The following is a 72,089-nucleotide window of genomic DNA, read 5'->3' as shown; positions in this document are numbered from 1 at the left end:
ACTTGCCCACGACCTTGACAGCTTCCGTAGATGCAACTCTCTCAGTTGCCATGGAGACTGGACTTGTCTCGGCGTTCCCACACAACTCTGAAGCTCTTATCTCTACTTGCTGCAGGTGGCTGACCTTGAAGCCTCTAGCACTTTTCAGCTTCCCAGGCTCCGACTCACGACGTAAACAACTCTTGGCAGCTTTTGGAGAAAGAGGCGTCTCTGAGCTTTCACTGCTCACTGCCCCCCCCCCCCACTGCTCACGGGGTCTCCAGAACGTTTTCCTGCACCCCCTCTGATGGATGAAGGGCTCCCAACACTTGGCCTCTCTTCAGGCTCCTCACACAGACACGTTGCAGCATCCACACAGCTCCCAGGCTCAGCAAAAGCACAAGCAGCATTGCTAGCAACAACAGCAGCAACAGTCCCTTCGCCCCCCTGTGGGGGCTCACAGCTCCTCCCAGCTGTGCATTGGCACTCAAGAATGTGGCCGGTGCCATCTTGCCTCTCCCTTTTGGATGCAGCCACTTCTCGGCCCTTGCTTCCCACTCCAGCTCCACAAGCTTCTTGGAGTGCTAGCCAAGCGGCCTCTGGCTTTCTTGCACCCAGGACAACAGGCACCAGATGAGCATCCACACTTTCTGCCAAAAAAGCAAGCACACGCTTCTCCACTTCACTTTGCTCTGCAGCCCTATTAGCCTCTGCTTTCCCAGCTGCATTCTGTGTGGGGTGAATTACATTCCACAGCTGCTCCCCCACCAGCAAAAGCTCCACTTGAAAGCTCCACTGCAGCCAATTTTGGCTAGTCAGTTTCTGACATGGCAGTTTAAGCTCAAAGCCATGCTCACAGGGCTGAGCCATTGCCTCCCTTCTGTTGACTTTTCCCAAAAGGGTACTCAGCCAAACTGGGAACTCCAGACTGTGGGAGCCAGGAAGTCATGGAAAAGGCTTGTAGTGCCACCTGGTGCCTTGCTGACCTCGGCTGATCAGCACTCTGAGCTTTACAATGTATTGGAATGCATGACCTCATATGGAGTTATGTCCCCCCCCCTCTGGGCAGTGTAACCCTATATGGTTTGTGGGTGGGTTAAAGCTTGACCGGATGAGGTAACGTGAGACATTGGAATGCAGCCATGCGGCTGGAGAGAACAAAGGATAATAAAATCGGAGGAGAGAGAGGAAGGAGCTTTTTACCCTCCGTCCATGGAAATATTTGCCTTTGTGTGTGTTTTTCTTTGCCTTGCACCCCAAAATGACGGCTGGTTTCCGTCAATTGGTTACCACAAGTGGTGCCCTCTCTGAGGAAGAATAAAAGGATACGGCTGAGGTTTTTAAAAGAGAAAAAAGAAGCAACTTGAAGCAAACAGTCTGAGGCAGACTAAGAGGATTTTAAAAGAAACTGTGAGAGGATTTTCGATCCAAGCAGTGGTTATCATCGGCTCACTACGTCCGGCAAGGATTGCAAGCGCTAATCATCTTAAAAAGATCCCGGTGAGTTCGATCCCTTCTATTATATTGATTTTTGAAAAATGGGCAGCTCTTTGACTACTCCCCAACAGAAATTTTTAAAAGACTTAAAATTTCTCCTCTCCTCCAACAAATTGGAAGTTCCTGAGGGTGATTTGATACAGCTCATTCTGTGCATTGATGAACATTATCCCTGGTTCCCTTTGAATGGAACATGCGAATTAAAACATTGGGACAAGATTGGTGAACATTTTCATGAGCTCCCCAACATAAGTGTTCGGATTTTAAGTGCATGGTGCAAGGTTCATTACGCCATGGGTTCTTTATCACCAAAAAACATCTCCCTGGCTGCATTGCCAGCACAACCTCCAGCTTCTTTAATTCAGTCTGCTGTTCTGCCATCTGTCCCAATCCTTGCCCTGCCAGCAGCTCTAGAACCCAAACCTCCAGATTACAGTTCCTCACCAGAGGACCCAATCCTGCAAAAATACCGTGGTCTGGCTGGAAATGACCCTGCTCTTTCAGCAGCAGAACCAGCTACCCCCTTTCAACGTGCAGCCCTTGCCTGTTCCTTATCTCAGGATACCCTGGCATTCCCTGTTATTGTGCCCCCTGCTGGTGCTCCAGCAGGAACTCAAGCCCAGCACCAACCTTTTGACTTTAAAATCTTGAAAGAGCTCCAATTGTCAGTCAGGACAAATGGACTTCAAGCACCATTCACACAGGCGCTTTTGGAAGCCACATTAGCCCAGCTGTTGGTGCCAGATGACATCAAGCTTTTGGCATGTACAGTTTTACCCCCATCAGCTGGTGTATTATTTGCTCATGAATGGGAAATCGCCTGTCGTGGTTATGCTCCTGCCTTACTGCAACAAGCAAGAGGGAATAATCCTAATCTTACCCTCGCAGATGTGATGGATGCTATGATGGGGCGTGGGGCCTTTGCTCAGGCTTCAGTACAAGCCACACTGCTGCAGATTTTATTGAGGGATACTGCTCTTGCTGCTCAACAAGCAATGAGAAAAATCCCGGAACCCACCAGTATCCAGTCGAGGTGGGGTTCAATCAGACAAGAACCTAGAGAATCATATTCTTCCTTTATGGACAGGCTGATTACAGCAGTGAGTCGCCAAATTGAAAATCCTGAAGCCAAACAAATTATTATCAAACAATTGGCCTTTGAAAATGCCAATGAGGATTGTAAGGTTGCGTTAAGACCGATAATACACAATCCTGCCACAGACACAGCAGCCATGCTTCGCATTTGTCAGTCTGTAGGTACAGCAGCTCATCTGCTGGTGGCAGCGCAAAATAAAAACCAGCCTGTAGCCACCGATACAACGTTTCCAGCGTGGCAAACCAGGATCACCGATACCTCAGTGTGGGTAGAACGGTGGCCTCCACCAAAAGGAAAATCCACAGCAATGACACCATCTTGTTTCTGAACAGCTTATTTCTGAACAATTGACTTTCGGCCACATTGAACCATCTTCATCCCACTGGCTCCAGCAGACAAGGAACGGTTTGCTTTTACATTGCCAGTATATCACAATTCGCAGCCCAACCAGCGATATCAGTGGATTGGCCTCAAGGCATGCGGAACTCCCCTACACTTTGTCAACATTTTGTGAGTGAAGCATTGAAACCTTTCCGCATGCGCCACCTAGAGGTGCTGCACACAAGCTGCATCTGGCAGTGTTTGCTACACCATTGTTGCCAACAGGAATTTTATATGCTCAGGCGGAACAAGAAGAAGACTATCTGCATTATAGAATGGTTACATTTACCGCACATCCCATCGAAGAACATTTATTCAGTAATTGAATCCACATCAGACACTGTTATCAAAGGACATTCACAAGCGATAACTTTAAGCGGTTATGATGTTACCTCAATTTATTTACTTTTCTCACAGACTGAACAGCAGCATTTATTGATAACAAATGCTGCCATGCAAATTGCTTTAGATGATTTTATAGGTGTCATCATTTTTAATCCTCCAAAGGATGACCGTTTGACATTTCTGGCACAGGTCACCTATGTTTTGGCTACCCCCTTGTCTCTCACACCTCTCCCCTCTGCACTAACCCTCTTCACGGATGGAACGAAAAGTAGGGGGGTGGTGACATGGGAGGAGGGAGGAAAATGGAAATGCTTATTTACCCCTCCACAGTCTTCCGCTCAGCGAGCTGAGCTAGCAGCTGTGATTCTTGCCTTTCAATCCTTTCCTACTCAACCTTTCAATCTTATTGTGGATACTCAGTATGTATATCGTCTTTTTACTATTTTACCAATATCTTATATAACTCCTTCCTTGGATTCTGACTTGTTTTCCTTGTTTCTTGCCCTGCAGGCCTTACTTCAGCACAGAGAGTTCCCTTATTATGTTGCACATCTTCGCTCCCACACATCGCACCCAGGGTATTTAGCAGAGGGCAATGCAAGAGCAGATGCAGCACTGAAGAACATTTCTGCCTTTTCTCTCTTTTCTGATCCTATACTATGTCATAACACCTTTCACCTTCCTGCGAAAGCATTGGCAAAGCAGTTTTCTATTCCTTTGGCCCAAGCAAGGGATATAGTTTCCCAATGTGCTTCTTGTTCTAAATCTCAGCTGGCCATTCCTTTTGATGCTGTCAATCCTAGGGGCACGTCTGCATTGGCGTGTTGGCAGATGGATGTCACACACACACCTGTGTTGGCTCCACTCTCCAAGGTTCACCTCACGGTGGACACCCACTCTGGATTCATATGGGCTACGCCCATGAGGGGGGAAACAGCTCGGCATGTCATTCAGCACACTATCCGCTGTTTCTCAGTCATGGGTAAACCTGCGCGTATCAAAACTGATAATGGTCCAGCATATATTTCTAAAACATTTTCAGAATTTTGTATGTTGTGGAATGTGAAATTAACTCATGGCATACCCTTTAACTCCACAGGTCAAGCTATAGTGGAAAGAGCACACCTGACGTTCAAAACACTATTGCTTAAACAGCTTGGCGGCCGAAGCATACCAACAGCAGATATCCCTTCGGCTGTTCACCAAGTTCTTTTTGTACTTAACCATCTTTTATATCCACATAATAGGACCCATACTCCCGCGGAATTGCATTTTAGGAAGGAGGAGGCACTCCCCCGCCCCTTGGTGGTGTACCGACGCTTGCCCGATCCTGCGTGGCATGGACCTGTTCCGCTGATCACGTGGGGACGAGGGTACGCGGCAGTGGACGTCGAGGACAAGCCTTTGTGGGTTCCAGCTCGATGCGTGTGGCCATGGCGAGTCCCTTCAACTGCGGAAGTGCCTTCCTAACCATTTGCCTTGCCATCCTTTGCTGCATCATTATACAAGGAAGAGAAGCAGACGACACAATCCAGTTGCAGCCACCATATTTCACCTTATCGGCTGGCAAGCAGCTGTCGCCTGAATCCTACTCTGGCTGGCAGTATCCACGGCTCAGCCACTCTCGAACTATAAGAACAGCATTGTTGAATAAGACTTTTAGGGGAGAAAATTATCATAAGATATGGAGGAATAATATTTTTGTGCAAGATATGATTAAGTTTACCAGTTTATTGCATGCTTCTAAATGTTGGTTATGTATGCACATGCCGCCCTTTGCCAGTCATTCAGGCATAATGCTTCATGGCGTGCCTGTCAATGGATCTTTTCAATTTACTAATATTATATCCCCTAAGCAAACTTTTTGGCCTCCAGTACAATTGACCCTCCATGAGCCTGCCCCCATTTGTTTTCAAATTAAAGAGGGGAAAGAATCATGGGGCATATATCCAAACTGTCAATATACATTGAAATTCATGTTTAATAGCTCTTGTTCTCTTACAGGAACATACAGTGACCAATCTCAGTGCTTTAGAAGCGATACCAGTGCATGGCTAAAAACTAGGAAAGAAACCTACCATGCAAATTGGCGTCTGAATTCTTCTATCCCTGGCTTAGCAAATACCACAGATGAGCAATTTCATATCAGTTCCTTATTTACTGCAGCCTTTAATTGGTCCCAACAGAGTAGTAATATCAGCTATTTACTCCAAAGAGAGTTATGGTTGCTTTGTGGCGAAAAAGCATACAAAGCCATTCCTCGAAACCTCACAGGCACATGTACATTGGGTCTCGTGGTTCCATTGTTGTATAAGGTTGATAAGTTACCATCTTCTCTTAGACTGCGAAATCGTCGGGAGGTAAATTCACCCATAAATCAATATATCGGTACCCAGGTCTCTCGAGCCTTGCTGCCCTCAGTGGGTGCAGCAATGAACTATAGGGACCTCCATCGGCTAGCAAATTGGACTGAAGGATTATTCAATGATACCATAAAAGCTTTGAAGGAACTCAACCAGGAGGTGTCTGCAATGAGAGAAGTGGTTTTACAGAATCGTTATACTTTGGATGTGATTTTAGCTTCAAAAGGAGGAGTTTGTGCGCTTGTTCATTCTCACTGCTGCATGTTTATTCCTGATAATAATGTCAGCATATCTGCGACAATCGACCATATGGAAACCATGGTAGCCCACAATCCGTTTGCCCCCCCTCCTTCCGTTGATCCATGGGCATGGTTATATTCTTGGCTTCCAGATGGAAGTTGGCTTCGACATTTATTGATTTTAGTGATCATTATAGTAGTTATTTGCATTATTTTGTGTTGCTGTATACAATGTATTCCTTCTTTAATTTCTGTATGTACTGCATGGTTCTCCAGTCCGCGGCCCGCTTCCGGTCTCACAAGAGTCGCCTATCGCGCTCGATATAACCGTATTGGTACTGACATATATGACTCTGATTAAATAAATAAAGAAAGAGGGCATGTGGGAGCCAGGAAGTCATGGAAAAGGCTTGTAGTGCCACCTGGTGCCTTGCTGACCTCGGCTGATCAGCACTCTGAGCTTTACAATGTATTGGAATGCATGACCTCATATGGAGTTATGTCCCCCCCCCTCTGGGCAGTGTAACCCTATATGGTTTGTGGGTGGGTTAAAGCTTGACCGGATGAGGTAACGTGAGACATTGGAATGCAGCCATGCGGCTGGAGAGAACAAAGGATAATAAAATCGGAGGAGAGAGAGGAAGGAGCTTTTTACCCTCCGTCCATGGAAATATTTGCCTTTGTGTGTGTTTTTCTTTGCCTTGCACCCCAAAATGACGGCTGGTTTCCGTCAATTGGTTACCACACCAGACGTCATGGCTCTTGGCTCCCACTCTCTGTCAGCTTCCTCCGATCTGCCTCTTTGAAGTCTCCGGCAGTCGATCAAACTGACGATCAGCAGATAAAGCTTCAAAGCCCTTCCTCACACGCTTCACATTGGTCCATAACCATGTTAGGATAGATTTATTGCTTTATTCTTGGCGTCCGGCACGCTCCCCTGCACTCCTCTGCAGGTCGTAAAGCAATTAGCAGAATTGCACAGCGTCCGTGTTGGAAGGGCAGTAAAAGAGGTCCCACACGTTTCTTCTTTCCTAGTATCACTTTATTTGCTCAAAAGTAGCATATTTACAATCCATCTGAATCAAGCTGCATTTTGCTCCTTCTCTCTCAGCTTGGCAGCTGCGCAACAAAGCTGCTTTCACTTTTCACTCAGCTCACAGCATTCCAAGCTGCTTTCGTCACGTCCTGGCTTACTTCCCTTGTAAGCGCCTCCTCTCAGCCTCGAGACACAGAAGGTTAACCCTTCACTACACCCAACATCTTCTATCTCATTATCTATCTCTTTTTCTCTTTTATATAATTCCTTATAGTATTTCTGAAATATCTTCTTTATCTCTTTTGGGTCCTCCACAATCCTTTCTCCATCCCTTATCTTACATATCATGTTTTGTTTTTTCCTCTCTCTTAATTGCCACGCCAGATATTTTCCTATCTTATTTGCTGATTCAAAGTTCTTTTGTTTCATCATTTTGATCCTCCATTCAATCTCCTGGTTCACTATCATAGAAAATTGAGCTTGTAGCATCCTTATGTTTTGTTTTATTATTTCATCTCCTGGTTTAATGGTTAATTGTCTTTCATTCTCCATGAGATGTAGTAAGATTTCTTCTTTCCTTTTCTCATTTATCTTTTTTGAGATGCTATTTTTCTGAATAAGGAAACCCCTCATGACAGCCTTCCCAGCGTCCCACACTGTTTCTAGAGATGTTTCTTTATTCAAATTCCACTTAAAATATTCCTCAATTGTTTCTTTTGCTTTATTTACTATCTTTTGATCATTGAATAGGTTTTCATTCATTCTCCATCTTAATGTTCTGAAGTCTTTTCCTTTTACCTCCATATATACTGGATTGTGATCAGATAAAGTTTGTGGGAGGATTTCAGTATTAATTACTCTTTGCGTCAATTCCTTCGAGACCCAAATATGGTCTATTCTCCCCCAGCTTTGATTTGGGTTTGAAAAGAAAGTGAATTGTTTTATCGTGGGATTTTTAAATCTCCAAGCGTCAATTAATCCCAAATTTTCCACTAATTCGAAGAAGGCTTTCGGTAATTTGCCCTCCCTCATTTCCTGTTTTCTTATTGATCTATCCAGGTTTGGGAGAACCACTCCATTAAAGTCCCCCATCAATATCATTTGTTGGTCCATCCATTCTAACAATTTGTTACCTAGTTCAGAATAAAATGCTGATTTTTTGTCATTGGGTGCATATATCCCAACCATGATTATCTTTTCTCCTTGGTGGGTGATCTGTACTACTATCGTTCTCCCCTCTTCGTCTTTATGTATTAGTTTTGGATCAAATTTTTCTTTTATATATAATACCACTCCTCTTTTCTTGACATTATCCGATGCTACAAAGTCCAACCCCAATCTCTTATTACTTAAAATTCTTTTATGTTTTTTTGTTACGTGAGTTTCTTGTAGACAGATTATGTCAAGGTTCTTTTTAAGCAATACATGAGCAATTTGGTTTCTTTTATTTTTATTATTGAGCCCGTTCACATTCCACGAGGTTATTTTTAAAGTCATTTTTAATGTACAATCAGTAAGTGGTCGAACCTAAGTTAGGTCTACTGTTCCTTGTTATCTGTCTCTTCCTCTTCTTTTTCTTCGTCTAGGTTTTCCTCCTCTTCTCCCTCTCCACTTTCTTCACCTCCACCCCTCTCTTCCCCATCTGCACCCCTTCTGGATCCCCCCCTCCCAACCTTCCCAGTTCCTTCTCATATCTTCTTGCGAATTTGTCCAATTCTAGAGAGCTGGATAGTTTGAATCTTTTTTTCCTTGAAATAGAATGAAATCCCTTCCGGGAACTCCCATCTATATTGGATCCCGTTCTTCTTCAATTGGTTAGTTAGTTTTTTATAAACATCTCTCTTACGAAGAAATCTCGAAGGAATCTCTTTAAATATAATAATTGGCTTTTCCTCAATACATAATTTTTGATTATAGTTTAACTTTAGTATTTCATTTCTCATATCCAGACAGTTAAACATAACCAGGACATCTCCTGGCAGTTTCTTCCCTCTGGCTTTGGCTGATTTTGTTTTTATCTGAAAAATATTTGCAACTGAGTATCCTATGACTTCTTCCTTCATATCTAACCAAACTGCCAATTCTCTAACCAGTTTAGATCGTATGTTTTCATTAGGTTCCTCAGGGATTCCCCTAAATTTCAGGTTTGATTGTTTCTGTCTCATTTGAGTCATCGCCACACTATCCAGTAACTCTTCCTGTATTTTATTTATCTCCTTCACCTCTGTCTTAATCCTGTCCATATCTTTCTTATTTTCTTTAGTATCTTTTTGAACCCTTTTCATTGAGTCTTCAAGTGCTTTGGATCTTAGAGATAAATCTTTTACTTTTCCTTTTAGCTCTCCCACCACCCCTTCTAATCTCTTATTCAATGAGTCTTGTACTTCCAGTAATTTTTTCTCAATATATTGTTCATTATGTTTAAACTCTTTCCTTATTTCAGCCATCAAATTATCATAGTCCTTAATTTCCTTCCCCTCTTTCCCATTTTCTTGTCTGGATGGTCTCCTTTCAGCAGGCGTTCCCACCCCCTTCTTCATTTTGTATTTCTATTAGTCTTAATTAACTAAAAGAAAGGAAAAAAGGAAAAAAGAAAGAAGAAGAGAAAGAAAAAGAAGAAGCAAAAAAAGAAAAAGTTCTTTCCCACCCCTAGGGGTCGCTCAACTGTAATTTAGGAAATTTCTTTGTTTTCCCAATATAGTACCTTTCTGGCCCCACACAGTGGCGCTTTACTTGCATTCACCCTTTTAGTTCTTCAGTATGCAGTCTCTTTCCACTCACAGCTAGGGGGTCAGTTTGGTGGGTCGTTTACAGTCACAAAAAGCAAATGAAGGGGGAAGACAGTTCTCAGAATTTAGATCCTAAAGGATAAATAAAATAGAAAACATCAAGACACGTAGGGGAGAAAAGGAGGTGGGGAACATCCGGCTCAATACTTTCCAGGAAGTAGGGATGATGTGCGAGGCGGGTTTCGAAGCCGGGGCAGAACAGGTGAGGGGGGAGTCAGAAGTAAACCAAAAGATTATCACGGAGAGGCAGCAGGATCTAGTGGGAACGTAAAGTCTTGCCAAGATACCGTGTTCAAGTCTTCTTTCTTTCCTTTTCTTTTGACTTAGCCGTTTACTCCCTGTTTTCTGTAGCGATAGGTTAAATATTTAAGGCGCCCAGATTATCTTCTCCTAGATGATTACAGCTGTGTACCACTTTAAGAGGAAAACGAGAAGTGGATCACACAATGGCATCAGGAGGTTCCACTGTTTTCCAAATTTCTCCTCTTACGGTTCACTTTCTACTCCCAAACCTCTCGTCGTATCCGCTCCTCTCAATAGCAAACTCAGCTTTCAGTCAATTAAGCACCAAATAATAAAGAGAAACAATTTCAGCTTGAACACATTATACGGGGGGAGGTATATACAAAATGCCATAACTCGGAATAAAGTCTCACTTAAATATCCTAGACTGGGTGAAAAATTACCATCCCTTTCAGTCGCTGGCGTAGCGCGTTCCGACCAGGGTAGAGCAGAAATGTTTCTATCCGCTTTTCAAATATTCAGCTGTTTTCAATCAGTCCATTGCCTCAGAATTTTACACTTTGTATCTGAGGTCTCTCCGCAACGCCCACTCGGCAGTTACAGTCTTACTCCCTCTCCTCTCCCAGTCTTCCGTTACACGCCCATTACTCTTACCGCTAAAGCAAATTCCTTCTTCTTTCATATCATAGTATCTTTGTTCCACTGGTTTCTTTAACTTAAATTCAGTCCGTTATTGTTTTAGTTATGACCCAGCTTCTTAATTGTTGTTGGAGGCTTGCCGCTTTCACTCGGAGCCTGAGGCTTCATAACATGGGGTCTGTTGCTTCCCTTTCATGCTGCAGCTCCAATCCTGTTCTCAAACTCGATTTAAAATGTCCGAAAAACAGGAGAGCACGGCAGCACCGCCAGGTACCTGTCCCCCAAGATAATCCTCTTGGGGTTTCGAGGTCCACGGAGCCTTCGTGACACCTCTAGACCCCCGCGTTGTTCGAGACCCCCCCCCGGAGGGCAGCCTCGCGCTCCTTTCCTGTGGCTGCGGTTCGCCGGAAGTCTACAGAGTTGATTCCTGTTTGTGTGTCTGCGTTTGTTCTTTTTCTTCACTTCATCTTGTACTGTGAGTGCTGAGAAGATGGTGCAAAGGAGTACATTTCCCATAATGATGTAGAAAACAACATTCTACGGCTGCACTTTCCTAAAGCTAATATATACTGGGGGGAATGGTCTATAAAAGCCATTCATTTGTATGTTCAAATTACATAAAGAAATGTGTGCCCAAAATGCCAACTGCTGGGGTTAATACTTTCAGTAAGGACACAAACTGCATGTCGGTTTGTAAATCCTTTATGCAGTTGTATTTTCCCATAGAATAAGTATCCGTGCCAGCCATATATTTTATCCCATCCTTCTAGTTTCAAAACTTCAGTATCTTTTAGTAACATCCACTCTTTCATCCAACTCCAGCATGCTGCTTCGAAATACCTTCTTAAGTCTGGAACTGCAAATCCCCCAGTTTCCTTTGAACCCATCATTATTGCTGATTTTATTCTGGCTTTCTTCCCTTGCCATATAAAATTGGCAAGATCTCTTTGCCAGCTTTTAAGATATTTTGTCCCGATTATTATTGGGATTGTTTGAAATAAAAATAAGATTTTCAGTAATATAGCCATTTTAATCAGTGATACTCTCCCCCATAGTGAAAGTTTTAGTTTGTTCCATTTTTCTATACTTCCTTTAATTTCCTTCCATTTTTTAATATAATTGTCGTTAAACAAATTCGTATTTTTATTTGTGATCCATACCCCTAAGTAATTTACCTTGTTCTCTATTTTTAATCCTGTTGTTCTCTCTAATTCATTTCTATCTTTCTCCCCCATATTTTTTGTTAACAATTTCGACTTGTCTTTATTCAGTTTAAATCCTGAGACTTCACCAAATTCTTTCATTTTTATTAGTGCTTTTTGAATGCTTTCTACTGGAGTTTCGGTTGTTATGATTACATCATCTGCAAAAGCTTTAACTTTGTAACATTGTGTTTCCAAATTTATACCCCTTATTTCTTTATCTTTCCTTAATGCTATTAGTGGTGTTTCCAATACTGTAATGAATAGAAGTGGTGATAGGGGGCATCCTTGTCTTGTCCCTCTTTCAATATCAAATTCCTCCGTAATTTCATTATTTATAATTAATTTAGCTTTTTGTTTTTTATAAATTGCCTAAATTCCATTCATAATTCTCTTTCCTATTCTCAAACTTTCAAAAGTTTTAATTAAAAAGTTCCACGAAACACTATCAAATGCCTTTTCGGCATCTACCAGCAGCATTTCTATTTTCTTACTTGGTCTCATTTACACATATTCTAGTAAATCTATGATTACTCTGGTATTATCTTTAATTTGCTTCTCTGGTAGAAACCCGGCTTGGTCTTTCTTTATTATTCTTTTTAACAAAATTTTCATTCTGTTTGCTAAAACACCTGTGAAAATTTTATAATTTATATTTAATAGGGAGATTGGTCTATAATTTTTAATTAATTTCGAATCTGCACCTTGTTTCAGGAGTAGGGTTACTAACGCTTCTTGCCAAGAATCTGGTATTTCTCCTTTCTCTAGTATTTCATTCATAATTAATTTCAATTTTGGTGCAATTATTTCTTCTAGTTTTTTATAGTATGTCACTGAGACTCCATCTGGTCCTGGTGACTTCCCTTCTTTCATTTTTTAATCACTTTTTTATTTCTTCTTTATACAATTTTTTATAATATTTTATAAATCTGTCTTTAATCTGTTCTGGTTCAATAATTTATTTTTCTTCATCTAGAATTCTATTCATTACTCTTTCTATTTGCCTTTCTTTAATAAGCCATGCCAACATTCTGCCAGGTTTATTTGCTTGTTCAAAGTATCTTTGTTTTGTCCAGATAATTTTTTTCCAACTTCTCTATTGATTAAATTGGATAAATGAGATTGTAGATTCTTTATGTGCTGGAGTGTGTCTTCATTTTTTGGATTTTTTACTAGTTCTTTTTCTTTCTCTCTTATTTGTTTATTTATCTCCATAATATTATTTTCTTTATGTCTCTTTATCTTCCCCATTTGTTGTATTGCATATCCTCTCATGTAAGCTTTACTTGCCTCCCAGATTATTTTCTTGTCTGTACCTTGATTTTCATTTATTTCAAAAAATTCTTTCAATGTTTCTTTTGCTTTTAATACCCTTTGTTCGTCTCTCCATACCTCATCATTCATTTTCCACCTCCCCTTAGTATGACTTTTAAATTTCATGTGAGCTGATACTGGGTTATGGTCTCATATAGATCTGTTCAATATTTCCACTTTATCTAAATTCAACATCAATTTCTTTGATAACCAAATTGCATCGATTTGTCCACCAGATTTTTTTGTCTCTGAATAGTAGGTTATATCTGTGAGGAGAACCTGAGCTTACAGGGTTAAACAGCTCAGAGTGTACGCTCTGCGTACTGTTGAGAGGAGGGGGGAACTTCTGCGTCATTTCCGAGAGCCTCAAGCCTTTGTTCTTTCTCTCTACTTTCACTTTTGAGGAGAGAGGACGTGTTTTCGCGATACTGTTCGCTGTGATAGATAATGGATAGTCTGCTGTAAATAAAACTGCTTTTAGCTGCTAAGATCCTGAGTGGACTTTATTTAAGCACACTGAAGAATGCACTGGAGTGTTTTGCAGTCTTCCTCTTGCCGCTGTCGATCTCTGCTATGTGGACTTTGGAATGCCGGCCAGAGGTGTGCGCGATGGGGAAGCGTGCCAGACGCTTATCTGAGCAATAAATCAATCGCCTGGCAGGTTATGGGTGGGCAGTTACTGCAATTAGAGGAAGCCTTTTTTGATGTGCTGTGTGCTTAAAAAGGCTGAGAAACCTGAGAAGCTGCTGTTTTGCTGCCGGAAGAAAAAAAGTCCTGCTTTGAGGCTTTCCCTGGGAGAAAAGCAGGGAAGCTGGCTGCAATGCTGTGTGCTGCAAAGAGCCACTGGAGGCCTCTCCGTTGAAGCTGGCTGGTACGCGTGAGTACTTCAAAGCCCCAATGGGAGCACTGGGGGAGGAGATGGCTGAGCTCCAGGACTTTTATGATGTCCCGTTTGAAAAGCTCACAACCCAGTCCTGGGATATCTGGGTTAGAAGAGTCAGGGGGTGGTTTTTGGCCACAGGGTTCTGGAGTATAGCCCAGAAGGAGCCGGCCCCACCCATGCCAGTTGCTGTTGAAGATGGTGGAGCAGAACTGGAAGCTGCTCTGCCGGAAGATAGAGAGCAGAGAATGCAAAGGGAGCTCTGCATGTTGAGAGCAAGCGTGGACGCTATGCTGTTGCCCCACCTGGAGGGCGTTGAGTTGGCTCAGGCCGCCTGGCAGGTGCTGAGGAGTCTGTGTGAGAGCTCAGCAGGAGCCCAGGGCCGGGAGAAAGCCGAGAGCAGGGAGGAAGCCGAGAGCCCAGAGGGGGCTGCTGGCCATGTTCCTGAAGTTACAGCTGGGAGTAGCTGCTTTGTCTCCGAGGGGCCGTGTGATGTTGAGGCCTACAACCAGAGTGCTGGGGAGCGTGCAGGCCCAGGCTGTGCACCCAAAGGTGGGGGTGCTGGGAACAAAGGAATGGCTGAAGAGGGAGCTGTGAGAGCTGTTGCTACGCGTCGCCGCTGTTATCGCTGTGGCTCCCCCTCCCATCTGGTGAGAGAATGTCCAGTGGAGGAACAGCCGAAGGCCGTCTCCCGTAGCAACCAGATAAAGGGCTCTTCTTCAAAGCGTGGGAAAGGCAAGCCGAAGGCAGCTGGCAGAGACACTGAACGTAAACATTTGGCAGCCTCTATGGCTGTAGTCAAGAGTTGTCAACAGGATGCTGTGCTGGCTTTTGTGATAGACTCAGGCGCTTCCCATCACCTCGTGCCATCTGCTGGATTCCTGGAGAACTGCACCTCTGTAAAATCTGGGAAGACTGTTTGTTTAGCAGATGGGACTCGACACCCACTCACGCAGACTGGCTCACTGTTTTGTTCTTTTTTGCAGGATTCAATCCAGGCTTTTGTTGTTCCAGGACTGTCCTGCGCGTTGCTGTCTGTTAGTGCACTTCTTGCTGAGAACTACAGAGTGTGTTTTGAGAACAATAAGTGTTCTATTTCCAAGAATGGACAGCAACCAGTCAGTGTTGAATGTAAAGACAGGTTGTTTGTGATAAATGCTTCTTTTGCAGGTCCAGATGACACGGAGGAGGCTCAAGCGCAGTGTGCCAATGTTCCAGTTCATGATGCGTGTCCTCACTTATGGCACAGACGCATGGCACACGTGTCCTGGGGGTCAGTGATGAAGATCCCAGAGTATACGCAAGGGTGCAAAATGAAATCATGTGCTAAATTTCTAGATTGCAGAGCGTGCAAGTCCGCAAAGGTGAAAACGTGCACATACCCAAGGTCTGAGAGGGTGACCACTAGGGCTTTTCAGTTAATTCATGCAGATTTGTGTGGTCCGTTTTCTGTGAGCAGTATGGGCGGAGCCAAATTTGCGCTGGTTCTGATTGATGACCATACGAGAAACTCTTGGTCCTTCAAGCTTCGGCACAAAGATGAAGCTGCGCCGCTAATCAAAGACTGGATTGCGGCCGTGGAACTGCAGTTTTCCACACGGGTGCAAAACTTTCAGAGCGATCGCGGTGGGGAGTTCACCGGGTCTGCACTGCAAAGTTTCTTCCACAAAAAGGGGATTCAACACAGGTTGACTTCTCCACACAGTCCCCAACAGAATGGGATCGCGGAACGCAGGAACAGGACTCTAGGGGAGATGTTCGCAGCTCTTTTGTTTGATGCCGGGCTCCCACAGCGTTTTTGGGGGGAGGCTTGACGAACGGCCAACTTTATTCTGAACAGGTCGTTCAATTCAGTGGTAGGTGACACACCATACTTCTTGCTGCATGGGAAGAAACCGAAAGTGCACTACTTCCGCGTTTTTGGCTGTGAGGCTTGGGTCCTCATACCAAAGGCCAAACGCAAGAAAGGTGAACCCAAGTCCCAAAAGATGATTTTTTGTGGGTATGAGCCAGGGACCAAGGGGTGGAGGTTTGCGTATCCGTCAGGGAATCAGTCCAGGATTCTGCTCAGCAACAGTGCTGAATTCTGTGAGCAGAGTGGCTGGGCAAGGATACATGGGAACCCTGACATCCTGTCAGAGAGTCTGCTAGACTCTGCTGATGAAGGAGAGGAAGAGGTTGAACCTGCTACTGAGGCTCAGAGTCCAGACCCAGTGCGGGCAGAGGGGAGAACTTCTCCCAAGACTGTGAAGTTTGAGCAACGCAGTGCTCCATCTTCCCCCACAGGTTCGGCTGAGAAGTCCAGAAGGCGCAGTAAGTCAGAGGGGGAGCTCACTGATGCCAAGGACGTTCTGGCTGGCCCTAGTGGGTCAGAGGGGGTTCCTGAAGTAGTGCTGCGCCGTTCAACGCGGACGACCAAGGGGAAACCTCCTGAAAGGTTTGCCGTCACTAGCGTGTGGGTTGGAATGGCACAGTGTGAACCCGAGAGTTTTGAGGATGTTCAGAAACTTCCTCAGGAAGAAGCCAGGAAATGGCATGAGGCGATGCAGAAGGAGATGAACTCAATGGAGTCTCTAGGTGTGTTCTCCCTCACGAAGTTGCCGGTGGGTGAACAGACAGTGGGTAGCCACTGGGTTTACCGTCTTAAGCCCACAGCGACAGGAGAACCGCAGTATAAGGCCAGATTAGTGGCGAGAGGATTCACGCAGCGCAGGGGGTTGCATTATACGGAAATTTATGCTCCCACGTGTAGGAGTGAATCTCTACGCTTGGTCTTGGCCATCGCTGCACAAAGAGGTTTGCTGGTGCATCACTTTGATGTGGATGTTGCTTACTTGAACTCAGACCTCCAGAAGGATCTGTACATTCTTCCTCCTCCAGGTTTTGAGGGCAATGAGCAAGGTACTGTGTGGAAACTTCACAAGTCAATTTACGGCCTGAAGCAGTCGGCCAGGAATTGGAACTTGTGCCTGAATGAAGCTTTGGAGAAGCTAGGTTTCAGGAAGAGTCTTGCTGACAGTTGCCTGTTCCTTAGAGGATCAGGAGACTCACAGGAACTGGTGTTATTTTACGTTGATGACATCATCCATGTTGGAAAGGCAGACAAACAGGTGCAGAAGTTTGCCAAAGAGCTTGGGAAACGGTTTCAGCTCAAGAACCTGGGTGCAGTAAAGATCTACCTAGGCGTCCAGATAGCGAGAACTGAGGTTGGTAGCTTCTTGCTCAGTCAGAAAGGCAAGACTGAGCAGTTGCTTGAGAAGTTCAGAATGTCCGATTGTGCAGGAGTTCGGACACCCATGGAGACGAACTTCGTGAAAGATAGCCAGCAAGCAAAAAGTGCTGAGTTTGAGAATGCTGAGCTCTTTCAGTCAGTTCTAGGTAGTCTGTTGTATCTGTCCCAATGGAGCAGACCAGACATTGCCTTTGCTACCAACCTGCTAAGTAGGGAAGCGTCAAAGCCCAGTGTGAGTGCTTGGCACGGTATCAAGCGGGTACTGCGCTACCTGCAGCATACCAAAGACTTCTGTCTTAAGCTGCCAGCTGAAGGTGAGGCGAAGCTCACATGCTATGCGGACAGTGACTGGGCGAATTCGCAGGACCGCAAGTCTGTGTCTGGATTGGTGGTAAAGTTTGGTAAATCACTAGTTGGGTGGAAGTCCCGGAAGCAAAGTCTCATTGCGCTGTCTTCTACTGAGGCTGAATTCAGTGCACTGTCAGATTTGTGCCGGGAACTAGAGTTCTATAGATGCTTGGTGCAAGAGATCTATGGGGATTGTAGCTTGCCCATCACGGTTTGGGAAGACAATCAACCCTGTTTGAAATTGGCTGAATCTGCGCAATTTAAGGCCAGAACCAAGCATCTGGACATACGTTTCCAAAATGTGTGTCAGAGTGTTCAGTCAGGTTTGATACGGCTGAAGTACTGTGCCAGTCACAGTAACCTGGCCGATGGATTTACCAAACCTTTAAGCTTCCAGCGTCATGGGGAGTTTTGTGGTGGTTTGGAGTTGGGGGTAAGTTCTGTACTTACTTTCCCCACAGTAGCGCAGAGCGAGAGGGGGTGTGAGGAGAACCTGAGCTTACAGGGTTAAACAGCTCAGAGTGTACGCTCTGCATACTGTTGAGAGGAGGGGGGAACTTCTGCGTCATTTCCGAGAGCCTCAAGCCTTTGTTCTTTCTCTCTACTTTTGCTTTTGAGGAGAGAGGACGTGTTTTCGCGATGCTGTTCGCTGTGATAGATAATGGATAGTCTGCTGTAAATAAAACTGCTTTTAGCTGCTAAGATCCTGAGTGGACTTTATTTAAGCACACTGAAGAATGCACTGGAGTGTTTTGCAGTCTTCCTCTTGCCGCTGTCGATCTCTGCTATGTGGACTTTGGAATGCCGGCCAGAGGTGTGCGCGATGGGGAAGCGTGCCGGACGCTTATCTGAGCAATAAATCAATCGCCTGACAATATCCTTAACACTTGGGTTTTTTGTTCTCCAGGCATCATATAAATTAAAATTTTCAGTTAAATGATTAATGACTTGAGCCTTTGATGAGGCTCCAAGCACGTTCCCCATTACACAGAGTATACAGCAGCATGTGGAAGGACGAGTTTGAGCTACATTGCAAAGAGTTTTATTTTCCTAACTACGCAGACAGAAAAGAAACATCCTCTCTCTGTGAGAGCAGAGAGACAACTGAAAAACAAAGGAACAGGAAACAGTAACATCACATCCGTCTCCCATCTTCCGTGAGACTTCCGACAGCCTGGAATGTCTGGTATGCAAAACAGAGTCCTGTGACTCCAAGCAACTGCGCAGTGGCACAAACAGAAACTAACAGGTATCTGATAATGGTCCCTGATTGCATTACTTGGGAAGTCTGGCCATTCCTTTGTGATGGGAAATACTCCGTTCCTGAATCCAGGTCCCAGGCTCACCCTATTCATATCTTAAATGTGCCCTTAAGGTAGGATTTGTGAGCACAGAGACAACAGGGAAGGTTTTCCCATTTCCATCCAAACTGCAGAGGAAGATTTGTGGTCACTGGGAATGTCCAAATGGTTTCAGAACTGTCTTCCTGTACTGTTTCAGACATGCAGTTTATATATGTGTTTGCCTTGTACAATTATGAACCTTTAATCTATATATTTTAGACCTTCAATTCTTATAACAATCCCCCCTCTGGGGCTATATTTTTTACTAAAAAATGTTGCCCCACAAATAAGAACCTGGTATCCACCTGACGATATGTTGTAAATAGATGCTTTTGTGTAAGTCTGAAGAGTCTTGCATGTCAGGCCTCTGAAGGCTATTCACAAGTTGCTTATTATGGTCAATTCTTGCCTTTCTTCTGAGGAGCTCAAGCATCTCAGCAATACAGAGAGTTCGGTTAGGTTGAGGAGTCGTGAGCAACTCATTCAAGGCAATTCTGCACTCTTCACAGCTGAGAGGGAACTTAGAAGAACTTTGGTGGAAGCGGAGAGAAAACTGCATAGTTTCTCCCCCAGTGCCCCTTCTGTACCTCTGAAGGTTTGGTGTCCAGGGGCTCTTACAATCACAGAAGAGGGAGGGAGGGAGAGAGAGGGAGGGAGGGAGGGAGGCGGGGACTCCTGTGCAGGGATTCCTCAGGTTAAGCCTCTGAATCAGATTCCCAGGCCATCACACCATCCCCTCTGCCAGCCCCCCCCTCAACTGAGGGTCCGGACCCGGCTTGCTGGGGTACGCCGCATGGAAATCATGGAGGCAGGCAGGTGCATGGACTTTGGCCGCTGGTTCCCAGGAGCGGTCGTCGGGCCCATACCCCTTCCAGTTGATGAGATATTGGAGCTTACCCCTGTGGTATCGTGAGTCGAGGATGAGCTCCACCTCGTACTCAGGCTCCCCCTGAACCAAAACTGGCTGCGGTCGGGGTCGGTTCGGGTGAAACTCGTTGGGCGGGGCCACCAGACTCAGAAGGGACCTGTGGAATACCGGGTGAACCTTCAGGGTTACGGGCAACCAGAGACGGAATGCCACAGGCGAGACCTGGTCCACGATAGGAAACGGGCCGGTGAAGCGGGCGTCCAGCTTCCGTGAAGGCCGAGAGGGGTGGAGGTGGCGAGTGGAGAGCCATACCAGGTCGCTGACGCGGAGTTCCGTCCCCACCTGGCAGTGGCGGTCGGCCTGGGCCTTGTATGCATCCTTGGCCTGGCACAGTTGCTCCATCAATAGTTGCTGCTGAGACTGGAGCTCCTGGAGCCAATCTGCCACTGCAGGGACTGCAGATGCCTGCAGCACATCCGGGAACAACCGCGGATGGTAACCGTAACTGGCCTGGAACAGGGTCTGCTGGGTGGATGCGTTCACCGCGTTGTTGTAAGCGAACTCCGCCGATGCAAGGTGGTCGACCCAGTCATCCTGCTGGAAGCTGCAGTAACACTGGAGGTACTGCTCCAGCACCGCGTTTGCCTGTTCCGTCTGGCCATCGGTCTGTGGGTGGTAGGCTGATGATAGACAGACCTCTGTCCCGAGGGTCTGGTGCAACGCTCGCCAGAAACGGGATGTGAACTGAACGCCCCGGTCGGACACGACACGCTCAGGTAGGCCATGCAGGCGGAAGACATTCTGAAGGTATAGTTGAGCAGTTTCCTTAGCCGTGGGTACGGATGGGCAGGGGGCACAGTGCACCATCTTAGTGAAATGGTCTGAGAAAACCAGGAGGCAGGTACAGCGACGAGACGGGGGTAAGTCCACCACAAAGTCCAGCGAAACCGTGTGCCAAGGACGTGGTGGGACTGGTAACGGCTGAAGTAGGCCGGGGGGTCGCCCGGTAGAACCCTTGGCCCGCCGGCAGACGTCACAACCAGCGACTTAGCGAGCCACGTCAGCCTTCAAGCGGGGCCACCAAAACTCGCGGCTTACCAGATGGGTGGTCCGATACCGCCTGAAGTGCCCCGCTGCTGGGGCATCATGGGTCATCTGGAGAACCTCAGCCAGCAGTGGTCCTGGCGGGATGTACAGGCGACCATGGTGTAGCAGTAGGCCCTGGTGCAAGACCAGCCCCGGATACTGAGGGCATGACCCTTCGGCCAGTTCCTGGAGTCGTTCTTGAGCCTAAGCGTCGACCCGTTGCTGTTCCTGCACCCGAGTCCGCAGTGGCTCAGCCTCCTGAGCGGCCAGGAACGCGGCTGGTGGTAGAATCGTGGTTGGTACTGCTTGCTGTACCGTGTCTGCGACGTCTCCGGGTTTACGGAACAGGGCATCCGCCTTCTGATTTTGGGAGCTAGGGATGTAGCGGATCCGGAACTGGAACCAAGAGAAGAACAGCGCCCACCGGATCTGCCTTTGGTTCAGCTTGCGGGTGGTTTGGAGGTATTCCAGGTTCCGGTGGTCGGTTCTCATTTCCACCGGGTGTCGTGCACCCTCAAGATGGTGGCGCCAGACCTCAAAGGCCACCTTGATGGCCAGTAGTTCCCGCTCCCACACGGTATAGTTACGCTCCGCCGGAAGGAGCTGGCGGGAATAGTAGGCACAAGGTAACAATGGCGCATCTGGTCCGTGCTGTTGGGACAAGACAGCACCGAGTGCCGTGCTGGAGGCGTCAGTCTCCACCACGAAGGGTCAAGAGGGATCAGGATGCTGCAAAATCGGTGCCCTCTGGAAACAGGCTTTCAACCCCTGAAACGCCTCCTCTGCCTCCCTGTCCCAGGAAAATGGCGTCTTGGGGTGCAGCAGTCGGGTCAACGGGGTGGTGCGATGAGCATAGCCTGCAATGAAGGTCTGGTAATAGTTGGCGAACCCCAGGAACCGCTGTAGGTCCTTGCGGTTCCGGGGTGCCGCCCACTCCCGAACCGCAGCCACCTTCGCAGGATCCATCTGCACCCCAACTGGAGAGAGTCGGTGACCAAGGAAGTCTACCGACCGCTGATGGAACTCACACTTGCTGAGCTTAGCATACAGGTGGTGCTCCCGCAAGCGCTGCAGCACGGTCCAGACATGCCCCTCGTGGCTAGCCGGGTCACGGGAGAAAATCAGAATGTCAGCTAGGTACACCACCACGAACTTGTCTAGCAAGTCCAAGAACACGTGGTTGATGAACCGTTGGAACACGGCGGGCACGTTGCACAATCCGAAAGGCATTACCAGGTATTCGAACTGCCCATACCAGGTCCCGAATGCAGTTTTGCACTCATCCCCGGCTCGCATCCGAATCAAATTGTAGGCCCCCCAAAGGTCTAGCTTGGTGAACACCTGCACCCCTTGCACCCGCTCCAGCAACTCCAAGATAAGGGGCAAGGGGTACCGGTCTGGGATAGTAATCTTGTTCAGGGCCCGGTAATCATGGCAAAGACGAAGCTCCCCACACTTCTTCTTAACAAAGAGCACTGGAGCGGCGGTGGGCGAGGTGGAAGGCCGAATGAACCCACGCTCCAGGTTCTTGCGAAGGAAGTCCTGCAAAGCTTCGCTCTCCGGCTCCGTAAGAGAGTATAGACGACTCACAGGCAGGGGCGCCCCGGGCTGGAGGTCTATGCTGCAGTCGAAAGACCGATGAGGTGGCAGCTGGTCTGCCCCCCGTTCCTCGAACACGTCTTGGTAGTCCTGGTAAACAGCAGGGAGCATCGACGCAGCCTCCCCAGTGGGGGCAGCCGCTAGCATCTTGGACCGAGCATGGGGACACGGGTCTGGGAAGTGCACAGTCCGATTGACCCAGTCGATCTGAACATTGTGAGACTCCAGCCAGTCCATCCTAAGCACCAGGGGAAACTGGGGCATGGTAGCAATGTCCAAAGTTTGCACCTCCCGGTGCTGCTGGTGACACAGAACCAAGGGCTGTGTCTCCTGAGTAACGGCGCCCGAGCGCAGGAGCCGACTGTCAATTGCCTCCACCTGTACCGGTTCCGACTTATCCTGGAGTGGCACCTGATGATGGGCGGCAAAGGCAGAGTCCATATACGAGCGGGTTGCCCCTGAATCCACCAGAGCATGGGTGAGAATCCAGGGCCCGCCAGGTGGGTATAGGCGCACCGGAACCATGAGGTGTCGCAATTCCACCGGTGAGGGCCCCTCTTGCATGGTTTGGGACCCCAGGTAGCCAAGGCCTTCGGCTACCGGGGTTGACGGTTTCCCTGTGGCCGGCATCTTCTCGGGACAGGATCGGGCATAATGTCCACTCCCACCGCAGTAGAGACACAGGTTCCCCTCCCGACGCTGCGTCTTCTCTGAGGGGGAGAGGCGAGGTCGTGCTGCCCCGAGCTGTGTTGGCTCGTTCAGCAATCGGCTGTGGCCGTGAACCTGCTGGTAAGGACTGGAGCCAGAAGCCAGGAGTGTGGGCCGTCCCGGGCCTGGCGACGGTCCTCCAACCGATCGTCTATCTGCAGGCTCCACTGAATGAGGGTGTCCAGCATGGTGGGGCGATCCATCATGGCCAGCTGGTCCAGTATCTCATCCGAAAGCCCCTTGAGATACTGGTCCCACAGTGCAGAGTCATTCCAGGACAAGTCCTGCGCCAACAGCCGAAATTCTGTGGTGTAGGCGGCAGCTGTGGACTTGTCCTGTTTCAACCGGCGAATTGCCTGATTGGCTTGGCTCCCCTTCAGAGGGTTGCCAAACGCAGTCTCCAAGTGGTTACAAAACCCCACATAGTCTGTCAGCAAAGGAGAGTCTTGCCGGAGCAATGGCAAAGCCCACTTGGCCGCCTGGTCTTTCAGCAAGCTGAACAAGAAGTGCACCTTGGTGCGATCGTCAGGACTCGCCCCTGAATATACAGCTTGGCCTGGGCAAGGAACATGGGAAAGCTGGCTGGGGACCCATCAAATTTCTCTGGCAGGGCCACTGGGTACTTGCCAGAAACTGGGCCATCGGCCCCAGAAGCCGGTAAGGCATCCAACCGCTGCTGAAGCGCCGTAACCGCATTGCTGAGCTGCTGAACGGTGTGAGTCAAGGCCTGGTTTTCCTGGGCCAATGCCCCCAGCGCAGCCGCCTGGTCAGCCATGGCTTCTGGTTCTTCCCGAACGCACCCCAATGAAGGGGGAGTGCGGGTGTGGCAGGAGCAAACTGTGCTGGTCCCAGGGGGGTTACCGTGCGGTGTGGTCTGAGTCCGGTCCTGGGTCGAGGGTCTGGAGGCTGTCCATCAAGGGCAAAGCGGGGTCCAAGGCAAGGAGCCGGACATGGTCAGGAACTCCGGAAGGACAGGTCTGGGTGCTGGCAGAAACAGGTTTCCAACGACGTTGCTCCCGCAACCTGGGACCGGGCTGACTGGCCTTTATCTTCTCTGAGGCCAGGGGCGGTCCCAGCCCACAGGTTACCCGCCTCTCCTGGCCTTAAGGCGAGCACTCCTCCTGAGAGAACCCAGTTCCCTCCGCCTCTCTGCCCTGAGCCTCTGCAGCTCAGGAGAGGCTGGAGGGTTACTGGACCCAGGGGGAGGCTCACCTTCCCCTGACAGGGCTGGGAGAGGCGCACCTGCAGGCAATGGGTCCTCGATCACCTCCAGAGCCAGAGTGGATTCATCTGGTGTCTGCTCCTGAGGATCCAGCACAGGTGGGGGTCCTTCAGATTCAAGCCCCTGACCCGGCTCGGCCGGCCCTGGAGGCGGGGACTCCTGTGCAGGCTGGGATTCCTCCGGTTCAGCCTCTGAATCAGATTCCCAGGCCATCACAGAGAGAGACAGAGAGAGAGAGAGAGAGAGAGAGAGAGAGAGAGAGAGAGAGAGAGATTTTCCAGTTCCTTTTTGACATTTGCCATCTGCTGCTCCTCTCTGCGAACCCTTCGGGACCACATTTCTCTTTGGCTTCGGCTAATTCCACCTGTTGCTGAAACCAAACACCCCTGACTGGTTGCTGAGAGGTGTTTGGCAAAGAGAGTTTGGCTGGGGGCATATATCAGCAGCAGCTTCAAATCCTCCTCCAAGCCTTGCACTTTTCTTCTTTCTTCTTCTCTCCTTTCTATTACGACATGGGTCGGCAAACTACGGCCCGGGGGCCGGATCCAGCCGCATCGCCTTCTCAATCCAGCCCGCGGACAGCCCAGGAATCGGCATGTTTTTACACAAGTAGAATGTGACCTTTTCTTTAAAATGCACCTCTGGGTGATTTGTGGGGCCTACCTGGTATTTTTACACGAGTAGAATGTGCACTTTTCTTTAAAATGCGTCTCTGGGTTATTTGTGGGGCATAGGAATTTGTTCATTTTTTCCCCCTTCAAAATATAGTCCGGCCCCCCGCAAGGTCTGAGGGACAGTGGACCCACCCCCTGCTGAAAAAGTTTCCAGAACCCTGAATTATGGTCTCCATCAGTGCCAGATTTATGTCTAGGGGAGTAAGTCGGTTGAAGCCTAGGGCCTTAGATGCACTTTCTTCAAGAGATAAGTTTAGGATGAAATCCTTTCTTCTTATAATACAGGCATGTCCAACAGGTAGATCGTGATCTACCAGTAGACCACTGGACGTCTGTGATAGATCACTGGCTTGCGCCAAAGAAGCTCAACATCTTTGGCCCTCCTAAAAAAAGCTCAAGAACTTTGACCTGAACCCCTCAAAAGGGGGTAGATCACTGCCAGTTTTTAACTCTGTGAGTAGATCACAGTCTCTTGGGAGTTGGCCACCCCTGTAATATACCATCTATACAACATTTTCATATAGTTTTCTTTTAGCAGTATGCAATAGGACGGTTCATAAAAAAACTCTTTTTTGAAAATGCCTGCTCCAAAGGTCTTATCTTACTACACCAAGGATTATATTATTGTTGTTGTTGTTGTTTAGTCGTTTAGTCGTGTCTGACTCTTCGTGACACCATGGGCCAGAGCACGCCAGGCACTCCTGTCTTCCACTGCCTCCCGCAGTTTGGTCAAACTCATGCTGGTAGCTTCAGAACACTATCCAACCATCTCGTCCTCTGTCGTCCCCTTCTCCTTGTGCCCTCCATCCTTCCCAACATCAGGGTCTTTTCCAGGGAGTCGAATCTTCTCATGAGGTGGCCAAAGTATTGGAGCCTCAGCTTCAGGATCTGTCCTTCCAGTGAGCACTCAGGGCTGATTTCCTTCAGAATGGATAGGTTTGTTCTTCTTGCAGTCCATGGGACTCTCAAGAGTCTCCTCCAGCACCATAATTCAAAAGCATCAATTCTTCGGCGATCAGCCTTCTTTATGGTCCAGCTCTCACTTCCATACATCACTACTGGGAAAACCATAGCTTGAACTATACGGACCTTTGTTGGCAAGGTGATGTCTCTGCTTTTTAAGATGCTGTCTAGGTTTGTCATTGCTTTTCTCCCAAGGAGCAGGCGTCTTTTAATTTCGTGACTGCTGTCACCATCTGCACTGATCATGGAGCCCAAGAAAGTAAAATCTCTCACTGCCTCCATTTCTTCTCCTTCTATTTGCCAGGAGGTGATGGGACCAGTGGCCATGATCTTTGTTTTTTTGATGTTGAGCATCAGACCATATTTTGTGGTCTCCTCTTTCACCCTCAATAAAAGGTTCTTTAATTCCTCCTCACTTTCTGCCATCAAGGTTGTGTCATCCGCATATCTGAGGTTGTTGATATTTCTTCCGGCAATCTTAATTCCAGTTTAGGATTCATCCAGCCCAGCCTTTTGCATGATGAATTCTGCATATAAGTTAAATAACCAGGGAGACAATATACAGCCTTGTCGTACTCCTTTCCCAATTTTGAACCAATCAGTTGTTCCATATCCAGTTCTAACTGTAGCTTCTTGTCCCACGTAGAGATTTCTCAGGAGAGAGAGGAGGTGATCAGACACTCCCATTTCTTTAAGAACTTGCCATAGTTTGCTGTGGTCGACACAGTCAAAGGCTTTTGCATAGTCAATGAAGCAGAAGTAGATGTCTTTCTGGAACTCTCTAGCTTTCTCCATAATCCAGCACATGTTTGCAATCTCTGGTTCCTCTGCCTCTTCTAAATCCAGCTTGCACTTCTGGGAGTTCTCGGTCCACATACTGCTTGAGCCTGCCTTGTAGAACTTTAAGCATAACCTTGCTAGCATGTGAAATGAGTGCAATTGTGCGGTAGTTGGAGCATTCTTTGGCACTGCCCTTCTTTGGGATTGGGATGTAGACTGATCTTCTCCAATCCTCTGGCCACTGCTGAGTTTTCCAAATTTGCTGGCATATTGAGTGTAGCACCTTAACAGCATCATCTTTTAAAATTTTAAATAGTTCAGCTGGAATATCATCACTTCCACTGGCCTTGTTATTAGCAGTGCTTTCTAAGGCCCATTTGACTTCACTCTCCAGGATGTCTGGCTCAAGGTCAGCAACCACACTACCTGGGGTGTACGAGACATCCATATCTTTCTGGTATAATTCCTCTGTGTATTCTTGCCACCTCTTCTTGATGTCTTCTGCTTCTGTTAGGTCCTTTCCACTTTTGTTCTTTATTATGGTAATCTTTGTACGAAATGTTCCTTTCATATCTCCAATTTTCTTGAACAGATCTCTGGTTTTTCCCATTCTATTGTTTTCCTCTATTTCTTTGCATTGCTCGTTTAAGAAGGCCTTCTTGTCTCTCCTTGCTATTTTTTGGAAATCTGCATTCAGTTTCCTGTATCTTTTAGTATCTCCCTCGCATTTTGCTTGCCTTCTCTCCCCCGCTATTTGTAAGGCCTCGTTGGACAGCCACTTTGCTTTCTTGCATTTCCTTTTCATTGGGATGGTTTTCGTTGCTGCCTCCTGTATAATGTTACCAGCCTAAATCCATAGTTCTTCAGGCACTCTGTCCAGAAAATCTAAATCCTTAAACCTGTTCCTCACTTCCACTGTGTATTCATAGGGGATTTGATTTAGATTGTATCTTACCGGCCCAGTGGTTTTTCCTACTTTCTTCAGTTTAAGCTTGAATTTTGCTATAAGAAGCTGATGATCTGAGCCACAGTCAGCTCCAGGTCTTGTTTTTGCTGACTGTATAGAGCTTCTCCAGCTTTGGCTGCAAAGAATATAATCAATCTGATTTCGATGCTGCCCATCTGGTGATGTCCATGTGTAGAGTCGTCTCTTGTGTTGTTGGAAAAGAGTGTTTGTGATGACCAGCTTGTTCTCTTGGCAGAACTCTATTAGCCTTTGCCCTGCTTCATTTTGAACTCCAAGGCCAAACTTGCCAGTTGTTCCTTTTATCTCTTGATTCCCTACTTTAGCATTCCAATCCCCTATAATGAGAAGAACATCCTTCTTTGGTGTCATTTCTAGAAGGTGTTGTAAGTCTTCATAGAATCTGTCAATTTCAGTTTGACTATGACGGCCACTCCATTTCTTTTACGGGATTCTTGCCCACTGTCAGGGAACTGCCATCAGCTCAGAGGCAAGAGGTGGAAGGGCAGTTAGGTTACAGGGAGCCTCCAAAGACCGTGAGAAGCAGCACTTCCTCTGCAGAGGAGGGAAGCCACGCCTCCAGTGGGGAAGGGGTGCAGGGCTTGGATGATGCAAGGGAGAGACACAGCACCGGCATTAACAAAGCGGGGGGGGAGGCAGGTCCCCCTCTGCCCATGCCATCTTTGCACAGTTGGTTTACACGCAGAGAGGGGAGGCGTGGGGTGTGTGTCAAAAGACTACTCTGCTGGGGAAAGTTTAAGGACCGCCCACTCCCAGATTCTGCTAGTGAGTGAGCAGACATGGAATTGAGTTGATCTTCATTGTGAACGTTTTGGAGAGATAATAAAGCCTTGAAAAGACCAACGGGGAGTCTTGCCTGTTTGCTCTCGAGCAACCACGCCGGCATACATAACACCCACAGTAGTAGATATGATGGTCATCTGAACTGAATTCGCCCATTCCTGTCCATTTTAGTTCACTGATGCCCAGGATGTCAATATTTATTCTTGCCATCTCATTTTTGATGACATCCAACTTACCAAGGTTCGTGGTTCTTACATTCCAGGTTCCTATGCAATATTTTTCTTTACAGCATTGGACTTTCCTTTCGCTTCTAGGCATATCCACAACTGAGCGACCTTTCGGCTTTGGCCCAGCTGCTTCATCAGCTCTGAATCTACTTGTACTTGTCCTCTGCTCTTCCTCAGTAGCATGTTGGACGTCTTCTGACCTGAGGGGCTCATCTTCCAGCGTCATAACTTTTCTATGCCTGTTGTCTTTGTTCATGGAGTTTTCTTGGCAAGGGATTACCGTATTTTTTGCTCTATAAGACTCACTTTTTCCCTCTTAAAAAGTAAGGCGAAATGTGTGTGTGTGTTATGGAGTGAATGCAGGCTGCGCAGCTATCCCAGAAGCCAGAACAGCAAGAGGGATTGCTGCTTTCACTGCGCAGCGATCCCTCTTGCTGTTCTGGCTTCTGAGATTCAGAATATTTTTTTTCTTGTTGTCCTCCTCCAAAAACTAGGTGTGTCTTGTGGTCTGGTGCGTCTTATAGAGCGAAAAAAACAATATATAGCAATATCTGAAATTTCATGCATATCAGTTAATATCTTGACCCTGCTCCACAAAAATAGCTGTTTAGTTGGCCGTTTTCCTATGTTGTGAAGTCTGAAATTTCAATTCAGTGGAGCAAGGTCAAGATATTAACTGATATGCATGAAATTTTTAAAAAAGAAAAGAAAAAAGGGTAAATCTCTAGTCCTCCTAGAAAGAAAGTTGTGAAGCAAATGTGCAGGTACCATTCTAAGCAATTTACATATGTGAAATGAGCTCCCATCTGTCAGTGTTTTTAGCCAAAGGGCAAAGTCAGAGCTGTGATTGATAAGTAAGCTATTTGGACACCAAGCATTAGGAATCCCTTGCATCCTAAAGAGTTGCTCTTTTCTCCTCCCACTTTAGTTCACTTTTCCAGCTTAAGTCTTATTTTCCAGTCCTTGAAATCTCCATAGCTTGCCTTTTGTTTCCCCCTCTAATTTATGCCATGTCCCCCATGGCAATCATGTTATGACTAGCAGCCACAGCACTCTCTCAAAAATCGAAATGTGCCCACTGGTCCAAAAAAGTTGGCAATCCCTTGCCTAAAGGATGTATCCTATAGCAAATGAAGCTGCTTATAGCTACAAGAGTCAAGCTTGTAACTGGCTATCCTCTTGTTATTGTCTCTGCTATTAATATTTCCTGGGTATATCTAAGAGAGATCTTATTTGCAGAATGCAATGCAACACAACTGATTTCCAGGTAATAAGACTGTGCAATAGTGACTGACAAATAACATGTATGTATATTGTGGATCATCACCTTGTCGTGGCGAGTGGGCTTGCATGTTTCTATGACCCTTGTGAGCGAAGCCGTCGGGAATCTCGTACTCCCAGCAGGGTCACCCAAGGCAGTAAGGTCAAAGGGAAGGAGATAGACAAAGAATGATCCAAGAAGTCCTCAACGGCAGAACAGGCGGATGATAACAAGCGGTATGTTACAACGGCTGTGAAGGCGGATGAAGGCTGCAGCAGATAGGAATCTACCAGTTTGTCGTGACTACCTCATGCCATCGGAACAGAGCCCTACTGCGAAGACTGTGTGTTGGTCAGCATGCACTTGGAATATTCCGTTCCACCTTAAGTATAGGCATGATTGTTGTGTGTCACCTGCCTGTTTACACTCCAGCACAGCTTGCTGGGAACTTCTGTTTGTGTATAGCTTTTGCTTATGCTGTCTTGCTTTGGACACAAAGGAGAGCAGACATGTTTCCTTTTTGTCCTGAAGTACTCTGAATAAAACTGCTTGCAAATATGCTCACATATGCCTCTCCTGCCACTTCTGTTGCGCAGTGTTTTACTCTGCTGAGTGTGCGTGCCCAGCTTCTGAAGCTTGGGTCACAGTTTCATGCTGATCCAAGGACTGGAGATCGCCCAGCACACCAGCTTGTGGGCTGGAGCCGCTGGGCGCCTGCCAATTGCCCCTGATTCCTTGGCTGCATCCCAACACTCCACACATAAAACAAATTCATGCACAGGCATCTTCCAAAAACCCAACCCAAACCCCCAAAGTGCCATGGCAATTGGCAAATGGTAACGGGGGCAGGATCGTGAAATCTGGAAGCCCCTAGTCATGAACTGGCACATGGGCGGTGGATACAGATTCAGTCATTCTGACTCAAGGAATGAGGCAGTTGAGTAGCTCAGCAGCTGTATCCATGACTGAGCAGTCCTATTTAGGATCCACTCTGCTCACCCCGAAAAGGGGGAGGGGCTAGAAAAGGTGCCCAAAATATAGTTTGCCTCCCTTTTTCCCTGACTGGATTACCGCACCCAGTGGGGTCACCACCTAGCGGTTGTAAAAGACAATTGAATTTTGGAACATGGAATATATGGACTTTGTCAGATAACACAGACAGTGAGCATCCTGAACACAGAACTGCCATCATTGCAAGAGAGCTGTGACATTTTAACATCACTATTGCAGCGCTTCAAGACTCTCGAAGAGCAGGCGAGGGACAACTGAAGGAAGAAAAAGGAGGCTACACAGTCTTCTGGAAAGGTCTATCTGAACAAGAACATCAAATACATGGGGTAGGCTTCGCTATAAAAATGACCTTGTGAAGCTCCTGTCAGAAGTCCCTACTGGCATTAATGAGCGGCTCTCAACCTTTCGCATAAAGCTCACCCAAAACCAACAGGCTACTATTGTAAGCGCTTATGCACCAACACTGGATGCCGATGAAGACATGAAATAAAAATTTTACTCTCAGTTGGATACCGTCCTATCAGAGACACCTAAGAAAGATAAAATTATCCTCCTGGGTGATTTTAATGCAAGAGCTGGGCGAGATTTTAATCTGTGGCCTAGGACTATTGGGAAAGAAAGAGTTGGCAACAGCAACCAGAACGGAATCTTGCTCTTGACAATATGTGCAGCGCACAACCTTGTTATTACCAACACACTCTTTTGACAGAAAAATAAATTTAAAATTTCATGGAGGCATCCTCGGTCAAACCATTGGCACCTCTTACACTATGTTCTTGTCCGTGCTAAAGATCAACGTGATGTGCTCCTTACCAGAGCTATGACGAGCGCCGACGACTGCTGGACAGATCACTGTCTAATACGCTCCACGATGGCTATCAAGATTATACCTCAACGCAGGCTTCAGGGAAGAAAACCAAGGCGCAAAATGAACACTCAAGCCCTTCAAGATCCCATTAAGCGGGATTGCTTCCAAACGACTCTTAAGGACCATCTGCTTTCAGAATTCCCTGATAACATCGAGGAACACTGGACGAAGCTAAAAACATCCATCATTGCAGTCTGTGAACAAACTATTGGATACCAAACCAGGAAACACCAGGACTGGTTTGATGAGAATGACAGTGAGATTGAACGCATGATTGACAAGAAAAGGAAGGCATTTCAGATCTGGCAAAGAGATAGAAACTGTGCCACTAAGAAAAAAAACTATGCCAACGCTAAGCCTGAGGTTCAAAGAAGAACCAGAGAACTAAAAAACACCTGGTGGATAAAAAAAGCTCAAGAGATCCAGCACTTAGCCGACACTCATGATGCACAGAGTTTGTTTAAAGCCGCAAAGTCCATCTATGGGCCAATAAATCATGGCATATGTTCCCTACGTTCAGCAGACGGTATCAAATTTCTAAAATATAAATAAGCTATTGCACTGCGCTGGAAAGAACATTACCAACATCTCCTTAACCGCAACTCCCCCGTAGCTGCTGAGGTCCTCTCACAAATTCCACAAAAACAAGTTAGAGATGAGCTTGCAGTATCTCCAAATCTGGGAGAGTTGTGTACAGCTATTAACCAAATGAAAAACAACAAAGCCAGTGGACCTGGCAACTACTCTATTCCAAACTTAAAAATGGAAAGCGTAATGCTGGTGGTCAACGAAAAAGGTTTAAAGACTGTCTCAAGGCAAATATAAAAAAAAATGTAGTAGAAACACTGACAACTGGGAAACACTGGCCTGTGAGCGCTCCAGTTGGAGAACAGCCTTTACCAAAGGTGTCATGGGCTTTGAAGACGCTCGAACTCAGGACGATAGGGAGAAATGTGCTAAGAGGAAGGCATGCTTGGCAAACCCTCACTGTGATCAACTCCCACCCGGAAACCAATGTACCCACTGTGGAAGGATGTGTGCATCCAGAATTGGCCTCCACAGTCACTTACGAACTCATTGTTAAAACCGTGTTTATGGAAGACAATCTTACTCGGCTACGAGTGATTGCCAAAGAAGAGAGTAAGATAAGACCTTTGGAGCAGGCATTTTTTTAAAAAAAGGTTTTTTTATGAACTGCCCTACTGATATACACAACACTATCAAACCTATAGTTAGGTAAATCCAACTAAGAAGCCCAAAACATTCTTCTGCAGAAAGAAACTAGATTTATTTCCCTGCTCGATTCTTTGCATCCCTCATGTTTAAATACAGAAATAGATTATAGTTTTTTTTTATGAGTCATCATTAATATCTTGATATACAATGGATAACCTTAAAAATCTATGTTGAATATGGTGGTTTCAAAGGGGTCACTTTAAGATAGGCATCCCCAACCTTCGGCCCTCCAGATGTTTTCGACTACAATTCCCATCATCCCTGACCACTAGTCCTGTTAGCTAGGGATCATGGGAGTTGTAGGCCAAAACATCTAGAAGGACAAAAGTTGGGGACGCCTGCTTTAAGAGGTAAAAAAATGCCTGCTTTTTAAGAGAGAAACAAACTTTGCTGTAGGTTGCTGCCACCTGTAACTAGAATTAACGCGGTGTCTCTCTACAAAATGAAACATGGGACTACTGGTTGTTTACTGCGGAATCTGCCATGTCACTTGTCCCATGTCTCTGATACAGAAAATATGGTATGTAGATCCGTTGTTCAATATGTGTGTTATATGTTTTATTTCCTAATTTGTTAAAAAAAACTACAGGCAGCCCTGTTTAGGGAAGCTTTTAATGTTTGATGGACTATTGCATTCTAATATTTTATTGGGCGGGGTAGAAATAATAAATTATTTATTTATTTATTTATTTATTTAGAGTATGCATGGCTGACAAAGCCCGGCAGGGTGAAACAAGGTATTATTCCGGGAATCCTTGTCTTAAGTTCTTTCATCTGGTACCTGCATACAATAACTTTACTTTGCAAAGGCATATGTGAAACATTACAAAGAACAAGTTCATTTTCTGCAAGTACCGCTTCCTAAAGTTGTTGCGTCTGACACTTGTATTCATAAATACATATGTGAAACACAAAAAAGCTTCTATTTGGACATTACGTAAGTATATAAGAACTGATCTATTTGTATTTCCTGTTCAAAATGTTGGTCTTTAATTGCTTCTGCTTAATTTGATAATGTGAAAAGAGTTATGTTTATATGATGTATAAAGAATTATTATAGTTAAACACAGCCAGGAACTGATATACACACGAATAAATTTGCTTTATATCCCGTTGGGCAGATGGCCTTCTCGGTAGTGGCACCCGCCCTGTGGAACTCCCTCCCGTTAGATGTCAAAGGAATAAACAACTACCTGACATTTAGAAGACATCTGAAGGCAGCCCTCTTTAGGGAAGTTTTGAATGACTGATGTTTTAATGTATTTCTAACCTTCCGTTGGAAGCCGTCTATTATGGCTGGGAAATAATAAATTATTATTATTATTATCTAGTTCAGAACAAGAGTCCTGTTCCCTCCTGCGATTTCCAGCAGATGGTGCTCAGAAACATTACTGCCTCCAGCCCTGCATTTTGTTATTTGTGCATCCAGACTAAACCAATTCTGGGCTTCGGCCTTTTAATGTTTCCTTCAGAGCACTTCGTTGAACTCGCGCAAAATAAGTTGCTCTCCATCAAGGTGAAAGCTCCATTTGCCCAAACCGTGGCTATGCATGGTGAGTAAGCGTTGTGTTTTCTGAAGCGTTTCCTCAGCCTAAGTGCTCTGGCCATAAAAATGAAATGGCTGGGAGGACGGATGGAAGGTGGCATTCTCATATTACCTCCTGTCACTCAACGCTGCTTAAAAAGGGCCTGGGCATGGATGAACTATTAGTCACAATCACCAAATAGAGAAATTCGGCTGCAGTCAACAGCAAGCAAAGAAAGGCATTGGAACCTCACTTCTGTATAATGTTTCATACTGAATCGGCATATAAATTCCTTAACGGGGAGGCAGCCCAGCGAAAGGGCCAAGAGCAGGCTTCCTCAGCCTCGACCCTCCAAATGTTTTTGGCCTGTTTTTGAAGGACCAGCTGCGCAGCCTGGGGGTCATTTTGGACCCATGGGGGCGCAGGTCCATTTTGTGTCCAGAGCAGCTCCATCTGGGACGCAAGTGGAGACCCACCCACTGTCTGGCCAGAGTGGTCAGGATCCAACCTCAACCCGTTCACCGCCATCCATCCTCCAACTGTCCCAAATGGTCCTTTCCATAGAGGCCATAATACATGGCCCTTAGTTCTCAATCCATATACATAACTTCTGATCCTATGGGTAACATAATATTAACCTTTTTTTGCTTCTTCTTCTACTTCAGGCTTCCTCAACCTCGGCCCTCCAAATGTTTTTTGGCCTACAACTCCCATGATCCCTAGCTAGCAGGACCAGTGGTCAGGGATGATGGGAATTGAAGTCTCAAAACATTTGGAGGGCTGAGGTTGAGGAAACCTGTTCTACTTTATCAGCAATTTCCCATCTTAGCCTAATCTCTTGTCTTGTTTCCTCTCTTCTCTCCTTTTTGGCTTTGCGCGTTCATTTATCCCTGATTTTGCTGCTGTGACTGTGCCTGGGTATAAGCTACTTCGAAAGGAAGCAGGGCACATTTGGGATACCAGCTGTAATGATAATCTGCAGCACCTAAAATTTGCAAACGCCTCTGATATTGAGAAACAAGGAAGCAAGTTGAATGCCTTGGGACACAGTTTCAGGTATTAAGATTGCAAAGAGGTATAGTTTATATAGTTAGTTTATATAATTTATACAGTTAGTTCATGGGTAGGCACACTAAGCCCCGGGGGCGGAATCTGGCCCAGTCGCCTTCTCAATCTGGCCTGCGGACAGTCCAGGAATCAGCGTGTTTTGACATGAGTAGAATGTGTGCTTTTATTTAAAATGCATCTCTGGGTGATTTGTGGGGCCTGCCTGGTGTTTTGACATTAGTAGAATGTGTGCCCTTTTATTGAAAATGCATCTCTGGGTTATTTGTGGGGCATAGGAGTTTGTTCCTTATTTTTTTCAAAATCTAGTCTGGCCCCCCGCAAGGTCTGAGGAACAGTGGAGTGGTCCCCAGCTGAAAAAGTTTGCTGACCCCTGAGTTAGTTTACATAGGTTACATTTGTTGGAAGCAGGACTCTCAGAAAGAGTCCCATTCTGTGAATAAAACAGTATTTAAACAGCATTCAAAATGCTCTACAAAAGAAATCAAACCACAAATGTTTCATTTCCCAATATAACACAACCGCCTACGGGCACTCACATTAGCTCAGCAGCGAAGTTGCCTGAACCATAATAATAATAATAATAATAATAATAATTACTATTATTATTATTATTATTATTATTATTATTATTATTATTTATCATTTCTGCCCCGTCCATCTGGCTGGCTCTCCCCAGCCGCTCCAAGCTGCATCCAACAAAAAATTTAAAAGACAGCTGTTCAAAACTTTCCGAAATTATGCACCCCCACCGAGAGGGCTCAGATTCCTACAGGGGCTACTCAGCGTTTTGGACGTTTTCGGAGACTGAAGTAGCTGGGCAGGTATTTATATCCTGTTGGTGGTGCCCTATTCTTCTCCCCTGAGATCACCTAAAATGGTAAGATGTTTTCTGTGGTATGACGGCCACCAGTCTGGGGCAAAGGGGTGTGGACATCTCCTGGTGGCCCCCGCCCCCATATTAATAGCCTCCCTGAACTCTCAAACTGAGACATGCTCTTTATCAGCTGAGCTCCTAAAGTAGGGCTGGTTGGGAATTGGTCCTCGCTGAAGGATGGCTTATCACAGGCACGCAGGTAACCCTCCTCTGCGCCCCAAATATATATATGACTTTTCATTGCCTTTTGTGCTTTGGGCAAGAGTTCGGGCTGGCTTGCTTGCTCTTTCAACAGGATTTCGCTGTGCTGGAAATTCTTCATTTGAGCTGGAGGGGCTTTCCAGGAAATAAGGGGACCCTCTGTGCGATGATATTCCTTCCAGGGAAGGTAGGAGTGGGCAGTAGGGCAGTTCAAAAAAACCTCTTTTTTGAAAATGCCTGCTCCAAAGGTCTTATCTTGCTACACTAGGGATTATATAACTGTATCTGAAATTTCATGCATATCAGTTAATATCATGACCCTCCTCCATGAAAATAGCTGTTTACTTGGCCATTTTCCTATGCCGTGGAGGCTGAAATTTCAATTCAGCGGAGCAGGGTCAAGATATTAACTGATATACATGAAATTTCAGAGATAGCTATATAATCCCTAGTGTAGTAAGAGAAGACCTTTGGAGCAGGCATTTTTTTAAAAAAAAGTTTTTTATGAACTGCCCTAGTAGGCAGAGGTTCTGCTTCTTCCAGTATACTGGCATTAGTTCGCCTGTCTTCCCAAGTGAAGTGTCAAATTTTCCGGAGACCCCGTTAACAAAATCTTTCAAGGAGTTGGAGGTGGCGTTGATAAGTAAGTATAAGAGCTGGTAAAGGGCAATTAAGCAGGCCTATCACTAACTTCAAATGCAGCTCATGGACTGGGCTCTAAACAACTGCCAGATCCTTTTTGCAGGAGACAGGACAGAGAGAAGCTTCCGGGACAGCCTTGTCCCTGCTTAGACTCTCCACTAAACTCCTTAGCCGTCATTCTTTTAAATTTTGTTGTCGTTTAGTCATGTCCGACTCTTTGTGACCCCATGGACCAGAGCACGCCAGGCACTCCTGTCTTCCACTGCCTCCCGCAGTTTGGTCAAACTCATGTTCGTAGCTTCGAGAACACTGTCCCACCATCTCGTCCTCTGTCGTCCCCTTCTCCTTGTGCCCTCCATCTTTCCCAGCATCAGGGTTTTTCCCAGGGAGTCTTCTCTTCTCATGAGGTGGCCAAAGTCTTGGAGCCTCAGCTTCAGGATCTGTCCTTCCAGTGAGCACTCAGGGCTGATTTCCTTCAGAATGGAGAGGTTTGATCTTCTTGCAGTCCATGGGACTCTCAAGAGTCTCCTCCAGCACCATAATTCAAAAGCATCAATTCTTCGGCGATCAGCCTTCTTTATGGTCCAGCTCTCACTTCCATACATCACTACTGGGAAAACCATAGCTTGAACTATACGGACCTTTGTTGGCAAGGTGATGTCTCTGCTTTTTAAGATGCTGTCTAGGTTTGTCATTGCTTTTCTCCCAAGAAACAGGTGTCTCTTAATTTCGTGACTGCTGTCACCATCTGCAGTGATCATTTATATCATTTAGGCGTAGACAAATTAGACTGCTTTACTAAAAACCCAAAGAGTGAAGTTTTGGATAGACCATTTGAGTCCAGGCGCTCTTGGGACAACCTTGCAGCACTAGGGATATTAGATCAGGGGGATTTGAGTTTAGGCGAAGCCACAAGTTAAATGTACTGTGCAAGATCCGTAATTCTACTGAAGGGAGATTGGCCTCTAGGTGCAATGATGTGTTTGGGACACAGGGTGGTACAGAAAAAAATTGCCTTAGAAACTTTGCATGCAGGAAAGCCCCAAGCTAGACCCCTGGAACCACCACTTAAAAACACCTGAAGTCACATTTGAATCAAAAACCCCCGAGACCTGCTGCCTTTATGCGTATGGAGCTCAGTGGACAAATATCCTGACCTGGTACCAAGCGGCTTCCTAGGGTGATGTTACTGGATCCATATTACAGATCAGGTAGACTGAGGCAGAGGGCGAGAGAAAGGGTGTTAACTTCTGTTACAGAAATGACTGGGGGCATATCTTTAAAGTTGTTAAATGTTACAAATATTATGCCTGAATGTATCCCTTCGACTTGACAGCTCAGGGAAGATACCTAGCTTTAAAAAATCATATAAAATCAACCCCTTTGCCAGTTTCCTCCATTCCAAAGCTATTTTGCCCTTGGAAAAAGGACTCTTTCCCCTGCCACCTCTCCAAGTGTGAAGACATGTATACACACCTCCTACCCCAGGAAATGCCCAGAGGTGACAATTGCAGGGCTCATTGTTTGCCAAGGGAAGCGAAATCTCATCGCCAGACTTGCCTCAGGCTCCAGACATGCAAAGGAAGTTTTATTGTACTTTTGGGTGGTGGGTACGTAAGACCTATTTGTCTGTGCTAATCTTGTGTAACCCTCCCCTTTCTGACGGTTTTAGTGGTGTAGCATTGACGTATAGATGATGTTGTGCAAACTGTATTCTGGGATACTGTGGGAAAGTTTTAAAAGTCAATGTCGCCCCAATGCTCGGGGTTCTTACTGCCGTTTGAACCTGTTGCACAACAATAAAGGATCAAAGTCTAACAACCGCTGTTTTGCTCCAAATTACTTGGCTGGAATTTCCTTCTTTTACTGACCGCATGGACCCACGGGGGACTCGCACCCCAACGAGCTGGGCTGTTAAGTAGTCTCTCAACCCAGAATTTTCTTTAACACGTGCTTGGGTGGGCTCACAGCTTGGCCCCTTGTCTCTATCTTCCATAAGCACTTTGGTGCTCATTCACCCTAGCTGTGCTCCTGTGCTGTAGGACTGGCGTTTGCAGTTCATGCTTCAATCCCACTTTGCCTGCTGATGGACGGATGGAGGCTGCAGAAATTGTTTCGCGTCCTTCCAGAGACATTTGACCCCCCCCCCGCAAGCTATTTGCTTACCAGTTGCCCGCCCTCCCATTTGTTGAATGTGTTCTGCAAACCGTTGCCACAACGCAAAATACCGTATTTTTCGCCCCATAGGACACACCGCCCTATAGGACGCACCTAGTTTTTTGGGGGGGGAAATAAAGAAAAAAAATTATTTCCCCCCCAGGCACGGGGCTGGCGCAGGGGAAGCCCGAGCTGCCCCCGACCCCAGCCCCCAGAAGAGCCTGCTATCCGCAAGCCTAGGGAGCTGCGCCGGTCTCCCCAGGCTTGCGGACAGCTGTGCGAAGCCCGGGCGCGCTGAGGCTTCCTAATGCAGGCAGCTCTGTGCAACCCTCCGGAGCTTGGCGCCGGGCTCCGGAGGGTCGCACAGAGCTGCACGGACCCCGGGAGGGCAGGCAGCTCTGCGCGACCCTCTGGAGCCCAGCGCGGCTTGACGCCGGGCTCCGGAGGGTTGCGCAGAGTTTCCTGAAGCCTGGAGAGTGAAAGCCTCTCGCTCTCCAGGCTTCAGCGAAAGCCTGTATTCGCCCCATAGGACGCACCCACATTTCCCCTTCATTTTTGGAGGGGAAAAAGTGCATCCTATAGGGCGAAAAATACGGTACTTGGTATATAGCCAGACCAAATTCCAGGTAATCGAGTGAAAGGGCAAGCAACTCAGGAAACAATGGGGTCATGGGCCTATATTTAGATTGGAGGGAGGGTGGGTGGGAGAGAACATTGCAGAAACAAGTTAGCCATGAACACATTGGTTTTACTTGGCTGTCCCGGACCTTAGAAAGGGGTGCTCTGCGTAGCCCCCCGCTTACTTACTTCTCTTGTTCTGAGCTTGCAGGCCTGATCCTGTAGCTGTGAGAGCTTCAGACAGGAATGGCAGTCTGGCAGCCCCTGCTCCAGATCTGTTCTCTGTCTGGATCTAACGCTGTTTGAAATAAATTAAAAATTTAAAAAATTGTCCAGCAGCGCCTTAGAGACCAACTCAGTTTGTTCTGGGTCTAAGCTTTCGTGTGCAGGTGCCCTTCTTCAGATACATGGAAACCAAAGTCTGTATAAGAACTAGTATGAAAAAAGAGGCCTCCCAGCATTCTCCCAGGCCCATATAAGAACAGCGTAAACAGTTGGGCCTGATGAGCGTTTACTGTTCCCAACCCTAATCCTACGGTAAGCCATCTAACTAGGTTTTAATTTGATCCTGACTTGTTTTCAGGAGGTAATTTCATTATTGTTTGATTTTATACCAATGTTACATATTTGGTGTTAGCCGCCCTGAGCCCAGTTTCGTCCGAGGAGGGCGGGATACAAATCAAAGTTTATTATTTGTTATTATTATTACCAGGCCGTGATATATAGTGGGAGGGTGGGTCAGGGTTTTTCTACGCAGGGTAGTAGAACTCAATGGGTATTATGCAGATGACCAAAATTAGCCGGGGGGGGAAAAATTGTCCAGTAGCACCTTAGAGAACAACTCAGTTTGTTCTGAGTCTAAGCTTCATGTGCAGGCCCCCTTCTTCAGATACATGGAAGCAGAAGTCACTAGACCCTTACATATACTAGGAGGGTGGAGTGGGGTATTTCTCAGAAGGGTAGTAGGAGACGGGTGATTTTATGGTTCCAGAACTGAAACCTTCCTCTGCTTGTCCAGGATTACAGACCTGCACCTCCATGATTGACACCTTCTTAATCCTTGTATTTAATGATAATAACACTTGGCTGTCATGTATTCTTCAGATACACTGAACCAGAAGTCCCCAGACCCTGATATTTAGTGGAAGGAAAAGTCACCAGACCCTGATATATAGAGGGAGGGTAGGGTTTTTCTCCGAAGGGTAGTAGGACTCAGTGGGTTTGGTCAACCTGTGGTCAACTGTGAATGACTGCAATTAGTCCTACAGGAAAAAGCAAGGGATAGTATGCAGATGATTAGCACATGTAATGAGACAGGAATCCAATATCTCTATTCAGACCAGGTCTCTCCATCATTTTCAGTTGAGTAATAAGTTGCAATTCAGCCACTTCTCCTTCAAGTCTATTTCTGAAATTCTTTTGTCATAAGATAGCTGCTTGGAGATCCTGTATTGAATGTCCTGGGAGACGGAAGCTTTCTCCTCCTGGCTTCTCTGTCTTGTGATTCCCGATGTCGGATTGATGCCCATTTATCCTCTGGTGCTGGGTTTGGCCTGTTGGTCCAATATACAGAGCCAAAGGGCACTGCTGGCATTTGATGGCATACACCAGGCATGGCCCAAGTCCGTCTCAGGGGCCTAATCTGGCCCACAAGTCAGTTTAATTTGGCTCCTGTGGAAGTTTATTTCCTAAAAATCCTAAAAAAACTCAACAACTTTGGTCGGCCCTTTGATCACAGCCCTTCACTTCATCAAATCTGGCCCTCTTTGAAAAAAGTTTGGACACCACTGGCTACACCATGGGTAGGCAAACAAAGGCCCAGGGGCCAGATCCAGTCCAATTGCCTTCTCAGTCCGGCCTGCGAATGGTCCAGGAATCAGCGTGCTTTGACATGAGTAGAATGTGTCCTTTTATTTAAAATGCATCTCTGGGTTATTTGTGGGGCATAGGAATTCGTTCATTTCCCCCCCCAAAAAAACCCACTAGTCCGGCCCCCCACAAGGTCTGAGGGACAGTGGACCGGCCCCCTGCGGAAAAAAATTGCTGACCCCTGGCCATATACAGTGTTTGAAGATGAGCCATGAAATAGGCCTGAGATGATGATGATGATAATTTATTTATACTCCGCCCATCTGGCTGGGTTTCCCCAGCCACTCTGGGCGGCTTCCAACAAAAGATTAAAATACAATAGTCCATCAAACATTAAAAGCTTCCCTAAACATTAAAAGCCTTCAGATGTCTTCTAAAAGTCTGGTAGTTCTTTTTCTCTTTGACATCTGGTGGGAGGGCGTTCCACGGGGTGGGCGCCACTACCGAGAAAGCCCTCTGCCTGGTTCCCTGTAACTTGGCTTCTTGCAGTGAGGGAACCACCAGAAGGCCCTTGGCGCTGGACCTCAGTGTCCAGGTAGAACAATGGATGGAGATGCTCCTTCAGGTATGGGATGTTTGGTGTTGTTGGGTCCAGCAATGGTGCAATCCAGGCGTGTGTGGGCAGCAAAGTTGGCACCTGGGTTTATTATAGGCTCTGGTACCCGTGTCCATGTTAAGTCTGTATGATTGTGGGTAAGGAGTTGTTTAAGATTGGGCGGCTGACAGTAGGCGAGGAAAGGTCTTCCTCCCAAAGCTTGGGAAAGGGAACTGTCGCCGTCTAGGAGAGGTTGCAAATCTCTGATGAGGCATTGAACTATTTTAACTTGGGAGCTGGATGTGATCGCTAGTAGAGTTCTGTTGTTTTCTCTTTGGGGTGTTTTCTCGCAGCATGCTCTCTCTGGGGATCAGTTTGGTGTTGTAGATCTGTCATTGAACTTTGAGTTCCAAAACCCCTGAATCTAGGATCTGATGTTGCTTGAAAGAAGATCAACATCCTTTTTAGAACCCAAAACTCCATGGTGGCTCTCGCTGGTGGAAGCATTAGCATTAAAACCTCATAGGAAGAGAGGAAATTGGCCGACATACAGAGAATTATTAATAGAGGTGGAGAAAGGGTTGAAGCTGAAAGAATATGAGGAACTAAAGACTACATTGCAAAGTTGGTTACATCATAGACAATTAAACCAACAGTTTAAGGAAGACAATAAGAAAGGTCTCAGCTACAGAGTGTCAAACTTACCAAAAGAGATAATTGAGAGTGATACGAAATTACTTTTAAAAAATGTATCATCTCCTGTTATATGGGGAAATGCTGGATGAAATGGTAAAGTCAGCACAAATAAAGTGGGCTCAGGATTTAGGTCACAATATACAACTTGAAGACTGAGAAAAGATGTGGAAGGTGAATTTAAAATTTACAGACTGTATTTTATTGAAAGAGAATTATATTAAAATGATGTATAGATGGTATATTACGCCAGAGAAAGTGGCAAAAAAAGTATAAAAAGGGATCTAAAACCTGTTGGAAATGTAAAGAAAAATATGGTACATTTTATCAAATGTGGTGGGAATGCAAAAGGGTTAGAAATTATTGGGAAATTATATATAATGAATTGAAAAAAATGTTTAAAAAGACTTTTGTTAAGAAACCAGAAGCATTCCTCCTAGGAATTTTAGATCAAGATTTAGAAAAAAAAAGGAAATTGGAAATGATTTATGTCTGCAACAACAGCGGCAAGAATTATATTAGCACAAGCTTGGAAGACAGAAGAAATACCAACGAAAGAACAATGGCAAAGGAAATTTATGGAATATGCAGAACTGGCAAAATTAACAGATAAATTACATGAAAAGGATAACCAAGACTTTAAAAGAGAATGAGAACCATTTACAACATATATGAAGAGACAACATAAAGAATTGGACTCACTGGCAGGGTTTGAATAAACCAACACAATTGTGTATAACCAAAAGCAAGACTATATGCATTGGGGAAATTTTGGGAAACAACACGCAGGGTGAGTAATATGGAAATAAAACAAAATGGGAGTATGAGGGAAGTCCAGGTGAGGAGGGGGGGGATATGGAAAATTGTTAGAGAAATATTGTTAGAGGATGTATACATGAAAACACCAATAAAAAATATTTTTGAAAAAGAAAAACTAATAAAAAATATTTTAAGAAAGAAAGAAAGACGATCAATGCCCAGAGCAATTTTAGCCAAGAATGTGAACTGTTGGGAAAACCCTGGGAGTTTGTCTGTCTCCTGTGTCCTGTCTCTTGATGGATGAGGTGGCAGCTGGCCTGATGAATGGGAGACAGGTCAAGGTTAACATAGCTGGAATGGAAGCAATGTGTTCCTTAGTGGACTAGGAAGCAAAACGGGCCGTCCCACTCTGCAAAGAGCTGCTGGGACTCACATCATGTTATATAAAACCCACACCGCTCCTTTTTCCTGTATGGGGTACCCAAGAGCACAGCATCTAGAGACCTTAAGTGGGTTCCCTATCACAGGGGTGGCCAACTCCCAAGAGACTGTGATCTACTCACAGAGTTAAAAACTGGCAGTGATCTACCCCCTTTTTGGGAGGAGGAAAGCCTGTTTTTTTTTGGGGGGGGGGGTTCAGGTCTAAGTGGGAGACCTTTTTTTAGGGAGGAAAGTTGTTGAGGTTTTTTTTTTTTGAGGATGGAGAAAATAATAGAGGCCAACCAGAGAATATTGAGAAGCACAGCAGCTAGGCTACTGGCTATTATGTGTGACCTCCCATTCTAAAAAGACCATAAAATCAAAGAACATCCAATTGCCGTATTTTTCCGTGTATAACACGCTCCCGTGTATAAGATGCCCCCTATTTGGGGGGACTCAAATTTAAGAAAACAGGGCCCCTTTTTAAACATTTTTTTAAGTAAAAAAAAACCCCTAGTCTTATACATGGAAAAGTACAGCACCTAGGCAATGGATTCTTTGGATCCTGAACAACCAGGACTTCTTAGAAAGAGACGGAAAAGTCAACGGACAAACAAAACTGTTTGGTTTACAAGGCCGCACAGAGCTGGCCCTGGAACAGCATAGTTTGGATATTTCAAGCCCTTGTTTGGGAGAAGAGAAGGCTTGACTTGATTCCGACAACCTCCCAGGCCCGTGCTAGATCTCAAACACCGTCTTTCAGAACGTGGGGTTTCAAATATATTTTTCCCGTGTCCAAGAGGTCCTCCTGGCTGTTTTTTTTAAAACGTTGGTTTCCTGTTCTCTGCTGTGATGGTCTCCTTGTCAAGAATCACCCAGTTAGGTGTTTATTGATCCATGTAACGTTGGGAAATGTCAATCACTTCTCCTACCTGGGCAGTTCTCTTTCCACAAGGGCCGATGTTGATGCTGAAATCCAGCACTGCCTGAACTCTGCGAGTGCAGCTTTCTCCCGATTGAAGGGCAGAGTGTTTGAGAACCGGGACATTTGAGGAAAAACCCAAATTTGCTATGGTACTACCAACCTGACTGTCTGCTTGTGAAACACAGACCACTTATCAACGCTGTCTCCAACTCCTTGAAAGATTCCATCAACGGGGTCTCCAAAAAATTTGGGAAGACACAGGCAAACTGTACTGGAAGAAGCAAAAATTGCCAGTGTCGAAGTGACGATTCTTCAACATCAACTTCTTGAATTCTGACAAGACAAAAGTATTCTGTTGGGGGGACAGTGTGTGTGTGTGTGTGTGTGTGTGTGTGTGTGTGTGTGACTCCCTGGTCCTGAATGGGGCAACTGTGCCCCTGAAGGACCAGCTGCACAGCCTGGGGGTCATTTTGGACCCATGGGGCACAGGTCCATTCTGTGTCCAGGGCAGCTCCATCTGGGACACAGGATGAGACCCCACCTGCCCAGAGCAGTGCATGCTCTGGTTATCTCCCACTTGGACTACTGCAATGCGCTACGTGGGGCTACCTTGGAAGGTGACCTGGAAACTTAAACTAATGCAAAATATGTTGGAAAAACGCTCTGGGGGAAATGGCACCCCCCCCCCCGACCTCTGAGCGTCTCCCAGTAGGCACGTCTCTGGAATGGCATGTCCCTTCATCTCCATAGTGCCTCTCTGCGACACTTTTCATCTGAAAAGTGCACACAAGTCTTCTAGCATCACACAGCAAGAAGAAAGAAACATCCGTAGATCTAAACTACATTTTATTTAGATTCTATACAGACAATCCATAATCACGTCTGTGTTCTCCAAGCTCTGGCAGAACAACAACTGTTGCATACTGCAAAAGTGAAAGTACAGTTACAATAACATGCTCAGACGGAAGAGATAAGACAGTCTTCCATTATCACACTCTTCTCAGACATCTCATGTGATTTATATTAATCACACCAGCAGCATCGGCTGCATAAAAATTCTAACATAATGCAGCAGCCAGGCTGGTGACTGGGACCCCCGAGATGACATCCACTGGGCCCAATTCATAGCATATTAATTTTTTTTACCTTCCTGTAATAAAAAAAAAGGGGGGGAGGATTTTAGTCTTCCCAAAAGGAAACCTTCCTCCGCGGATCAACGTGAAGAGGATGTCAGCAAGGTTGAAAATTTTTCTGTAAAATAAAGGATTTGACCGGGACCACATAACACCGGTCCTGAAAGACCTACATTTTTTTTTTTTAATAAATATTTATTAGGGTTTACAATACGAATAGATATAATAAACAAAATAACATATGTTATAACATAATTTCACATCTTCTTTGGACTCCCTCGCATCTCCCGCTCCCACTTTCATCGTAATAAATTTTTACCAGCAATTTATCATCTTGTTTGCATTTATATCCCATCTATTGGCTCCCTCCCAGGACGTTTCCAAGCACAATTCAAAGTGTTGCTGCTGACCTTGAAAGCCCTAAACAGCCCAGTAGACCTGAAGGAGCATCTCCACCCGGAGCATCTCCACCCGAGGGCCTTCTGGTGGTTCCCTCCCTGTGAGAAGCGAGGTTACAGGGAACCAGGCAGAGGGCCTTCTCGGTAGTGGCGCCCGCCCTGTGGAACACCCTCCTGTCAGATGTCAAAGAGATAAACAACTATCTGATGTTTAGAAGACATCTGAAGGCAGCCCTCTTTAGGAAAGTTTTGAATGACTGATTGACTGATGTTTTAATGTATTTTTAACCTTCTGTTGGAAGCTGCCCAGAGTGGTTGGGGAAACCCAGCCAGATGGGTGGGGTATAAGTAATAAATTATTATTATTATTATTATTATTATTATTATTATTATTATTATTGGCTGACCTTTGCTTCCTGTTACACATTATGATAAGATCTGGACAACTAAAGGTGGACCCATGTGTGGGAATGAGTTTTATTCTTAGGCAGGCATAGGCAACCTTTGGCCCTCCAGATGTTTTGGCCTACAACTCCCATGATCCCTAGCTAACAGGACCAGTGGTCAGGGATGATGGGAATTGTAGTCCAAAATATCTGGAGGGCCAAAGGTTGCTTATGCTTGTCCCACACCATGTTCCGAGCTGCAGGTGCTTTTCCCATTTGCCGTGCACCGACCATGTGCTTCGCTGTCTCCCTCCCTGCCTCCTTTGCCCTAAATAATAACTTCTTCTTCTTCTTCTTCTTCTTCTTCTTCTTCTTCTTCTTCTTCTTATTATTATTATTACAGGGCCTACCAGCTACACGGTGGGCACCATGTCAGAGCGCTTTGATTGCCACTATTGCCGGGACAACCTGCACGGGAAGAAGTATGTGCAGAAGGAAGGGCGCCACTGCTGCATCAAATGCTTCGAGAAGTTCTGCGCAAACACCTGCACCGAGTGTAAGAAACCCATCGGGGCCGATTCCAAGGTGGTTATTTTAATAGTTTGCTTGTTTGCTTAATGCAAGCATAGGCAAACTTGGCCCTCCAGAAGTTTTGGGACTACAATTCCCATCATCCCACCACTGGTCCTGTTAGCTAGGGATCATGGGAGTTGTAGTCCCAAAGCATCTGGAGGGCCAAGGTTGCCTATGCCTGGCTTAATGGATATTTCTATCCCACACTTCCCCACCCCCCCTAAAGAAGTGTGGGGCTGTTTAGGGAGGCGGGAGAGGACCCGCTGTTTAATACAGGCATAGGCAAACTCGGCCCTCCAGATGTTTTGGGAGTACAATGCCCATCATCCCAAGCTAACAGGACCAGCAGTCAGGGATGATGGGCATTCTAGTCCCCAAGCAGCACACATGAAAAACTGTAAACAAATCCTTATTTCCTGATGAATAGCCTTTGGATTCTGGACACATGGTCAGCAGACCCTGTGCACCTTCCACCGGACATTCAATGGAATGGCTTTCACCCCACCAGCAACCTAACAAAGAACCAATCTATGCAATAAATACATTTTCTGTTTTGTTTTTTTTAAATAATATTTATTGATAATTTCAAGATTGCAAGAAGAATAAAAAATAACAAACAACACTGTAATACAAAAAAAAGTAAAAAGAAAAAGAAGACAATAAAAAAGAGAAAAGCACAAAATGTAAAAAAGAGAAAAAAGAGAAAAAACACAAATCCCAAATTGTATATCCATAATTTCCATTTGCTTGTTTCATTGACCTCCTCACACCTCTGTTTTTGTATTCTAGTTTAGTAATTATTTCAGCAAATTCTTTCCATCTTTCTCAGTTTTTGTTCTAAAATTTATCCTAACAATTTAACCTAATAATTAACTCAACAAATCCTTACCATCTTTCCCCATATTCTATTTTTCAGATTACCTTAATTTATTTAACCTTATCTTACCCCTAAGTGCCTTAAAACTTAAATCTTAAATTTCAAATATTCATAACTCCTAATATCATTTCTGCTAGAGTCGTATAGTTTCATTCCCACATTTTCCCTAATTTTCATTAGCTGATTCTAAAATAAAAAAGTTTCCATTATAAATTCTCTTCCAATCATCATCCAGCGTCTCTTCTTCCTGGTCTCGGGTCATGTCAGTCCTTATTGTCCTTATTGTCCATTCCGTCTAGTCCATCAACCTGGAAGCCTTATGTCCGAGGCCCTTAAGTCTCTTTCATGTCCCTTTTGCAATTCTTCTTCATCTTGTTTATGCTTGCCCTTTTCCTTGTCTCTTGTTCTCTGTCTTAATTTCTTTCCTTTCTCGTTGAGGAGTAGGTCTCTGGGGGATGCCACCCGAAAATTGTCTCCATCACCCTTCATCCAGCTCACCCATTCCCCACAGTCCCACTCCCCACAGTCCTCGATGTAATCCAAAATGAATTTAAAATCAAATTTCCGAATCTCTCCAAAGCTAGAAGTCTCCTCATCTCCAAACTCCCCTTGGCCCACTCCAGCTTCAATCTTCAATAACAGTGGCTTATGCTCCTGTGGGACCTCGGGTCTCTCCATTTGTACTATTTGAGGTGCAGCCGCATCCTCCTCCATTGTCAACTGCACTTGCCCAGTCGGTACAGATTGATAGGTTGGTTCTTGGATGATTTCTGTATCAATGTTATTAACCACAACAGTCAAATCCAATTTCTCATTCATCAAATCCATCTTTTCATGCATCTGTTCCAGCAGAGCGTTTGTCTTGCATAGAGCAAGCAGCCAGTCTTTCTCCCAGCTCATCTTTGTTCAAGGTCGAAAAAGTCTGTTCCCATTGAAAAAGGGACACGACAAGGTTGCCCAATTTCCCCTCTTCTTTTTATTTCGGTCCTGGAGGTTTTGCTGAATATGATTAGAAGGGACCAGTTGGTTAAAGGTATACAGGTCGGAATTAAACAGTACAAATTGAGAGCATTTGCAGATGACTTAGTATTGACGTTACAGGAGCCAGAATCTAGTACTAAAAGGGTTTTAGAACTGATTCAAGAATTTGGTCAAGTGGCAGGATTTAAATTGAATAAGTCAAAAACCAAGGTTTTAGAGAAAAATTTAACACCGATTGAAAGAGAGAGGTTTCAGAATGAGACAGGTTTAACAGTGGTTAAGAAAGTTAAATATTTGGGGATTAACATGACAGCAAAAAATGGGAACTTATTTAAAGATAACTATGAAAAATGCTGGTCTGAAGTGAAAAAAGATCTAGAAATTTGGTCAAATTTGAAGCTTTCACTGCTGGGCCGTATTGCTGCGATAAAAATGAATGTATTGCCTAGAATGTTGTTTTTGTTCCAAACTTTGCAGATTGTGGACAAAATGGATTGTTTCAAGAGGTGGCAGAAAGATATTTCTAAATTTGTCTGGCAGGGCAAGAAGCCCAGAATAAAATTTAAAATACTAACAGATGCAAAGGAAAGAGGTGGATTTGCCCTGCCAGACCTTAAACTTTATTATGAATCAGCAGCTTTTTGCTGGTTGAAAGAATGGCTACTCCTTGAAAACACTGACATTTTGGACTTGGAAGGTTTTAATAATGTATTTGGATGGCATGCATATCTATGGTATGATAAGGTCAAAGCACATAAAGCATTTAGAAACCACATTGTCAGGAAAGCGCTATTTAATGTTTGGTTAAGATATAAGGATTTGTTAGAAAACAAAACCCCAAGGTGGCTGTCACCAATGGAAGCGAAAGCCTTGAAAAAGGTCAATATGGAGGTCAAATGGCCGAAATATTGGGAAATTTTGGAACAAGACGGAGATAGATTGAAATTGCAGAGTTTTGAAAAACTAAAAAACAAAGTGCGAGACTGGCTTCATTATTATCAGATAATGGAGGTATTTAAATTGGACAGGAAAATTGGCTTCCAGGTGGAAAGATCCAAATTAGAAACAGAATTGTTAGAACCCAAGACTAAGAACTTGTCAAGAATGTATAACTTGCTGCTGAAATGGAATACTCAGGATGAAACGGTAAAATCGGCTATGATTAAATGGGCACAGGACATTGGACATAACATTATGTTTGCTGACTGGGAACAGTTATGGACCACAGGTATGAAATTTACGGCATGTAATGCCTTAAGAGAGAATATTATGAAAATGATATACAGGTGGTACATAACCCCAGTCAAGCTTGCGAAAATCTATCACTTGCCCGATAACAAATGTTGGAAATGTAAAGAAACTGAAGGTACATTCTTTCACCTTTGGTGGACGTGCCCAAAGATTAAGGCTTTCTGGGAAATGATATATAATGAATTAAAAAAGGTATTTAAGTATACCTTCCCTAAGAAACCAGAGGCCTTTCTCCTGGGCATAGTCGGCCAAATGGTGTTAAAAAAGGATAGAACTTTCTTTATGTATGCAACAACAGCAGCAAGAATACTCATCACAAAGTATTGGAAAACACAAGAACTTCCCACGCTGGAGGAATGGCAGATGAAACTTATGGACTATATGGAATTGGCGGAAATGACTGGTAGAATCCGTGACCAGGGAGAAGAGTTGAGGGAGGAAAATTGGAAGAAATTCAAAGACTATCTTCAGAAACACTGCAAAATTAAGGAATGTTAGAGTGATGTTGGACTGAAAACAAGAGGTTTCCAGCTGTACAGGTTAAAGTTAATGATAGACTAAGATTAAAGATTAAGATTAAAGATGTTTAAAGAAACGGAAATTTCATATTAAGAGGGAAAATTTTAATGGTATATGATATTAAGACCAAGGATTAGGTTTAAAGAAGTTGAAGTTATATATTTTAATATCTTATCAAATTAAAGATTGGGATTAAAAAAGTGGAAAAGAAACTGCTGGACAAATAATTTGGATTGGAATACAAAAGAGGGAGGTATGAGGAAGTCCAGAAAATAAGCAACTAAAAAACGGAAATGAAACAGAGATATTGTTTTTAATTGCTATGTTTCTTGTATTTTTATTGTTGAATCTTGCTTTTGTTTTTTTTTGTTTTTTGTGTTTTTGTTATATGTATTGTGTATGTTTTTCTTTTATTTCTTTGTTGTTTAAAACTTTAATAAAAATTACTTAAAAAAAAAAAAAAAGTCTGTTCCCACAGTCTTAATCTCACAGATGTTGGGTCTCAAATATGCTGCAACAACAATTTAGCAAGCTCCCTCTAGAGGAGACAATCTACTTGTAGCCATTTTTTTTTTAATAAGACAAAGGAAAGTTACTTTCACTTTTCAAATATTTCAGACGTTTTTCAGATATTTTGTTTCTTTAAGATACAAAAGGCAACATTAGAATCAACTTGTTTCTCTTCATTGGCTATCTGTCAAAATGTTACGTTCACCGTCAATGAACCTCAGCAACAGTTTCTGTCTCTGACACCCCGTTCCCAGGTTAGAGATGATGGAAACTTATCCTTCTTCACTCCCTCTCCTGCTAGAGTTAAACAGTTCAGTGGTTCTAAATGAAGGAAATTTAGTCCTTTTTTGACAGCTTCCCGGCTTTAGCTTGCAAAATTTTTGCTTTAGTCTATATACAAAGAAACGGAAGGCGGACTTCCTGTTTACACCTTCCCGCTTCATTACCAAATTAAAACAATTTCTTGATCCAATTTTCCATTTCTACTCACGGGTACTTGTTTTAAATCCAATTGTCCACAGGAAAAAGTCAGCGCTCTCTGGCAATGGCTGTGCGGCTTCACTCCGTGAAAGTAGCAGTCAGTTCATAGCACCGCGCTTCTCACCCCACTTTGCTCCGGAGCCCCCAGATGGGATTCCCCATGAGTAGGGGGGTGCTTCTGGTGCCCTGCCGAACCCCACGTTCCCAGGCTTCCTCCACCTGGGATTTCTAGCGGGTCCCCACCTTCGCCGCGGCGGGAAGACCCAGTTTTCACGGAGCCCGTTCCTCCGGTCGGAGGAGCTCCGCCATTCACCAATGGCGCTAACCCGGAAGTCCAATAAATAAATACATTTTCTGGACACTACTATAAAAAGACAGGATGGGCACAGAAACACATTTTTTATATATATTTCTTCCTAACTTGCGCTAGCAAGTCCCTTTGCTGAGCAGAGTGCATTCCCCTTTTGAATGCACAGCGGCTGGCTTGAGGCAAGCTTCTCACACAGGAAGGGATGATCTACCGGTAGATCTGTGGCCGATCCTGGTAGATCGCCAAATCCTTATTGTGTACAAAAAGTTACTGGGGTAGGGGAGAGCTACAAAAAACTCTGTGCAATCCTCCCCACAACACAATCTTGCCTTTAAATGGGAAACAGTGAAAATCATTGGGTGAGGACTTCCGGGGTGGCGCCTTCGGTAATGGCGGATTCCCTCTGATTTGGAGGGAACCGGCTCTACGGAAATCGGGTCTGTACCGCTATGGCGCAGCGGGGACCCTTCAAAAATCACAGGCGGGTGAAGCCTGTGACCGTGGGACTCGGCGGGCACCGTTTGCGCCCCCCCAATTGGCAAAGGATCCTGGCAACGGGCTCTGGAGCGGAGCGGGGAAGTGGTGCGGTGCTGTGAGTCGTCTGCTTCTTCCATGGAGCGAAGCCACGCAGCTGTTGCCGGAGAGCGCTGCCTTTTTCCTGGGACAATTTGGCTGTAAAACAATGATCCATGAGTAGGCTAACTTCGGAATTAAGGGAACTTTACAAATTCTATGAATAATTTGGCACCAAAGCGGAGAGGCATAAACAGGAAGTCTGCCTTCCGTTCTTGTAAATAGAGTAAAGCAATGAACTTGAAAGCGGAAGCTTTAAAAGACGCTGGTAAAGGATTATAATTCGAGCATCAAAACAGTGATTTCCCCCCCTTGATTGCAGGGGAGGAGGGGGGAGAAGATTTGAACGTTATTTCCCTGCAAAAAAGAGAGAAAGAGGAGCTAAAATCCACTGCTTAAAACCCTGGGAACGGGCTGTCAAGGGACATTGATACTGCCGTATTGGGAAACGCGCTGTCAAAAGACAATGTAACTTTCTGACAGCTAGCTCTGCAAGAGGGATACTTTGACTTTGAAAAGTCCCACTGGATTTGAAACTGTTGCCATTTGTGGCTAAGGGGGGATCTTTGAAAGTTGGATAGTTATTTTATTGTTACAATTTGGAACTGCTACTGTGTCCCCCTAGAGGAACTTTGAAATTGCTACAACTGGCCAGGGAATTTTCCACTTTGAATTGGCTAGACTAAAGGGGAATTTTCCACCACAAACAAGCAAGTGTGGGACTGACCTTGACTCTTAGATAAAGTGTTATGGCAGACTCGATTCAGGAAAAAACAACAAGATCTGGCAAAATTAGACAGCAGCAGCGTAGACCATCTGTACCCAGCCTTCCAGCCCCACCAGGGGAAGATTTAGCCCAGGTGGCCTCCAAAGGAATGGCAGCTGAAGGGGGTTTATCTTCGGCCTTAGATAAAATTTTTGAATCTTTGGAAAAGTTGAGTAAACAAGTGGCTGAAGCGACAACTAAAATTGATCAAAATACAACAAGCATTAATAACTTGGGGCAGAAGGTGAATTCAAATACAGAATCAATTGAGAAACTGCTGCAGGAATCTACTTTGAATCGAAAAACAGCTGAAGAGGCCAAGCAAAAAGCATTGGCTGTAGAGGAAAAGATAGAGGAAAAGATTCCACCGATATGCAAGCAGCTGGAGGACCATAAGTCATTGCTGTCTATGATCGAATTGAAAGAAAAACAGACAAATCTAAGGGTCAGGGCTGTACCTGAACTTGAGAAAGATAACCTGAGTGACTTTCTTACGCAGGAATTTACTGATTTTTGGGATCTAGAACCAGACAAGCCAGATTTCAAGATACTAAGTGCCTTCAGACTTGGAAGAGGGGGGAGAAAGGACAGGGTGAGAGACTGTCTGATTACCCTCCGATCAAGAGAGGAGAGAGACAGAATATTGAGTTTGCACTTCCAGAAGACCTTGGAAATAAAGGGATCAAAAGTGGAGATATTTAAGGACATCCCTAAACATCTCTTGGATCTCAGGTCTAACTACGGAGACTTGGTGGCCCTGCTAAGAGCAAATAGAATCATCTTTAGGTGGGAATTCCCTCAAGGCCTATCCTTCACCTTTAAAGGGAAAAAGTTCAAAATAAGATCAGTGGGACAAAAAGAAACATTTCTGAAAGATCACGAAGAAGACTTACAAAAAGAAACTGGAAAAGAGCCCAGAGCTTTAAAACCAGGAATACAGGACATAGTATCACTACCTTCGGGATTGGACAAGCTAGAGAAGGTGATACCACCAACAGAACAAGAGCAACTACTTGGTGCAGTCGGAGGAAAAGCAAAATAAATACATCATGTCTCTGCAACTCTTAAGTTGGAATATCCATGGATTTAATTCCCCAGAGAAAAGGAAAAAAGTCTTTCATCTATTGAAAAAGGAACAATTGGACTTGATTTGTTTGCAGGAAACCCATGTGATAAGGCTCCACAGGAAAGTACTGATTAATAAAAGATTGGGCCAGGAGTTTATTTCATCGGATAATGTAAAAAAGAGAGGAGTTGTAATTTATGCGAAAGAGAGCCTATCGCCTAAATTTATTTTTAAAGATGATCAAGGAAGATATGTGGCAATCGAAATTCAAACACAAGGAGAAAGATTTCTGATAGTAGGAGTATATGCTCCAAATGAGGGGAAATCTGAATTTTACAAGAAGTTGCATGTGACATTGATGGACTATATGGATTACAACATTATAATGATGGGAGACATGAACGGAGTGGTATCTACAAATATGGACAAGTCTCAGAGACGGGTAGTTACCAAAGATGGCAGACTACCAAAAACCTTTTTCGAGATGACTGACAATATGGACTTGATTGACATTTGGAGAATAAAGAACCCCCTGGCTAGGGAGGGAATTCTTCTCTGAAGCCAAAATGACATGGACAAGAATTGACCAAATTTGGATTACTAGAGGACTGGCACCTAAGACTCGAAAAGTGGAAATTTGCCCTAAAACTTGCTCCGACCATAATGCCGTGAAAATGGAGATGAAATTAACACCTACCGGCTCCTTCAGATGGAGGATGAATGACACCTTGTTTAGAGATCAAGAAATTACCAAGAAGGCCCAAAAAACCTTGAGAGACTACTTTGAGATAAATATGAACACCACCATTGAAAAAAGAGTAATCTGGGAAGCAAGCAAAGCAGTTATGAGAGGGTTTCTAATTCAACAGAATGCAATAAAGAAGAGAACTCAAAATGAGAAAAAAGATAAAATCTTGGAAAAAATAAAAGAGGGGGAGAAGAAACTGAGAGCGAAACCCAAATCACAAGAGATTCTGTGAGAAATAAAGTTATACCAAGTTCAATATATGAAGATGATGAATCAGGAAATAGAATGGAAAATTAAACAGATGAAACAAAGGACATTTGAATCGGCTAATAAATGTGGAAAACTGTTAGCATGGCAAATGAAAAAAAGACAAAAACTTAACACCATTACCAACTTGGAAGTGGAAGGAAAGAACATCCAGAATCCAGTGGAAATTAGAAAATGCTTCCAGAGGTACTTTAAACAACTATACACACAAGGGCCACAGAAAGAGTGCGACTTAGACAAATTTTTAAAAACAAATGGGCTTCAAAAAATCTCTCAAGAAAATAAGCTAATGTTGAACTATAAAATAACAGAACAGGAGGTGGAAGGTGCCATCCAGAACATGCAGCTGGGCAAATCTCCAGGGCCAGATGGTTTAACCTCCAAATACTATAGATCTTTGAAGGACTGGATAATTCAACCATTAAAGGAGGTTTGTAACGAAATCTTAGAGGGGAAAAAAGCGCCAGAGTCATGGAAAGAAGCTTATATTACACTAATACCGAAAAATGAGACTGAAAAGACGCAACTTAAGAACTACCATCCCATATCCCTGCTCAATGTGGATTACAAAATTTTTGCAGATATTTTGGCTAAAAGGTTAAAAAAGGTATTAGTAGAAGAGATCCATAAAGACCAAGCTGGCTTTCTCCCAGGCAGACACTTGTCAGACAACACGAGGAATATAATTGACATTTTGGAGATGCTGCAAGTAAATATTAACACTAAAGCAGTTTTAATTTTTGTTGATGCGGAGAAAGCCTTTGATAATATTTCTTGGAGCTTCATGAAGAAAAATCTTCAGGGGATGGGAGTGGGTCAAGGGTTTGAAAATGGTATAAGTGCAATATACTCAGAACAAAAAGCTAAGTTAATAGTTAATAATGTGGTAACAGAGGAATTTAAGATAGAGAAAGGGACACGACAAGGCTGCCCAATTTCCCCATTGCTTTTTATTTCGGTCCTGGAGGTTTTGCTAAATATGATTAGAAGGGACCGTCTGATTAAAGGTATACAGGTCGGAGCTAAACAGTACAAATTGAAAGCTTTTGCAGATGATTTGGTATTGACGTTACAGGAGCCAGAATCTAGTACTAAAAGAGTATTAGAATTGATTCAGGAATTTGGTCATGTGGCAGGATTTAAGTTGAACAAGTTAAAAACTAAGGTGCTTGAGAAAAATCTAACACCGATCGAGAAAGAGAGGTTTCAGAAGGAGACAGGTTTAACATTGGTTAAGAAAGTTAAATACTTGGGGGTTAATATGACTGCTAAGAATTTAAACCTATTTAAAGACAATTATGAGAAATGTTGGTTAGAAGTGAAAAAGGATTTAGAGATATGGTCAAACTTGAAGCTTTCCTTGTTAGGCCGAATTGCTGTTATAAAGATGAATGTATTGCCAAGAATGTTATTTCTCTTTCAATCATTGCAAATTGTGGACAAAATGGACTGTTTCAAGAAGTGGCAGAGAGATATTTCAAAATTTGTCTGGCAGGGCAAAAAGCCTAGAATAAAATTCAAAATACTAACTGACGCAAAGGATAGAGGTGGATTTGCCCTGCCAGACCTCAGACTCTATTATGAATCAGCAGCATTCTGCTGGTTGAAAGAATGGCTGCTTCTTGAAAACACAGACATTTTGGATTTAGAAGGTTTCAACAATGTTTTTGGGTGGCATGCATATTTGTGGTATGACAAGGTTAAAGCACATAAAGCATTTAAAAACCATATTGTCAGAAAAGCATTGTTAAATGTCTGGATAAGATACAAGGACTTATTGGAAAACAAAACCCCTAGGTGGTTGTCACCGATGGAAGCAAAGGCTCAGAAAAGGCTCAATATGGAGGCCAAATGGCCGAAATATTGGGAAATCTTGGAACAAGATGGAGATAGATTGAAACTGCAGAGTTTTGAAAAACTAAAAAACAAAGTGCGAGACTGGCTTCATTATTATCAGATAATGGAGGCATACAATTTGGACAAGAAAATTGGCTTCCAGGTGGAAAAATCAAAACTAGAAACAGAACTGTTAGAACCCAAAACTAAGAATTTGTCAAGAATGTATAACTTGCTGTTGAAATGGAATACTCAGGATGAAACGGTGAAATCTGCTATGATTAAATGGGCACAAGATGTTGGACATAATATTATGTTTGCTGACTGGGAACAGTTATGGACCACAGGTATGAAGTTTACGACATGTAATGCCCTAAGAGAGAATATTATGAAAATGATATACAGGTGGTACATGACCCCAGTCAAGCTTGCAAAAATCTACCATTTGCCCGATAATAAATGTTGGAAATGTAAAGAAACTGAAGGTACATTCTTTCACCTTTGGTGGACGTGCCCAAGGATTAAGGCTTTCTGGGAGATGATATATAATGAACTGAAAAAGGTATTTAAATATACCTTCTTGAAGAAACCAGAGGCCTTTCTCCTGGGCATAGTCGGTCAATTGGTGCCAAAGAAGGACAGAACGTTTTTTATGTATGCCACAACAGCAGCAAGAATACTTATCGCAAAGTATTGGAAGACACAAGATTTACCCACTCTGGAAGAATGGCAGATGAAAATGATGGACTACATGGAATTGGCGGAAATGACTGGCAGAATCCGAGACCAGGGAGAAGAGTCGGTGGAAGAAGATTGGAAGAAATTTAAAGACTATTTACAGAAATATTGTAAAATTAATGAATGTTAGAATGATGTTGGATTGAAGTTAAGTGGTTTCTAGCTGTAATGGTATAAAAGAATATGGAAAAATTGGATTTTCAATACGTAAAAATTTAATGCCATAATATATTAAGATTAAAGATCAGGATAAAATAAGGAGGGAAAGGAATTGCTGAACTAATAAATTGAACTGGAATACAAAAAAGGGAGGCATGTGGAGGTCCGGGAAACAAGTAAATGAAAGATATGTGATGAAAAGATGGAACTGTTTTTAATTGTGTGGGGTTTTTTTGTATTTTGGATTTTTCTTTTCTTTATTTTTTTTTGTTCTTATCTATGTACTATTTTTTTGAAACCTCAATAAATATCTTTAAAAAATAATAAATCATCGGGTGGAGGGGAAATGTGTAGAGAAATTGGAACGGAAGCTGAATAAGCTAAGGCTGTCAGATAGATAGATAGAGAGAGAGAGAGAGAGAGAGAGAGAGAGAGAGAGAGATGATGATAGATAGATAGATAGATAGATAGATAGATAGATAGATAGATACATCAGGACCAGGGAGTCCCCCCCACCTGCCCCCCCACAACCAGACTTCTGTCTTGTCAGGATTCAACCTCAGTTCTGCTGCCTTCTCCTCCTCCCTCCTTCCAGGAACTGCATTTCAAGAACCGCTACTGGCACGAGAACTGCTTCCACTGCTTTAAGTGCTCTGTGTCTCTGGTCAATGAGCCCTTCATGCTGAAGGAGCACAACAAAGTGTGGTGCAACAAGTGCACTATGGATCAGGCCCCCCACTGCAAGGGCTGCCAGAAGCCCATCGTGGCAGGTAGGACTCCTCTCGGCTGCCTTGCAACCCTTTGCTTCTTGCGCCCCTCGATCATGGAGCATTGCCCTGGGACGGCCAGCAGGCTTACGGAACATTTCTCTTACCAAGATACTTACATAACATGAATTCATTTTTAACTTTGCGCACAAAACCAGGGCTGTCTTGAGTATGAGCACTGCTGGGATGCAAAGACCCACCCAGCGACCCCATAATAATAATAATAATAATAATAATAATAATAATAATAATTTATTATTTCTACCCCGCCCATCTGGCTGATTTCCCCCAGCCACCCTGGGTGGCTCCCAATCAAGTGTAAAAAAACAATACAGCATTAACAGGGCTGCCTTCAGATGTCTTTTAAAAATAGGATAGCTGCTACTTTCCTTGACATCTGATGGGAGGGTGTTCCACAGGGTGGGCGCCAATACCGAGAAGCCCTCTGCCTGGTTCCCTGTAACCTCACTTCTCGCAATGAGGGAACCACCAGAAGTCCTTCATGGTGGAGACACTCCTTTGGGTATACAGGACTGAGGCCGTTTAGGGCTTTAAAGGTCAGCTCCAACACTTTGATTTGTGCTCAGAAACGTCCTGGGAGCCAATGCAGATCTCTCAGGACCGGTGTTATGTGGTCCTGGCAGCCTCTCCCAGTCCCCAGTGTAGATGCCGCATTGTGGATTAGTTGTAGTTTCCGGGTCACCTTCAAAGGTAGCCCCACGTAGAGTGCATTGCAGTAGTCCAAGCGGGAGATAACCAGAGCATGCACCACTCTGGCGAGACAGTCTGTGGGCAGGTAGGGTCTCAGCCTGCGTACCAGATGGAGCTGGTAGACAGCTGCCCCAGACACAGAATTGACCTGCGCCTCCATGGACAGCTGCGAGTCCAAAATGACTCCCAGGCTGCGCACCTGGTCCTTCAGGGGCACAGTTACCCCATTCAGGACCAGGGAGTCCTCCACACCAGCCCACCCCCTGTCCCCCAACAACAGTACTCCTGTCTTGTCAGGATTCAACCTCAATCCATTAGCCGCCTTCCATCCTCCAACTGCCTCCAGGCACTCACACAGGACCTTCACTGCTTTCACTGGTTCCAATTTAAAAGAGAGGTAGAGCTGGGTATCATCCGCATATTGATGGACACCCAGTCCCAGCCCCCTGATGATCTCTCCCAGCGGCTGCATGTAGATGTTAAAAAGCAGAGGACAGAACCCTGAGGCACCCCACAAATGAGGGCCCTGGGGTCTGAACACTCATCCCCCATCAGAACTTTCTGGACAAAAGTTAGTTTAGCCCTTCGCACATGCACCACTGGGGTGCAAAAACCCGCCCAGCGCCCCCAAAATTTAGTTAATTTTGCACGCACGGCACCACGGAGAATGACAAGTGCCACCGTAGAGTCGGACAAGCGCCACCATTGTGAATGACAAGCACCACAGCTTTGGTAAATGAGCACACAAAATCGAAAGTCCTCGAGTGAAACAGTAGATCTACATTTTGGGAATACCTAGGTATAGATGTCTTTTGTTTTTCTAGCTCTGGCATAGGCAAGCTCGGCTCTCCAGATGTTTGGGGACTACAACTCCCATCATCCCTGTCCACTGGTCCTGTTAGCTAGGGATGATGGGAGTTGTAGTCCCCAAACAGCTGGAGGACCGAGTTTGCCAACACCTGTTCTAGCTTTATTAAAAATTATCGTATTTCCCCGTTTATAGGACTAGGTTCCCCCCCTAAAAAATAATGTCAAAAATGAGACGGCATCTTATACACGGATCCATCTCACCCCCCTCGTTTTCTTCAATCTGAGTCCCCCCAAATAGAGGGCATCTTATGCATGGGGCCGTCTTATAGACGGGGAAATACAGTATTTATTATTTCATAACAGGTAGATAGTTAAGAGCTGAGGCAGCTCTTAACAAAGCCAGATGGCAAGAACCATATAATCAAAACCAGAAATCAGGTAGCTATTGTGGAAATAGGTATTCTTCATTGTCTGTTGGAATAGAGTTTTCGGTGGGTATTTAAAAGTGGAAACAGAGGGTTCCCACTGAATCTCTGGTAGCAGAATATTCTGCAATAATGGTTTGTTTCCTTTTCATTGTCAAATGAACATTCAGGCATCATTGCTTGCAGAAAGCAGAGTTGTGAACTGTTGCTCGGCTTTCTGATTCACATGGGATTTATGACCTGGAGGAGCACACAAGCATTTTTCCAACCCCACCCCACAATATTCAGTGTAATATAGTCCAAGAGATTTATTATTATTATTATTATTAATTTTCATCATTATTTCATTTCATTCTTATGCAGAATCTGCAGTGTCAGTTATGACATTGATAAAATCCCCATTTCCTCTTTCATTCTGTTTCTGTGACTTTCCTCCGCCACAACACGAGAGTCTTTCATATATTTTGAACTTGTCATTGTATGTGTGTGTGTCAAGCTTTTTTGAGGGAGGAGGAAAGCCCCATTAAAAGGGGGCGGTTTAAAGTCACTCAGAAAAAGATCGCTATGGATCAAAACAGCAGCACAGAGAAAACTCCGTCTTCCCTTCCAGAGATCGTACAACAACGGAGGGCGGGGTGAGGTGGCATGGCAGGAGTCAGTTTCAGCAATGAGCCAGACATCAACCGCTATCTACCAAAACCTCATGGGGATCTACCAGTAGATCACAATCGACCTGTTGGACATCCCTGCCCTATCCCTATCTCCTATCCCTAACCCCTATTCCTATCTGTAACTCCTATCTATAACCCCTATCCCTATCCCCTAGTGTTTTGTGTTTTTAATATTCAATTGGGAGCTGCCCAGAGTGACTGGGGAAACCCAGCCAGATGGGCGGGGTATAAGTAATAAATTATTATTATTATTATTATTATTATTATTATTGCTGTCAGCTTGCCTTTCTCAGCGCTATGAATTGCATCAATCTGGCAGCGAGCACCACCTCCTTCCCTCCCTCTCTTTGCAGGCGACCAGAATGTGGAATACAAGAAGACTGCCTGGCACAAGGAGTGCTTCACCTGCAGCCAGTGCAGGCAGGTGATTGGCACCGCCAGCTTCTTCCCCAAGGATGATGAGATTTATTGCACCTCCTGCCATGAGCAGAAATTCGCCAAGACATGCATAAAGTGTAAGCAGGTAAGTTGGGCCGACCCCCCCCCTCGCTTACCTGGATCCCCTTCAGATCCTGGCTTTCCTCCAAAGGGCTTAGAGCTGTGTTCATTATCAGAGTTTCCTCTGCTGGTTCAGAAGGAGGAAGATGTGCCCACTCTCCTTTCAGCGCGGCCTATCTTGGTGCAGTTCTTGAACGGAGGACATATGGTGGAGATAAGGTCAGGGTCAAGGGACCCTGGATGGTTCAGTCCAGTCCAAGGCGGTGATGGGGTTGTGGCGCTCATGGGGTTAGGGATGTTGGGATACTGCCAGGGAGACAAAGGCCATCATGCCTCCACTTCGTCTCAGGACGATCCATCAATCTCCCGTAGATACAGTATCAGTTCTTGAGATTACACCGGACAAGAGTGTACACAGAGACTGAACATGGAGCCTGGCACACTTCCGTTGCGAAACTCTGCAAGCTATCCGTGCCTCCTGCAAAAGTCCTCCTCAGGCCTCTTTCTCTTGCCGGTAGCAGAGCGAAACACAGCGGTGAGAAGCAAAGTGCAGCACGTGTGGAATAAATCAGAGCAGACACAAGGCAGTCCTTATCTACTCTTGTCTTTAATCATGTAGAATAACATCATAAATTCAGACCTGGCGAGAACTGACACATTCTCCCTTTCGCATGGCGTCCGAGAGTCAGACTGAAACACTCAGAGTCAAACCCCTCCCTTAAGTGTTTCTAACCACGCCTCAGGAAAGAGACGTCACCAGAACTCTTTAACTCTGTGAGTTCTGAAACCATTAACACCCCCTCTCGTCACGAATCCTGAGGGAAACTGTGAACCCCTATTTACAGACCTCTTTGAGTTCAACTCACCTCCCATTGCCTTTTGCCTCCCACTGGCATCTATCCCAGGCAATTGTTGAATCCCTTCCACACTCCCAGAATCACACTGTGCGAAACCAACCCACGCACTGGTGACCTGAAACCTCTCCGGTGGAATCCCCTTTGTGGTCCGAGTTGACCGCCGGAGCACAACCTCGGGCGCTCCTCCTGACCCACTGGGGTCAGCAAGTGTGTCTCCAGCAAGCTCAGAAGACTCCCCCTCTGACTTGCTGCGTCTTCGGGCCTCTTGCACTTGGCTAACAGGAGATGAAGGCTCACTCTTGGGTTCCCTCTTAACCTGTGGAGAAACCCACCCCTGTGCTTGACCATCATCGGCAACCTGGTCTTCAGCAACAGGCTCCGCCTCTGCCTCTCCTTCCTCCCTTTCTTCCTCCCTTTCCTCCCCCTCAGAATCGGACAGACATTCTGAGAGAAAATCAGGACCATACCTAGGTTGTGACCAACCACCCTGCTCAAAGAACTCAGCATGCTTGCTGACCAGCAGCGTGGTCTGATCACCCTCTGGGTATGCAAACTTCCACCCATTTGTTGCAGGATCATACCCACAGAAGATCATGTCCTGGTACCTAGGACCACCCTCCTTCCGTTGCGCTGTTGGTATTGGCACTGAAGCCTTGGAACCAAACGAACGGAAGAAATGCACCTGTGGCTTCCTCTTGTGCAACAGAAAATACGGTGTGTCACCTACATCGTGATTGTAGGACCTGTTAAAAACAAAGCTGGCAAACTTCCCAGCCTCACTCCAAAAGCTCTGAGGCAGCCCAGAGTCACACAGTAAAACCCTGACAACTTCAGCCAGTGCTTCACTCCTGTGCTCTGCCACACCTCTCTCTTGAGGAGACTTTGCACCCGTCACCTGGTGACGAATTCCCTTTTCCTTGAAGAACTCCTTCAGAGCAGACCCAGTGAACTGTGACTCACGGTCGCTCCTGAACTCTTGCACCTTGGTGGAGAACCTTAGTTCTACCTCCGCAACCCAATCCTGGATGAGTTGCGCCGCCTCTCTCTGCGACCTGAGAGAAAAAGACCATGAATCATGGCTGGGAACACTAGCACACTGCGCCTGTGCTTTCCCTGCATTCCCACCACCCTCCAGAGGTGTTTCCAGAACAAAGAGATTGTCCTTGCTCTCCACGTTGACAAGTTGCCTCCCCCCTCTGAAAATGGAACAGGTATTATTTTCAAAACAAATTTTGTATCCCTGCTTCGCCAGAGCAGAAATCGATAACAGGCAACACTTCATCCCTGGTACAATGAAGCACTCCAGCTCCGCCTGCAAAACAGAAACATAGACATTTGCTGCTTTAGATACATTTCGTTTTGTCCCGTCAGCTAATTTACAAGTCATCCCAGTCAAAACAGCTCTGCAATTCCGCAGCTCCCCAGCAGATGGCGTTATCAGGTGATGACTCGCTCCTGAGTCCAACACCCACTTCACAGTTGTGTCCCTGCTGGCATTGCTCTGTAGCGTTGCCATGCCAACAAACGTCTGGCTGCACCTGTCCTTGACAGCGTCCGTAACCGCAACTTCCTGCGTTGCTCTGAAGACTGGACTTATCTCAGAGTTCCCAGACAGCTCTGCAGCCGTTATCTCCCTCTGCAGCAGATGGCTGGCCTTGAAGCCTTCAGCACTCTTCTGTTTCCCAGGCTTCGACTCACGACGCAAACAACTCTTGGCAGCCTTTGGAAAAAGAGGCTTCTCTGAGCTTTTACTGCTCACCGCCCCCCCACTGCTCACAGGGCTCCCAGGACGCTTTCCTGCACCCCCAGTGATGGGTAAAGGGCCCCCAGCAGCTTGCCTCTCTCCAAGCTCCTCACGCAGACATGTTGCATCACCCACGCAGCTTTTAGACTCTGCTAAACCAGCAGCAGCAGCAGCAGTGGCAATAGTCCCTTCGCCCCCCTCAGGGGTCCCACAGCCTTTGCCAGCTGTGCACCGGCTTCCCGTGCTTTCTTGCCTTTTTTGCCCTGATGCAGCCATCTCCCGGCCCTTGCCTCTGCCCCCAGCTTTACACGCTTCCTGGAGAGCTACCCAAGCGACCTCAGGCTTCCTTGCATCCAGAACAATAGGCCTCAAATCAGCACTCACGTTATCAGCCAGAAAAGTAAGCACACGCTCCTCAGCTTCACGTTGGCTTTCAACTGCCCCAGCTGACGTAGACATCGGCGTGACTGTTTCCCAGAGCTTGGCTCCAACTAGGGACAACTCTGCTAAATAACTCCACTCTAGCCACGAGTTAAGAGTTAGTTTCGCACACGGCAGCTTAAGCTCAAAGCCGTGTTCCTGGGACTGAGCCATCTCCTCCTCCCCGGGGGCTGAGCAGCCAGGTGCAGCCAGACGTTTGTTGGCATGGCAACGCTACAGAGCAATGCCAGCAGGGACACAACTGTGAAGTGGGTGTTGGACTCAGGAGCGAGACGTCACCAGAACTCTTTAACTCTGTGAGTTCTGAAACCATTAACATCAGTCAATTAGCGACACGAGCCTCGGAAATAGCTGTCCACATCTCAGGACTCATGCACGCCCTTTTTGCAGAGTTCGCACAACGAAAGATGCACTCAGGAGAGCAGCATATTTACAGCTTTATTCATCGGTGGTCAGAACAAAGGAAAAAACATGACTGCCTGCCTGCTTGTCGAGGCACAGAGAGAGAACAAAAGCTATATACAAAACAGAGACTTCCTGTGAGCAGGAAATACGCAGGCTGTGACTCACAACAGCCTGTCCCTTTTTTAAGGTGGAACGGAAATATCCTAACAAGGGATAGGGCAGGCATGTCCAACAGGTAGATCGTGATCACTGCCAGTTTTTAACTCTGTGAGTAGATCGCAGTCTCTTGGGAGCTGGCCACCCCTGGGATAGGGGATGGGAATAGGGGTGATAGATAGGGATAGGGATAGGAATGAATAGGTGATAGGGATAGGGATAGGGATAGGGGTTAGGGGTTAGGAATAGGAATAGGGGCTAGAGATAGGAGTTAGGGATAGGGATAGGGATAGGGATAGGGATAGGGATAGGGATAGGGATAGGGGATAGGGATACGGCAGGGGTCAGCAAACATTTTCAGCAGGGGACTGGTCCACTGTCCCTCAGACCTTGTGGGGGGCCGGACTAGATTTTGAGAGGGGGGAAATCAATGAATTCCTATGCCCCACAAATAACCCAGAGATGCGTTTTAAATAAAAGCACACATTCTACTCATGTCAAAACACGCTGATTCCTGGACCGTCCGCCAGCCGGATTTAGAAGGCAATGGGGCCTTAGTTTGCTTACCCATAGGATAGGGGAAAGGGATAGGGCAGGCATGTCCAAAATTCCGTTTTGGGGGCCTAATCTGACCAGCCGGTCAATTTAATCTGGCCCGCATGGCAGTATATGTCCTGGGGTAAAATCCTAAAAAAAACTCAGCAACTTCAATCCTAAAAAAAAATCGTGATTTAAATCATGACTGACTAGTAATTTAAATCACTAGTCAGTCAGACTTTATTTAAATCCTTTTTTTACATAAAGGTTTGACCTTGCTGGCATCCTCTTAATATTTACAAGCGAAGGAAAGTTTCCTTTTTGGAATAATAAATTTTCAGCGTAGTTTTGACAGTTAAATAAAAAATGACTGATGGGGGGGCTGCTAGGGGCGCCTTGGAAGATGGCCGACAATACCATCTCTCCAGCTCACACGGGGTAATTTAGGGGCTGATTATGGGAGTACATCAGCCTCCCGATTTCTTCCCAGGGGATGGGAAGATGCAGCCTCGTCCGCGGCTGCCCGTAAATCACCCCCGAGTTCGAAAGAAGGAGGGGGTGGGGCACTGGACGGAAAGCCCTCGAGTGAGCTCCGGATCTCCCTGACGCTACTTCTGAGAGAGACACTAGTTGCATTACTTAAGATTAACGATTGGATATAAAAAGTAAATGCACATGTTTCGAGCGAAGGAAAGGATATTTTAACTGCTAATTAAGCTAGCCACTGAGAAGTTAAAAGCGACGGAAATGAACTGAACAGAAGATTACCTCTAAGAATTACAGCTATGTCGGTATGTGGAAACGGAACGGAAAGGAGGGGGAAGCTTCTTCTTTTATTTACGATACTGCCTAACAACCCCTCCCCTAGAAGAACCGTCACATGACTGATAGCAAGTGAGATTGGAAAACAACTGTGTGGAATAGACTGTGTGGAAACAAAAATATTAACTAAAGGCTTTGCTTTTTAGAAGATATGGAAAGAAAATGAAAGGCTCTCTGATGACACACTTAATCGGGATCCACAATTATGAGACCGACTAAGTTGCGAGATTGATAGTCAGAGGGGGAGGTGAGCCATTGCTTTGTTATCATGTTTGGATTGTGTCTTTGAGTCGACAAACCCTCCCCTGGAAAGACTGATTTATGGTGCAACTGGTCTGGGAAAATTAATGAGCAGACACTTAAGACTTTATTACATCGGAACAGACTAAAATGGCGCCTGCCACTCGAACAGGACTGTTGGATCAGCGTGTGGTGATTTAAGGAGAGCCTTACAAAGTTCACACAGAAATATAACAATGTTTGGTTTAACTCGCCTGCGAAAACAACTCAGAGGCTATTAAGAAGAAAAATGATAACAACAAGAAGACTGGAAGATGGGATTTGTGAATATCAAAAGCAGCAGAAATATGAGATGATTGGATCCTTACTGAGCTCGAAACATGGGAACCCCCAACAAAAAATTTAAAATTTGGCAAAATATTCGGATTATGTAATATGTATTGGTATAATGTGGAATAATTAATGTGATATGATTGGATTGTTAAATGGAAAACTTAATAAAATTATTATTTAAAAAATGACTGATTTGGTTCTACTATTAGAAATACATTGACAGATAATGATGAAATGATGATGAGTTAACTGTTTCTATTTGGACAATTTTTCTGCTGTACTTGATTGGAAGGAGAAAAAGAATCATTTCCTTCATAACAATGTAAACAATTTATTTCACTAAAACAATAACATGATAGTATATGGATCCACGTTTATTAACTGATGCGGTTAAACGATTTAAACAACAACAACAAACCTTAGACTGAGTTTTAGCACTTAAAAACAAATCCTGATGTATAGCTTTTGGACTATAATGTAACTTAAACAGAAAAGTATATTTAGAAAGATTTTTCCTCCCAAAAATTTTATTTTTAAAATCCCAATTTGAATTAAAAAAATAAATAAATCCCATTTAAATCAAAATAAAGACTTGGTGGGGTTTTTAAAGTCATAATTTGAAAAAATTGTAATAATAATTCATAAAGGAAACAGTTTATAAGAAGGAAATAAGGAGGCCATGCACAGCATAAAGGAAGTCTTTTATTTTGTCGTTTCTTTTATGTTATGTTCATGTCTAATGGTGGTGGATTTGTTGATTTGAGTTGTGGTGGATTTATGTTGTAAATCATGGGTAGGCAAACTAAGGACTGGGACCCAGATCCGGCCCCATTACCTTCTAAATCTGGCCCGTGGGCGGTCTGGGAATCAGTGTGTTTTTACATGAGTAGAATGTGTGCTTTGATTTGAAATGCATCTCTGGGTTATTTGTGGGGAATAGGAATTCGTTCATTTCCCCCCAAAAAATATAGTCTGGCCCCCCACAAGGTCTGAGGGACAGTGGACCGGCCCACTGCCAAAAAAGTTTTTCGACCCCTGTTGTACAGTGGTACCTTGGTTTACAACCATAATCCATTCCGGAGGTCCATTCGTAAACCAAAACAGGCTGTCACCCAAGGCGCCCTTTCGTCAATGGGGCCTCCCAAAAAATTTTGTTCGTAATCCAAAAAAGGGGTTGTCATCCAAAAAAGGTTGTGAACCGGGACACGCCCTTCCGGGTTGGACGTGTTTGTAATCCAAAACATATGCAAACCAAGACGTATGCAAACCACTGTAAATAAAATTTAAATTGAATGAAAATTTTAAATACAAATGGTTGTCAAATAAATTCAAATTTATATCCCCCCCCCAAAAATAATCTGATTTATTTATTTATTTTTAAATCATTGATTTTTATACACCCTGCTTTAAACAGAAGAGAGAAAGCTTCCACAGGTGACACAGGGTTTCGGGGCAGCTGGGACGAATGGTTCCCCAGCAGTCCAAGCAGCGCTTGACCTCTGACTTCCTTCCCCAGGCCATCACCTGCGGAGGGGTCGCCTACCAGGAGCAGCCATACCACTCTGAGTGCTTTGTGTGCGCCACCTGCTCCAAGAAACTGGGAGGGCAACGCTTCACAGCTGTGGAGGATCAATTCTACTGCGTCGATTGCTACAAGTCCTTTGTGGCCAAGAAATGCAGTGGTTGCAAGAACTCAATCACAGGTGGGTTAGTGATGGGTCGGGGGTGAGTGCCTGGAGGCGGTTGAAGGACGGGTGGCGGTTAACAGGTTGAGGTCGGATCCTGGCAAGGCAGAAGTCTGGTTGTGGGTGGGCCCCCTGGCCATGAACGGGGCAACTGTTCCTCTGAAGGACCAGCTCCTCAGCCTATTTTGGACTCATGGGGGTGCAGGTCCGTTCTGTGTCCAGGGCAGCTCCATCTGGGATGCAGGATGAGACCCCACCTGCCCAGAGTGGCACCTGCTCTGGTGATCTCCTGCTTGGACTACTGCAGTGGCGGTCCAACTCGGCCCTCCAGCTGTTTTGGGACCACAACGCCCACCACCCCTGACCACTGGTCCTGTTAGCTAGGGGTGATGGGAGTTGTAGTCCCAAAACAGCTGGGGGGCCAAGTTTGCCTATTCCTGAATGAAGTGACCTGTGTGCTTCCTTCTCCTTCCTTTTTAACCCTTCCCTCCCTGCTCCTCCTCTGAACCGGCAGGTTTCGGGAAAGGCACCAACGTGGTCAGCCATGAAGGCCACTCCTGGCACGACTACTGTTTCAACTGCAAGAAGTGCTCCATCCCGCTGGCCAACAAGCCCTTCGTCTTCCACAGTGAGCAAGTCTACTGCCCCACCTGCGCCAAGAAGCTGTAAGGGAAGGAGCCAGGGGCAAAGGGGGGCGTGGCCTCACCTCTTCCACAGAGGGGTTCGATCTGTGTGCTTGGAGACAACCTGCCCACTCGCCTGCCCGCATTTTAAGCTTCCCCATCCCCATCCTTAAGAGGTGCCTGGCATCTCCGCCCTCCCCATCCGATACGTGATGTTCAATAAAAGCTCTGCCTTAGCATCCTACCTGCTGCTAACCTTGCTTAAAATCACTTTTTTATTTACGGAAAAGTTCAACCTCACTGGCATCCTCTTGCTTTCTCGCCATGCTCTGTGGATGCCAGCCAAAGTTTACGCTCAACCTTCGCACATCCAAATGTACTTACTGACAACCCGGGTGGATTTGATTTCAATCACGATTCAGGAAGACTGGATTTCAATCACTAGTCAGGAAGACTTGATTTAAATCATTTTTTTTAACAGAAAGATTCAACCTCGCTGGCATCCTCTTGCTTTTTTGCCATGCTTCCCGGATGTCAGCTGACATTTAGGCTGAAGCTTTGCACATCCAAATAGACCACACTTCCCTTCCCCTATTATGGGGGGACTAAAAATTCTGTTGTTGAGCTTTTTTTAGGGGGCATTGCCGTAAATCGCCCACCAGCCGTGGTCACCGAGGGGTCTCTGAAGCCTTGAGTCTTATATAAAACCTCATCTTCTACATGGAAAAGTACAGTACTTGCTGATAACTGAGCACATACAGCTAATTACAGGCTTTTTCCGTGTATAACATGTCCCCATGTGTAAGACACCCCTATTTTGGACTGGACTTAACTGTCGGGGTCCTTTACCTTTATCTTGGGGGACTCAAAATTAAGAAAATGGGGGGGAGATTGCCCCCGGGTATAAAACTACCCCCCCCTTTTAACATTATTTTTTAGTAAAAAAAACAATGCTAGTCTTATACATGGAAAAGTACAGTAGGTTACTAACTTCTGAGTGAGCGGTAAGATGTAGGCTGAAATCACATGGCTGCTTTTGAAAGGGAAAATTTTTGCTCTTCTTTCTTGGGGAGCAAAAGATCGGGAAAGAGTTTGGGGCCGTTTTAAAGGATCGTTGACCAGGAACACCCGCATTTAAAAGCCTAAACAGGGCTGTCTTCAGATGTCTTTTAAAAGCAGGATAGTTGCTGATTTCCTTGACATCTGATGGGAGAGGGAGCCACCACCGAGAAGGCCCTCTGCCTGTATAACGCTGAATCTTGGCGTGGGGTGGGGCAAAATGCTTGTGTCAAAAATCCCACAAAAGCCA

General features: G+C 45.2%; 1 protein-coding gene across 1 annotated transcript; it reads left to right on the top strand.

Annotated features, from left to right (window-relative positions):
• Positions 1-36,788: 36,788 nt before the first annotated feature.
• On the top strand, positions 36,789-71,046 carry LOC308467753 (four and a half LIM domains protein 1-like). Its single transcript, XM_080989463.1, has 6 exons — positions 36,789-36,864; positions 47,805-47,986; positions 59,651-59,825; positions 62,793-62,962; positions 69,989-70,175; positions 70,672-71,046. The coding sequence occupies exons 1-6, from the start codon at positions 36,843-36,845 to the stop codon at positions 70,824-70,826; spliced, it is 891 nt and encodes a 296-aa protein (XP_080845589.1). The 5' UTR covers positions 36,789-36,842; the 3' UTR covers positions 70,827-71,046.
• The last annotated feature ends 1,043 nt before the right edge of the window (positions 71,047-72,089 follow it).

The sequence above is a fragment of the Podarcis pityusensis genome (genome assembly GCF_964106645.2).
Source record: "Podarcis pityusensis genome assembly, chromosome: W".
NCBI classification, from domain to species: domain Eukaryota; kingdom Metazoa; phylum Chordata; class Lepidosauria; order Squamata; family Lacertidae; genus Podarcis; species Podarcis pityusensis.
This window is presented reverse-complemented; position numbering and strand designations above follow the sequence as displayed.

What these genes read in the sequence shown, in the direction of transcription:
- LOC308467753 (XM_080989463.1), top strand. Translation starts at nt 36,843, where the DNA reads ATGGCTTATCACAGGCACGCAG. An exon ending in CCATCGGGGCCGATTCCAAG is followed by an intron (nt 47,987 to 59,650) that starts GTGGTTATTTTA and finishes CCCTCCTTCCAG; the next exon opens with GAACTGCATTTCAAGAACCG. An exon ending in CATGCATAAAGTGTAAGCAG is followed by an intron (nt 62,963 to 69,988) that starts GTAAGTTGGGCC and finishes TTCCTTCCCCAG; the next exon opens with GCCATCACCTGCGGAGGGGT.